Genomic DNA, 72,089 nt, shown 5'->3' on the forward strand with positions numbered 1-72,089 from the left:
CATATGTACTGCTTTCTCCACCCACCGGCGTCTGTGATTGCTTGCAGTCAGCTGCACCCCGATGCTGAGTGACAGCCTGTCTGACGCTTTCAATCACAGACCCGGTCTGTGGGTCTATTGTACAGTAAAAATAAAAAAATGGAAAAAAAATTGGTGTAGGGGTCCCCCCATGTTATGATATCCAGCACAGATCAAGCCCACGGCTGCATCCTCCAGCCGTGTGCTTATTTTGGTTGTGTATCAAAACAGGAGGAACCGCATGCGGCTTCTTTTTCTAAAATTATTTAAATAAATAATTTTTAAAAAACGCCATGTGGTCCTCCCATTTTTTATACCCAGCCATGATAAAGCCCAACAGCTGGGGGCTGGTATTGTCAGGCTGGGGAGACCAATGCTTATTGAGCCCCCCCAACCTAAACATAGCAGCCTGCAGCCACCCGGGATTTTCGCACGCTAACAGCAGCAGGCAGAGAATGAGAGGTGACATCACTCAGGTTAGTTGCGGTCAGAGCTGGAGGTTCCCACGGTCCTCCACCTGTGACTGCAGCTAACCTGGCCTCAGGTGGGATCACTGAGTTTAATGACGTACCCAGAGGTCAGGTTAGCTGCTTTCACTGGTGGAGTTGCAGTCTTCAGCTAATTTGTAGCAAAACTAACACACTCCTTATGGCACAAGTTACATATTTACAATTTCTCATCAACAGTTATCGAAACGTCTTGCCCATATGTTCTGTAATTTAAGCATAACCACCACTCACCATGTAACCATGTCTGTCCAGTGCCATCACTCTTTGCTATCTCTTGCATGCCCTGGCCATGAGGAAGAAGAGCGGTGGTCTCGTTGGAAGAGGTCCAATCCATTGCCAGTGAGCTAAAGTTATCAAATTTCCTCCGGTGCTGGTCGAAGATAAACAGCTCCAGTTTTGTGTCCCTCAACATGGATACAGGGATCTAAATAAAGGACATCGACAGGCTATGATATGTTGTCCTTGCGATGGATTTACTATACCTACAGAAGGAACTGATCAAGGGTAAAAGTCTTACAAATTGCTTGTTATGCTTCAGGATGGGACATGGTGGAGCTCCATCGAGTGCCGAATACACCGGATACAAGGACATGCCCGCAGGAAAAGCACAGATGAGATTGACTTCCACCATTTCCACCGACGGTCTCGGATTTAGAGTTCCAGGATTATTTCCCAATTGAAATGTCAAAACCTGCAGGATACCAGCTGTTTTTTATCTCCGCAATTCATGTGTCCAACACGGTGGAAGTCTTCTGTCCTTCGCTCACCTGTTCTCCCAGTTTGGTGCACTGGACCTCATACGTGTGTAGATTCTTCTTTGCCTTCGTCGGAGATCCAATTTGGTGTATGTGAACGCTGCTCCAGTCTTCAGCAGTGAGCCACCTAAAGAAACAGGTTGGCTCGAGAACCCATGGGCCTGGACCACCTTCAAATACCATGACCTTGGTGGAGTGGAGGGAAAGCACAGAGGTGTGCACCGGATCAACCGCCTGCAAGAAGAAGAGTTGCAACCAGATGAAAGCCAAGTGTATATAAGTATGTAAATGCCGGGATCAGGAGGATGTAAACGTACCTTAAGAGGGTTGTAGGCTGAGAACATGGCGTCGTTGTGGTATTCCCCTTCATCTGTCGTTACACTGACTTTGAGGACAATGTGTCCGGGGCTTTGTGCAAATATCTTCAGGCAGGAGCATGATGGAGGAGCAAACGTGCACCTATCTATTGCCAAGGAATTAGATTAGTAGCCTAAGAAGGTTTTATGTTCCAATGGCTTAGTCTACGACAGCCGATGAGCAATCGAAATATGCTTGGCGTCGCTACTGTAAAAGTGATAGGGGTCATATTGTGACACCTACACTATTGCGGGGAAAGTAAGTCACAAAAAAACTGATTTTTGCAACTTGCTTATCTTGGTAGTGGAGTTGGCACAATGTGACTCCTTTCACTTGTATAGCGTTGCGATGTAGCAGCGCCACCAAGTGGACTTTGGTCATGGTCAAAGTTGCCTAAAGAGAACCATTCTGGTGCCCATCACTATCTACAAACACTAATGTATTGGTGTGCGCCGGAATTTCTGTATTCTATTATAATAGAAGACAGTCAGTCGTCTTGACCGATTGTACATAGTTGTTGGTATACGGTATATCTTACCATCTTGGATGCTGAAGATTCCACCCTTGTCCATGCTGATGTGCAGCGGAAGCAGAGAACAGTTTACGAAGGGAAAAATGGCGTCCTGATATTGGCCATACACCACTACCGGAATATTTATCTCCCGGCCTACCTGAGTGTCAGCATTGGATGGGAGAAGCTCCAAAGAGATGACCGGGAGCACCAAAACCTGGATAGGAATGAAAACACAAAGCAAGATCACAGCGGGAAACTCCAGAAGAGTAGAAAGAGGTTGTAGTGGGCAAAAGTTTTTGTACGTTTTCGAGTTGGGAAAAAAGTGAACTTTAGGGATCTGTAAACAAATGTCCTAACATAAGCAGTCCTGCATTACTTACGTGGCTCTGACCACTATGTAGCGGGTTCATGATGTCATTAGCCTGGACAAGGCAGCGGCCGGGTTGTCCTCCCGTTATGACGAAGCCTCTGGTATTAATACTTGCGATGCTCTTGTTTGTGGAAAACCAGGAGACGTTCCCGCTGCCTCCCTCGGCCTAAAGAGAACATCTTGTGTAAAGTTTTGGGTATATTATAGCTTACACAAAAAAAAAATTGTGTCGGCTGAAGTAAGAAAGGAGTTAATGTCTTCAGGCCTTCCAAAAAGTTCTTAGTGTGTGGGATTTCACTTTTGGAAAAATGACTTGTTCAGGGAGTGTGGATAAGCTGGGTGGATGCTGGGAGTGTCTGTACTTATTATGCAGTTATGTATCCTGCTATTTGCTATCATGCAAGGAACGGCTACATTTGTGCATTATACGCCCATATTTCTGAAGATTATAAAAGATCTGATTTTCATTAAATTCATTTGGAGAGCTTTGGAAATCACATGCCTGTGTATTTCTTAAATGCTTACCAGCGCCGTAGAATGAATCCCAGAAACTTTTAATTGGAGTAAGAACTACTTCAACACGACCATGAGATAAAGCAATGTCTTCAGGCCTGCCAAAAAGTTCTTAGGGTGTGGGATTTCACTTTTGTAACAAAGACTTGTTTAAGGAGTATGGCTAAGCTGGGGGGATACTGGGAGTGTCTATACTTATTATATAGTTATGTATGTCTATTTGCTATCATGTAAGAAACGCCTTCCAAAAATTTCTTAGGGTGTGGGATTTCATGTTTGGAACATAGACTTGTTCAGGGAGTGTGGCTAAGCTGGGTGGATGCTGAGAGTGTTTGCATTTATTATGCAGTTATGTATTCTACTATTTGCCATCATGTAAGAGACACTTAAATTTATGCATGGTACGCCTATATTTCTGAAGAATATAAAAGATCTGATTCTCATTAAATTCATTTGGAGAGCATTGGAAATCCCATGCCTGTGTATTTCTTTAATTCTCACTGGTGCCGTACAATGAATCCCAGAAACTTTTAATTGGAGTAAGAACTACATCAGCCCAACCATGACATAAAGCAATGTCTTCAGGCCTTCCAAAAAGTTCTTAAGGTGTGGGATTTCAATTTTGGAACACAGACTTGTTCAGGGAGTGTGGCTGAGCTGGGTGGATGCTGGTAGTGTCTGTACTTATTATTCAGTTATGTATTCTACTATTTGCTATTATGTAAGAAACGCCTAAACTTGTGCATAGTACGCCTATATATCTGAAGAGTATAAAAGGTCTATTTCTCATTGAATTCCTTTGGAGAGCTGTGGAAATCACATGCCTGTGTATTTCTTACATTTTTACTAGCACCGTAGAATGAATCCCAGAAACTTTTAATTGGAGTAAGAACTACTTCAAAACAACCATGAGATAAAGCAATTGTCTTCAAGTCTGTTAAAAAGTTCTTAGGGTGTGGGATTTCACTTTTGGAACAAAGACTTGTTCAGGTGGTGTGGCTAAGCTGTGTGGATGCTGGGAGTGTCTGTACTTATTATGCAGCTATGTGTTTAATCAGATACTTTTTTTCTGCTGCTGATGAACATTTTTGCAAAGATGTTAAAAAACTAACTTGACGCATGATACTTTTTTGTATCTCTTAGATGCCAGATCTGCTATTAGCTGCATTTGAACTTATATCTGTATAAAAAGAAGGGAATTTTGTTTACTTACCGTAAATTCCTTTTCTTCTAGCTCCAATTGGGAGACCCAGACAATTGGGTGTATAGCTATGCCTCCGGAGGCCACACAAAGTATTACACTAAAAGTGTAAAGCCCCTCCCCTTCTGCCTATACACCCCCCGTGCTCACGGGCTCCTCAGTTTTGGTGCAAAAGCAAGAAGGAGGAAAAAATTATAATTGGTTTAAAGTAAATTCAATCCGAAGGAATATCGGAGAACTGAAACCATTCAACATGAACAACATGTGTACACAAAAAACAGGGGCGGGTGCTGGGTCTCCCAATTGGAGCTAGAAGAAAAGGAATTTACGGTAAGTAAACAAAATTCCCTTCTTCTTTGTCGCTCCATTGGGAGACCCAGACAATTGGGACGTCCAAAAGCAGTCCCTGGGTGGGTAAATAATACCTCATAATAGAGCCGCAACCGGCTCCGTCCTACAGGTGGGCAACCGCCGCCTGAAGGACTCGCCTACCTAGGCTGGCATCTGCCGAAGCATAGGTATGCACCTGATAGTGTTTCGTGAAAGTGTGCAGGCTCGACCAGGTAGCCGCCTGACACACCTGCTGAGCCGTAGCCTGGTGCCGCAAAGCCCAGGACGCTCCCACAGCCCTGGTAGAATGGGCCTTCAGCCCTGAGGGAACCGGAAGCCCGGAGGAACGATAAGCCTCGAGAATTGGTTCCTTGATCCACCGAGCCAGGGTTGATTTGGAAGCTTGTGTCCCTTTACGCTGGCCAGCGACAAGGACAAAGAGTGCATCCGAGCGGCGCAGGGGCGCCGTACGAGAAATGTAGAATCTGAGTGCTCTCACCAGATCTAACAAGTGCAAATCCTTTTCACATTGGTGAACTGGATGAGGACAAAAAGAGGGTAAGGAGATATCCTGATTGAGATGAAAGGGGGATACCACCTTAGGGAGAAAGTCCGGAACCGGACGCAGAACCACCTTGTCCTGGTGAAACACCAGGAAGGGGGCTTTGCATGACAGCGCTGCTAGCTCAGACACTCTCCGAAGCGAAGTGACTGCTACTAGGAAAACCACCTTCTGCGAAAGGCGTGAGAGAGAAATATCCCTCATTGGCTCGAACGGTGGTTTCTGAAGAACCATCCGTACCCTGTTCAGATCCCAGGGTTCTAACGGACGCTTGTAAGGAGGTACGATGTGAAAAACCCCCTGCAGGAACGTGCGTACCTGTGGAAGTCTGGCTAGGCGCTTCTGAAAAAAGACAGAGAGCGCAGAGACTTGTCCCTTAAGGGAAACTAGTGACAAACCCTTTTCTAATCCGGATTGAAGGAAGGACAGAAAAGTGGGCAAGGTAAACGGCCAGGGAGAAACACCCTGAGCAGAGCACCACGACAGGAATATTTTCCACGTCCTGTGGTAGATCTTGGCGGACGTTGGTTTCCTAGCCTGTCTCATGGTGGCAATGACCTCTTGAGATAATCCTGAAGACGCTAGGATCCAGGACTCAATGGCCACACAGTCAGGTTCAGGGCCGCAGAATTCAGATGGAAAAACGGCCCTTGAGACAGCAAGTCTGGTCGGTCTGGTAGTGCCCACCGTGAGATGCCACAGAACCGGGTACCACGACCTCCTCGGCCAGTCTGGAGCGACGAGGATGGCGCGGCGGCAGTCGGCCCTGATCTTGCGTAACACTCTGGGCAACAGTGCCAGAGGAGGGAACACATAAGGGAGTTGAAACTGCGACCAATCCTGAACTAAGGCGTCTGCCGCCAGAGCTCTGTGATCTTGAGACCGTGCCATGAACGTCGGGACCTTGTTGTTGTGCCGGGACGCCATTAGGTCGACGTCCGGCATGCCCCAGCGGCGACAGATCTCCTGAAACACGTCCGGGTGAAGGGACCATTCCCCTGCGTCCATGCCCTGGCGACTGAGAAAGTCTGCTTCCCAGTTTTCTACGCCCGGGATGTGAACTGCGGATATGGTGGAGGCTGTGGCTTCCACCCACAGCAGAATCCGCCGAACTTCCTGGAAGGCTTGCCGACTGCGTGTCCCGCCTTGGTGGTTGATGTATGCCACCGCTGTGGAGTTGTCCGACTGAATTCGGATCTGTTTGCCTTCCAGCCACGGCTGGAACGCCTTTAGGGCAAGATACACTGCCCTTATCTCCAGAACATTGATCTGAAGGGAAGACTCTGTCTGAGTCCAAGTCCCCTGAGCCCTGTGGTGGAGAAAGACCGCTCCCCACCCTGACAGGCTCGCGTCCGTCGTGACCACAGCCCAGGATGGGGGCAAGAAGGATTTCCCCTTCGACAGAGAAGTGGGAAGAAGCCACCACTGAAGGGAAGCTTTGGCTGCCCGAGAAAGGGAGACGTTCCTGTCGAGGGACGTCGACTTCCTGTCCCATTTGCGGAGAATGTCCCATTGAAGTGGGCGCAGATGAAACTGCGCAAAAGGAACTGCCTCCATTGCTGCCACCATCTTCCCTAGGAAGTGCATGAGGCGCCTCAGGGGGTGTGACTGACCATGAAGGAGAGACTGCACCCCTGTCTGTAGTGAACGCTGTTTGTTCAGCGGAAGCTTCACTATCGCTGAGAGAGTATGAAACTCCATGCCAAGATATGTCAGTGATTGGGCCAGTGTCAGATTTGACTTTGGAAAATTGATGATCCACCCGAAACTCTGGAGAGTTTCCAGAGCAATGTTCAGGCTGTGTTGGCATGCCCCTTGAGAGGGTGCCTTGACAAGGAGATCGTCTAAGTAAGGGATCACCGAGTGTCCCTGAGAGTGTAGGATTGCCACCACTGTTGCCATGACCTTGGTGAAGACCCGTGGGGCTGTCGCCAGGCCAAAAGGTAGTGCTACGAACTGAAGGTGTTCGTCCCCTATGGCGAAGCGCAGGAAGCGCTGATGCTCTGGCGCAATCGGTACGTGGAGATAAGCATCTTTGATGTCTATTGATGCCAGGAAATCTCCTTGGGACATTGAGGCGATGACGGAGCGGAGCGATTACATCCGGAACCGCCTGGTTTTCACATGCTTGTTGAGCAGCTTTAGGTCCAGAACGGGACGGAAGGATCCGTCCTTTTTTGGCACCACGAACAAGTTGGAGTAAAAACCGTGACCCCGTTGCTGAAGAGGAACCGGGATCACCACTCCTTCCGCCTTCAGGGTGCCCACCGCCTGCATAAGAGCCTCGGCTCTGTCGGGGGGTGGAGATGTTCTGAAGAAACGAGTCGGAGGACGAGAGTTGAACTCTATCCTGTAACCGTGAGATAGAATGTCTCTCACCCATCGGTCTTTTACTTGTGGCAGCCAGGCGTCGCAAAAGCGGGAGAGCCTGCCATCGACCGAGGATGCGGTTTGAGGAGGCCGAAAGTCATGAGGAGGCCGCTTTGGGAGCGGTGCCTCCGGCGGTCTTTTTAGGACGTGACTTAGACCGCCATGCATCGGAGTTCCTCTGATCTTTCTGAGGCCTTTTGGACGAGGAAAATTGAGATCTGCCCGCGGTCCGAAAGGACCGAAACCTCGATTGTACTTTCCATGGTTGAGGTCTGTTTGGTTTGGACTGGGGTAAGGATGAATCCTTTCCCTTGGATTGTTTAATGATTTCATCCAATCGCTCACCAAACAAGCGGTCGCCAGCCAATGGCAAACCGGTTAAGAACTTTTTGGAAGCAGAGTCTGCCTTCCATTCACGTAGCCACATGGCCCTGCGGAGTACCACCGAGTTGGCGGATGCCACCGCCGTACGGCTCGCAGAGTCCAGGATAGCATTAATGGCGTAGGACGCAAACGCCGACGCCTGATTGGTTAAGGACACCACTTGCGGGACAGATGTACGTGTTACTGCATGAATCTGCGCCTGACAGGCTGAGATAGCTTGGAGTGCCCATACGGCAGCGAATGCTGGAGCAAAAGACGCGCCTATAGCTTCATAGATGGATTTCAACCATAGTTCCATCTGTCTGTCAGTGGCATCTTTGAGTGAAGCCCCATCTTCCACTGCAACTATGGATCTAGCCGCCAGTCTGGAGATTGGAGGATCCACCTTAGGACACTGAGTCCAGCCCTTGACAACCTCGGGGGGAAGGGATAACGTGTGTCCTTAAGGCGCTTGGAAAAACGCTTGTCTGGACAGTCTCGGTTTTTCTGGATTGCGTCTCTGAAGTCAGAGTGATCCAGAAACATATTTAATGTACGCTTTGGAAACCTGAAACGGAATTTCTCCTGAGAAGCAGACTCCTCAATTGGAGGAGCTGGGGGAGAAATATCCAACACCTGATTGATGGTCGCTATAAGGTCATTCACTACTGCGTCACCTTCAGGTGTATCTAGGTTGAGAGCGGCCTCAGGATCAGAATCCTGATCTGATACCTCCGCTTCATCCTCCAGAGAGTCCCCCTGCTGGGACCCTGAACAGTGTGATGAAGTGGAGGGAATTTCCCAGCGACCCCGCTTGGGCGGCCTGGGACTGCAGTCCGTGTCAGAGACCTCACCCTGGGACCTATGGTTTACCCCCGGGGCACTTTGCTGTTCCAAATGAGGGGGACCAGGGGTCAAGGATTGGATAGAGCCCGGGGCCTGAATCACCGGTCTGGACTGCAAAGCTTCCAGTATTTTAGCAGACCATTTATCCATAGTCTCAGACAGTTTGTCAGCAAAGGCTGCAAACTCCGTCCCTGTCACCTGGACAGTGGTAGCAGGTGGATCCACCTGGGCCACCTGTAGCAGAGGCTCCGGCTGAGTAAGTGCTACAGGGGCCGAGCATTGCACACAATGAGGGTCAGTGGAACCTGCCGGTAGTACAGCTGTACATGAGGTACAGGTTGCAAAATACGCCTGTGCTGTGGCACCCTTGCTTTTTGCAGATGACATGTTGTCTCCTCTGAGAACAACCAGGAGGGTATATAGCCAAGAATCAACAGAGCGACCGTACAGTGCAATGTATAGCCTATAAGCCTATATATATATATACACTTCGGTACTCAGTGGGGCCAGCACCACAGGTGCTGCTTACCGACCGCTCAGAGCGGTTGTGTGGTCACCAAATTCCCTGCCTGGGTCTCCCTGTTGTCTCTCCTCTCCAGCGTCTGAATCGCTGACAGGAATGGCTGCCGGCGTTCTGTGAGGAGGAGGAGACCGTGGGCGTGCCCAAGAAAAGTGCGGGAATCTAGTGCCCCAGTGTACTGAGTGAGGAGGATACTAATGTATGCTCCAGCCCTCGGCGCTGACGATCTGTGCAGCGTCCGGCCCTTCCCCTGACTGGCAGGCCTGTGGGCGGGAACAAACGACACTAGGCCGCAGAAGCCGGGGACTAAAGTTATAAGCGCGGCCGGCAATAAGCGCGGCCGCGCGTAGTCCCCCGGCGCACTAACACCTCCAGCAGTGCTGGAAAGTGTCTGGCACAAGCGCCCCATGTCCGGCGCACTAACACACCCAGCCGAGCTGGAAAGTGTCTGGCCCAAGCGCTCCATGTCCGGCGCACTAACACACCCAGCAGTGCTGGAAAGTGACTGGCACCAGCGCCCCATGTCCGGCGCACTAACACACCCAGCCGAGCTGGAAAGTGTCTGGCACAAGCGCTCCATGTCCGGCGCACTAACACACCCAGCAGAGCTGGAAAGTGTCTGGCACAAGCGCTCCATGTCCGGCGCACTAACACACCCAGCAGAGCTGGAAAGTGTCTGGCACAAGCGCTCCATGCCCGGCGCACTAACACATCCAGCAGTGCTGTAATGTGTATGGCACCAGCGCTCCATGCGCGGTCCCCACGGGGACACAGAGTACCTCATAGTAGCAGGGCCTTGTCCCTGACGATACCCAGCTCCTATCCAGCAGATTCCCAGGGGCTGCGGAGGGAGCATGGTCCCAGTGCCTGGAGACCGATAGGATCCCACTTCACCCAGAGCCCATTAAGGGATGGGGAAGGAAAACAGCATGTGGCTCCTGCCTATGTACCCGCAATGGGTACCTCAACCTTAACAACACCGCCGACAAAGTGGGGTGAGAAGGGAGCATGCTGGGGGCCCTGTTATGGGCCCTCTTTTCTTCCATCCGACCTAGTCAGCAGCTGCTGCTGACCAAGCTGTGGAGCTATGCGTGGATGTCTGCCTCCTTCGCACAAAGCATAAAAACTGAGGAGCCCGTGAGCACGGGGGGTGTATAGGCAGAAGGGGAGGGGCTTTACACTTTTAGTGTAATACTTTGTGTGGCCTCTGGAGGCATAGCCTATACACCCAATTGTCTGGGTCTCCCAATGGAGCGACAAAGAAATAGGCATATACTGACGGGGAAGTTAGCACACATGTGTGACCACAGCTTCTTTCATTGTCTCTAGGACTGAGGAGTTTGTCAGGTAATGCTAAATAGGATCCCAATGTTGCTGATAGTGCATTTCTGCGCCATTCATTGTCTATGGGACTGCCTAGCTTTGGTTTTCTCCAGCAGTTCTATAGAGAATGAAAGGATAAACCCCAGGTTATATTTTATCCTATGAAATGGGGATAGCGTTAACATTTCATACAATATATTTGGTATTTGTATAACTGATGACTTGTATATTTGGGAGAACAGAAGGTTTTTCCAGTCTCACCTTTACCATGAAGGTATGGGATGCATTTCTTGGGTAAGCGGGCAATACCAGAGTTTGAGGAGAGACGGTAGTGGGCAACAAAATCTTCACTTCTTGTTTCTGGGAAATTGGGTTTGGAAACATCAAGAGTTCATCCTGTCAATGACACGAGAAATATTTATTTTCCAGAAGACCGAAGGATCCAAGGCAATGTCTGTGACTGTGACCATACTGGATTCGGAGGACACCAGTAGACATAGGAGCCACCATTACTGCTTTGTTATACTTTGTGTATGTCTTTCATTTCTTACCTCGTGATCGACACCAGTAAGTGACGCATTGACGGTTGTGGTTCCAGTTTGGATGGCGCGTACCACGTGGTATGACCCGTTTTTAGAGGAAAACATCAAAATGAAGAAATCGAAGGGAAAGTGACCGCTAATCTGCAGGTTCTGTTAACATCAATGGAAGAAGAATGGAAATCTGGTGAGGATCTTAAGAAATATTGAGCTTATATGTAGTAGACACCTTAAAGAGATGTAAGTGCAAGTTCCACCATCTTAAAGGGGATCTGTCAATTTCAATGAATATGTAAATTTTTTTTATCTGGTGTAAACGCCGCTGTTCTCCTGAATCCGGCGCTGTTTTTCTTTTGTTCCTGCGCCTCTCCGTTCCTGAGATATGGCCACTTCTTCCCTGTATATAAATCTAGTGTTGTTAGCCAAGTGGGCATTTTCCTTAATAAGATGACCATGCCCACTTGGCTACAAATAATAGATTTATATACAAGGAAGATGGGGCCATATCTCAGGAACACGGAGGAGCAGCAAGAAAAGAAAAACATCGCCGGATTCGGGAGAACAGCGGCATTTACACCAGGTTAAAAAGAAGGGAATTTTGTTTACTTACCGTAAATTCCTTTTCTTCTAGCTCCTATTGGGAGACCCAGACAATTGGGTGTATAGCTTCTGCCTCCGGAGGCCACACAAAGTATTACACTTTAAAAAGTGTAACCCCTCCCCTCTGCCTATACACCCTCCCGTGCATCACGGGCTCCTCAGTTTTGGTGCAAAAGCAGGAAGGAGGAAACTTATAAATTGGTCTAAGGTAAATTCAATCCGAAGGATGTTCAGAGAACTGAAACTATGAACCAAAGGAACAATTCAACATGAACAACATGTGTACACAACAGAACAACAGCCCGAAGGGAACAGGGGCGGGTGCTGGGTCTCCCAATAGGAGCTAGAAGAAAAGGAATTTACGGTAAGTAAACAAAATTCCCTTCTTCTTTGTCGCTCCATTGGGAGACCCAGACAATTGGGACGTCCAAAAGCAGTCCCTGGGTGGGTAAAAGAATACCTCGATAAAAAGAGCCGAAAACGGCCCCCTCTTACAGGTGGGCAACCGCCGCCTGAAGGACTCGCCTACCTAGGCTGGCATCTGCCGAAGCATAGGTATGCACCTGATAGTGTTTCGTGAAAGTGTGCAGACTAGACCAGGTAGCCGCCTGACACACATGCTGAGCCGTAGCCTGGTGCCGCAATGCCCAGGACGCACCCACGGCTCTGGTAGAATGGGCTTTCAGCCCTGAAGGAACCAGAAGCCCAGAAGAACGGTAGGCTTCAAGAATCGGTTCCTTGATCCACCGAGCCAAGGTTGACTTGGACGCCTGCGACCCTTTACGCTGGCCAGCGACAAGGACAAAGAGCGCATCTGAACGGCGCAGGGGCGCCGTGCGAGACACGTAGAGCCGGAGTGCTCAAACTAGATCTAACAAGTGCAAATCCTTTTCACATTGGTGAACTGGATGAGGGCAAAATGAAGGTAAGGAAATATCCTGATTGAGATGAAACGGGGATACCACCTTAGGGAGGAATTCCGGGACCGGACGCAGAACCACCTTATCCTGGTGAAAAACCAGGAAGGGGGCTTTGCATGACAACGCTGCTAGCTCCGACACGCTACGGAGCGACGTAACCGCCACTAGAAAAGCCACCTTCTGCGAAAGACGTGATAGAGAGACATCCCGCAGCGGCTCGAAGGGTGGTTTCTGAAGAGCCCTTAGCACTCTGTTAAGATCCCAAGGTTCCAGCGGCCGCTTGTAAGGTGGGACTATGTGGCAAACTCCCTGCAGGAACGTGCGGACCTGCGGAAGTCTGGCTAGACGCTTTTGAAAAAACACGGAAAGCGCCGAAACTTGTCCCTTGAGAGAGCCGAGAGACAAACCCTTGTCCATTCCGGATTGAAGGAAGGAAAGAAAGGTGGGTAAGGCAAATGGCCAGGGGGTAAAACCCTTATCAGAGCACCAGGATAAGAAGATCCTCCAAGCCCTGTGATAGATCTTGGCGGACGTTGGTTTCCTGGCCTGTCTCATAGTGGCAATGACATCTTGAGATAACCCTGAGGACGCTAGGATCCAGGACTCAATGGCCACACAGTCAAGTTGAGGGCCGCAGAATTCAGATGGAAAAATGGCCCTTGAGACAGCAAGTCTGGTCGGTCTGGGAGTGCCCACGGTTGACCGACCGTGAGGTGCCACAGATCCGGGTACCACGACCTCCTCGGCCAGTCTGGAGCGACGAGGATGGCGCGGCGGCAGTCGGACCTGATCTTGCGTAACACTCTGGGCAGCATTGCCAGAGGAGGAAACACATAAGGTAGTCGAAACTGCGACCAATCCTGAACTAATGCGTCCGCCGGCAGAGCTCTGTGATCTTGAGACCGTGCCATGAATGCCGGGACTTTGTTGTTGTGCCGAGACGCCATGAGATCGACGTCCGGCGTTCCCCAGTGGCAACAGATCTCTTGAAACACGTCCGGGTGAAGAGACCATTCCCCTGCGTCCATGCCCTGGCGACTGAGGAAGTCTGCTTCCCAGTTTTCTACGCCCGGGATGTGAACTGCGGAGATGGTGGATGCTGTGGCCTCCGCCCACAGCAGAATCCGCCGAACTTCCTGGAAGGCTTGACGGCTGCGCGTGCCGCCCTGATGGTTGATGTACGCGACCGCCGTGGCGTTGTCCGACTGTATGCGGATCTGCCTGCCCTCCAGCCAGCGATGAAACGCCTTCAGGGCCAGATACACTGCCCTTATTTCCAGAACATTGATCTGAAGGGAGGACTCTGTCGGAGTCCAGGTTCCCTGAGCCCTGTGGTGGAGAAAAACCGCTCCCCACCCTGATAGACTCGCATCCGTCGTGACCACAGCCCAGGATGGGGGCAGGAAGGATTTTCCCTTCGACAGAGAAGTGGGAAGGAGCCACCACTGAAGAGAGGTTTTGGCTGCCAGGGAAAGAGAGACGTTCCTGTCCAGGGACGTCGACCTCCTGTCCCATTTGCGGAGAATGTCCCATTGGAGTGGACGCAGATGAAACTGCGCAAAGGGGACTGCCTCCATTGCTGCCACCATCTTCCCCAGGAAGTGCATGAGGCGCCTCAAGGGGTGTGACTGGGCCCGAAGAAGAGAGTGTACCCCTGTCTGCAGCGAACGCTGTTTGTCCAGCGGTAGCTTGACTATCGCTGAGAGAGTATGAAACTCCATCCCGAGGTAAGTCAGTGACTGGGTCGGTGTCAGCTTTGACTTTGGGAAATTGATGATCCACCCGAATCTCTGGAGAGTCTCCAGAGCCACGGTCAGGCTGTGTTGACATGCCACCCGGGAGGGTGCTTTGACTAGGAGATCGTCCAAGTAAGGGATCACCGAGTGGCCTTGAGAGTGTAGGACCGCCACAACGGATGCCATGACCTTGGTGAAGACCCGTGGGGCTGTCGCCAGGCCGAACGGCAGTGCCACAAACTGAAGGTGTTCGTCCCCGATGGCGAAACGCAGGAAGCGTTGATGCTCTGGTGCGATCGGCACATGGAGATACGCATCCCTGATGTCGATTGATGCTAGGAAGTCTCCTTGGGACATCGAAGCGATGACCGAGCGGAGAGATTCCATGCGAAACCGTCTGGTTCTCACATGTCTGTTGAGCAGTTTGAGGTCCAGAACGGGACGGAATGATCCGTCCTTTTTTGGCACCACGAACAAGTTGGAGTAAAACCCGCGACCACGTTCCTGAAGGGGAACGGGGATCACAACTCCTTCTGTCTTCAGAGTGTTCACCGCCTGAAAAAGTGCCTCGGCTCGCTCGGGGGGCGGAGATGTTCTGAAGAAACGAGTCGGGGGACGAGAGCTGAACTCTATCCTGTAACCGTGAGACAGAATGTCTCTCACCCATCGGTCTTGGACATTTGGCCACCAGGCGTCGCAAAAGCGGGAGAGCCTGCCACCGACCGAGGATGCGGTTTGGGGAGGCCGAAAGTCATGAGGAGGCCGCCTTGGAGACGGTGCCTCCGGCGGCCTTTGGCGGACGTGACTTAGACCGCTATGAATAAGAGTTTCTGTGGCCTGTTGGACGAAGAAGGTTGGGACCTGGCTGAGGGCCGAAAGGACCGAAACCTCGATTGAATTTTCCGTTGCTGAGGTCTGTTTGGCTTGGACTGGGGTAAGGACGAGTCCTTTCCCTTGGATTGCTTAATAATTTCATCCAATCGCTCGCCAAACAATCGGTCGCCGGAAAATGGCAAACCGGTTAAGAACCTCTTGGAAGCAGAGTCTGCCTTCCATTCGCGTAGCCACATGGCCCTGCGGACTGCCACCGAATTGGCGGATGCTACCGCTGTACGGCTAGCAGAGTCCAGGACGGCATTCATGGCGTAGGATGAAAATACCGACGCTTGAGAAGTCAAGGACGCAACTTGCGGAGCAGAGGTACGTGTGACCGCATTAATCTCAGACAAACAAGCTGAGATAGCTTGGAGTGCCCACACGGCTGCGAAGGCCGGGGCAAAAGACGCACCTGTGGCTTCATAGATGGATTTCATCAGGAGCTCTATCTGCCTGTCAGTGGCATCCTTGAGCGATGAACCATCTGCCACTGAAACTACGGATCTAGCCGCCAATCTAGAGACTGGCGGATCCACCTTGGGACATTGAGCCCAACCCTTAACTACGTCAGAGGGGAAGGGGTAACGTGTGTCATTAAGGCGCTTATTAAAGCGCTTGTCCGGAAATGCTCTGTGCTTCTGGACAGCCTCTCTCAAGTTAGAGTGATCGAAAAACGCACTCCGTGTACGTTTGGGAAACCTAAACTGGTGCTTTTCCTGCTGCGAATCCAACTCCTCTATAAGTGGAGTTGGGGGAGAGAGATCTAGCACCTGGTTGATAGACGCTATAAGGTCATTTACTATGGCGTCCCCTTCAGGTGTATCAAGATTGAGAGCAACGTCAGGTTCAGAGCCCTGAGCTGCGACGTCCGCTTCATCCTCCAGAGAGTCATCAAGCTGAGACCCCGAACAGCGTGATGAAGTCGGGGAAGATTCCCAGCGAGCCCGCTTAGCCGGTCTGGGACTGCGGTCCGTGCCGGAGTCCTCCCCGTGAGACATAGGGGCCACCCCAGGAGCACGCTGCGGCGCAGCCCGAGAGGGCCCTGGGGGCGATGATCCTACAGTGCCCGGGGCCTGTGTAAGGACCGGTCTGGACTGCAAGGCTTCTAGTATCTTAGCAGACCATCTGTCCATAGACTGAGCCATGGATTGTGAAAGCGACTCAGAGAGTTTCTCAGCCAAAACTGCAAACTCTGTCCCTGTCACCTGGATAGGGGCAGCCGGCGGTTCTACCTGAGCCGAGGGTCCCACCAGTGCCCGAGGCTCCGGCTGAGCGAGTGCAACAGGGGCCGAGTATTGCTCACAGTGAGGGTAGGTGGAACCTGCAGGTAACATAGCCGCACAAGAGGTACAGGTTGCAAAATAACCCTGTGTCTTGGCACCCTTGCTCCTTGTGAACGACATGCTGTTGTGTCCTAGGAGAGTGATCACTGAGGGTATATAGCCAGCAAAAACAATGCGGCCTTATATCTATAAATATATACACTTCGGCACCCCAGGGGGACCAGCACCGGTGACCGGTGTGACTTACCGACCGCCCAAGCGGTTGTGTGACCACCAGATTCCCTGCCTTGGGCCTCCCAGAGCTGCAGAGCTCGTTCCTGAAATCCTCCACCGGCAGAATGATGTAAAAATGGCTGCCGGAGCTCTCAGGGGAGGAGGGGGCCGTGGGCGGCGACTAATAAAGTGCGGGAATCTGGTGCCCCACAGTGATCAGTGAGGGGGGAGGAGGACACCTAAAGTATGCTCCAGCCCTCACTGTCGACGTCAAGTCGACCGTCCCGCCCTTACCCCTGACTGGCAGGCCCGGGGGCGGGAGTTATGGTACTAGGCCGCAGAAGCCGGGGACTAAATTTAATACCGCGGCCGACAAACAGGCCCGGTCGGTGCGGTAGTCCCGGCCGTCATAAAAATACAGCAGCCGCTGCGGTGTCAGTGACACGAGCGCTCCATACACCGTCCCCAAGGGGACACAGAGTACCTTTTGGATGCAGGGCCTGTCCCTGAAGATATTAAGTCTCCTGTCCGGCAGATTCCCACAGGGGCTGCGGAGGGAGCCCGGTCCCAGTGCCTGGATGACCGGATAGGATCCCACTTCTCCCAGAGCCTCTAAGGGATGGGGAAGGAAAACGGCATGTGGCTCCAGCCTCTGTACCCGCAATGTGTACCTCAACCTTAACAGCACCGCCGACTTAGTGGGGTGAGAAGGGAGCATGCCGGGGGCCCTGGGGCCCTCTTTTCTTCCATCCGATATAATCAGCAGCTGCTGCTGACTAAAATGTGGAGCTTGCGTGAATGTGTGCCTCCTTCAACACAAAGCACAAAACTGAGGAGCCCGTGATGCACGGGAGGGTGTATAGGCAGAAGGGAGGGGTTACACTTTTTAAAGTGTAATACTTTGTGTGGCCTCCGGAGGCAGAAGCTATACACCCAATTGTCTGGGTCTCCCAATGGAGCGACAAAGAAAATATCTATTTATTGATCCCCTTTAAGATAGGGGAACTTGTAAATACCAATATCATTCATTCTTTGAATTATTAGTGTCCATACCTGTGAGGGATAGACCCGACGGCTGCTTGTCTTGTCATACACCTCAATGCTGATCTCGTACACCTTTTCTGTCTCCAGAACCCAGAGGTCTCCAGGACGAATGGAAAACCCTGAGGGAAGTGATATAGCCATGACGTGCTACGGTAGGTGCTTCTTGCTGATCTTAGCCTATGGAGGTGTGTAAGAAGGGTTGCAAACCTTACCGAGGAATCCCGGCTCCACCACACACACTGTGCAGTTAGGGAGACTGGAGCCACCGTGCATGTGAATATCTAATGTCATGCTGAGTAATCAGTAACACACCTTTACATCACATAAATACAAGGAAGAGTATTATATGGACCACACCAGCCCACCAGGGGACATAACAAAGAAGTGGAGCAGAGGATCTGCAAAGCTTTAAAAAGTAGCTAAACATTTATTCATTTATTTTTAAGAATTTCTCCAGCATGGAAAGTTCTGAAACTTTGCAAAACACATTATTTGGGTATTCGTCTTCAATCCTGTAAAAAAAATGTAAGTGAGTCGCTTCCATACCTCTGCTTTTCCTTAGTCTGTTTTCCTGCATTCAGTTACATTGATATTAGAGCGTACTCCTTAGGAGTACAGATGATGGCAGTGGTGGGTCAGCTGCTGACTCTTCCTCTGAGTATTAGGTATGATCACTAGGAGTACAGATGATGGCAGTGATGGGTAAGCCTTTGTCTGCTCCTCTGAATGCTGAACATGCTCATTAGGAATATAGATGATGGCAGTGATAGGTCAGCTCCTGTCTCTTCCTCTGAGTGTTGAGCGTGCTCATTAGTAGTACATATGATGGCAGTGATGGGTCAGCTCCTGTCTCCTCCTCTGAATGTTGAGCATGCTCATTAGGAGTACAGATGATGGTAGTGATGGGTCAGCTCCTGTCTCCTCCTCTGAATATTGAACATGCTCATTAGGAGTACAGGTGATGGCAGTGATGGGTCAGCTCCTGTCTCCGCCTCTGAATATTGAACATGCTCATTAGGAGTATAGATGATGGCAGTGATGGGTCAGCTCCTGTCTCCTCCTCTGAGTGTTGAGCATGCTCATTAGGAGTACAGATGATGGCAGTGATGGGTCAGCTCCTGTCTCTTCCTCTGAATATTGAACATGCTCATTAGGAGTATAGATGATGGCAGCGATAGGTCAGCTCCTGTCTCCTCCTCTGAATATTGAACATGCTCATTAGGAGTATAGATGATGGCAGTGATGTATCAGCTCCTGTCTCCTCCTCTGAGTGTTGAGCATGCTCATTAGGATTATAGATGATGGTAGTCATGGGTCAGCTCCTGCCTCTTCCTCTGAGTATTGAGCATGCTCATTAGGAGTACAGTACTCTCTCCTCTTCCGAGTGTTCTGCTCATTAGAATAATCTCCTGCAGCAGTTTCTCCCCAGAATTAGTGCGCCGCAGGTGCTAACCCATCACTGCCATCATCTGTACTCCTAATTAGCTTTTTCTGATATCAATGCAGCTGAAGGCAGGAAAACATAATGGGGAAAGCTGTGGTTTTCAAAGTCACTTACAAAGTGAACACAAATCTGCTAATCAAGTGATTTGCAAAGTTTCATACAAATTTATTACGAAATATAGAAATAAAAGTTAAATGGGATATTCCCAGCTCCAAGATCTTATCCCAATATGTAGTAGGTGTAGTAATAATAATAATAATAATAATAATAGCAAATGCCTTCAGTTATAAATGTAATATAGTTCTCCTGATTATGTATGTCTCTTACCTAATGTGCAGGGCATTGCAGGTCCTTAGATATCCATAGTTATGGCCACTAGCAATTAACTAACTGTAACTATGAGTAACTTATGACCACTCTGTGACAGTTTGTTAATTGCTAGTGATCATAACCATGGATATCTAAGGCCCTACAATGCCCTGCACATGAGGTATAAGACAGCTAATCAGGAGAACTATACTACATTTCTAATAGGAGGTATTTGCTAATATTAGTATTCTTACACCTACTACATATTGGGATAGGGTCTTGGAGAAGGGAATACCCCTCTAATTATTCTTTAATCAATGATCTGGCCATATAGGAATAATAGATTGCAGGGATCGTATATCAGTGGTGTAGGATACTCTTGTGTGTAAAGATGAGGTTGGCGCAGCCCAGTTGCAGAGCCGTCACTGTAAGGGACGTGTCTTCAAGATCGGCCACGGGGAGGTGGGGGTCGCCTCCTGGAGATGGCACCTGGCTCTCCAGCTGTACTTTATAATTTGCCAAAGGAGGATCCATCACTGCAGATCCCAAAAAAAATGAATCAGTAATGTATCTTCATTGGGTTTTTGGGTCCCCATTTCCCACCATTGTCTCGGCACCTGTAACTTTATGCTCCACCAGTGTGTGCACTTGGAAGCGGACACGAGCCATCGCCAGCAGGAGGACCTCGCAGCACGGGGTCAGGAATATCTTCTCCAGGACCAACAGGCGGATACTGGTAACAGGTACGTGCTGCGGGAAATAGAGCTCATCAATGGAAACCGTCGAAAAATACAAACACTGCCAAAACCAGCGCAGCGCGTAAAGAACATGTCCGATCTTACCTTGTAAAATTCGCCTTCTATCCGCACTTTGACATCACTGGCTCCTGTGCTGACCCCAGACACTAAGACAATGTCTCCCTGTCTTCCAGCTTTTTCCATCAGTGTGATATACTGGGGGATGTAATACTGTGTCTCTGCGTAACGCAGAATCCTAAAGGCAGAAAAGCACAAATATTCATATAATGGTATGAGTGATATAATACCAGCAACCAGGGGCGGAACTATTGCGGTCGTAGGAATCGCAACTGGGCCCGGCGGTGCAAGGCCCCCGCCAGCCCCAGCTTCTGGTTCAGCTGGATGTGCGTCCGAGGCCACACATTCAGCTGAAATGCATCGCGGTGCAGAGGCAGGTCGGGTCCCTGCACGGCGATACACGCTGCAGCCCAAACAGAAGTCGGCAGCTTTCATCTGCGACCCAGTGGCTGAGGCGGCGCATGACAATGACATCATGCATTGCAATAGCACTGACATCAATGAAAGCTGCTGGCCACTGCGCGCACAGGAGTACGCTGCGCGACGTGGGATCCAGGGATGGTGAGTACAATGTTGTGTTTTTTTGCATTAGACAGAATGGAGACATATTTATCAGGATGGGGACATATATACCAGGAGGAGGACGTATATACCAGGAGGGGGGATAGTAGATAGCAGGAAGGGGACTGTATATACCAGGAGAGGCCCAGGATGCTGACATGGGATGACATGGGAGACATATATATCAGGATGGGAGACATATATATCAGGATGGGAGACATATATATCAGGATGGGGGAACATATATATCAGGATGGGAGACATATATATCAGGATGGGGGAACATGTATACCAGGATGGGGACATACATACCAGGATGGGAGATATATATATCCGGATGGGAGAACATATATATCAGGATGGGAGAACATATATATCAGGATGGGGGAACATATATATCAGGATGGGGGAACATATATAACAGGATGGGAGACATATATATCAGGATGGGGGAACATATATATCAGGATGGGAGACATATATATCAGGATGGGAGACATATATATCAGGATGGTGGACATACCAGGATGGAGGGCATATATACCAGCATGGGGGACATATTTACAAGGAAGGATACCAGGATGGGGGACGTTAGAATAGGATGGGAGACATTACTACATAATGGGGGGGGCACTCGTATGTCTTTATAGGATTTAGAATACTAAATGTATACATATACAGACATCTGACCAACATAAGGGGGCGGCCCAGGTCCAAATTTTGCACAAGGGTCAATCGAAATCTAGTTACGCCACTGCTAGCAACTCCACATCCAAACATCCCGAAGAAAAGCATCTACACTGAGCCTCCACCCTCAGAGCCAAATGCACAGATTGCCATATACAATTATTTATCCTTTATGTTCCCCTTTTTTGCACCTTATCTTTGTAGAAGTTTCAGGGATTCCTGTAGATTCATCCATCATCACCATCCACTGGAAGCTTATACCGGCCAAGCTGCTGAAGACATTACCTGTCAATCACAAAGTGTTGCAGCTCAATGCTACGATCAGATGATCTCTGATTGCCTCTTCCTAGTAGGGCACTTTAATTTGGAAAAATCTAATATGTATCTGCCGAAGAATCCCCAAGTGGCTGCGTCTCTTCCGCTCGGAATTCATTTGACGTTTAGTGGAAGCAATTTTGAAAAATCCGTGACCATATGAATTGTGACGTAACAGTGGTTAGGGTCAAGGCCAGTATTATGGCCTCTAACCCTACAAAAAAGTCACCATACCAAATTATATCCCTGAATGTCCCTTAAACAAATCTCAAATACCCCCTTTCATGAGTGTGTCCCGGCCTGATGTGATTTCGGGGGGGATCTGGGATCAGAAGGTCACAGTGCATTGTAGATCACAGATCCTCTTTAGTGCCCACTCGTTATTTACTCTGAGTTGGAGCATATTTAATTCTATCTGGTACTGAAGGGGTTAAGGTTCATTTCTATCCTGCAGTGATCTAACAAATAGCTATAACTCCAGCAGCAGCCAGTCCGTCACTCCTCCCTATGCCGACTATAGTTCATGCCTATGCTGTCCATTTTGAATGAACCAGTCTCAGGAGAAACTAAGGTGTTGCTTCTGTCACAACTGAGAAGTTTGAAGGGGCCTGATTGTGGAGAAGCTGAGGTGTCACTTTTGTTGCAACTGAGAAGTTTGAAGGGGCCTGATTGTGGAGAAGCTGAGGTGTCACTTTTGTTGCAACTGAGAAGTTTGAAGGGGCCTGATTGTGGAGAAGCTGAGATGTCACTTCTGTTGCAACTGAGAAGTTCGAAGAAGCCTGACTGTGGAGAAGCTGAGGTGCCGCTTCTGTTGCAACTGAGAAGTTTGAAGTTTGAAGGGGCCTGATTGTGGAGAAGCTGAGATGTCACTTCTGTTGCAACTGAGAAGTTCGAAGGAGCCTGACTGTGGAGAAGCTGAGGTGCCGCTTCTGTTGCAACTGAGAAGTTTGAAGGGGCCTGATTGTGGAGAAGCTGAGGTGTCGCTTCTGTTGCAGCTGAGAAGTTCAAAAGAACCTGTCTTTGGAGAAGCTGAGGTGTCACTTATGTTGCAACTGAGAAGTTCGAAGGACCCTGTCTTTGGGGAAGCTGAGGTGTCACTTCTGTTGTAACTGAGAAGTTCGAAGGAGCCTGTCTTTGGAAAAGCTGAGGTGTCACTTCTGTTGTAACTGAGAAGTTCGAAGGAGCCTGTCTTTGGAAAAGCTGAGGTGTCACTTCTGTTGTAACTGAGAAGTTCGAAGGAGCCTGTCTTTGGAAAAGCTGGGGTGTCACTTCTGTTGCAACTGAAAAGTTCATGCTGGAGAAGCTGTGGAGTCCTATTTGTTGTGTCTTTCCTCACCTGTTTGTCTTACCTAGCTTGTGTTGTCTCATTGCAGTGGCGAGACTAGCATGTCGTTGGACTTTGGTAGTCAGGGTGTGTTAAGGGCCAGCAAGGACCTAGGTACGAGATGGCGCAGGGGGTAAGGACCCGTCTAGGGACATTAGGGAGTACAGAGATCAGCCTCAGGTGAGTATTAGGAGGTGACCCCACTCCCCTCTCTCTAGTGCCAGGGCCTTCCGTTGTATTGCTACCCTGGTGTTCCCGAGATGTTGCGCCGCTCACCAGTAGTCCTCTCATACCTGACGTGACACCCCCTAACGCATAGTTTGGGTCAGCGGCACGTCCATGCCGCGGTTGTGAACAGTAAATTCTTCAGGAGAGCGCCACCTCCTGGCATATGGGAAGCCGGGAAACAGAGGATAAATAGATGGAGTGATATCCGGATAATTCCACACCTTCTTTGTCCAGGCCAGCCACAGTCAGCTCCACCGGAGCGTCGTCCACGTACAGCTCCCGAGTCCGAGATTCAATCTCCAGAGTCACTATCAGATCCACGATCACATCACAGCGCAAGACCTGTCCGGTGACTGCGGGAAACACAGACTGGGAAGTTATTACATTTTCTGGAAGAATGGAAAAGAGACGTTCCGGGGCATCCGCAACTCTGCAAAAGGCTTTAATTAAAAGTTGCACCGTTTGGCTTTTACGGGCTTTTTGTTTCTTTGCACATTCAATATTAAGTTGGTCTAAAGTCATAAAACAGCAGAGAAGAGATAAAAGAGTTAAAACTTTCCCATTGGACAATTAGAATGAGCTCACTGACAGATTCTCTGTTAACCCATCCTATAGCCATTGATAGGGCAACACATGCTATAGATGGCAAAAGGCACAACATATAAAACAAAAACAATCAATTGTATGAATTATTTTTAGACAACAAATCATGTATTTCAGAAAAAGAAAAATTGTCCTCATCTTTAGCACAGTTTGTCTGTTGGCCACCATTAGGCACAGTCTGTCTCCTAGCAACCATTAGACCCAGTCTGTCTGTTGGCCACCATTATACCCAGTCTGTCTCCTAGCAACCATTAGACCCAGTCTGTCTGTTGGCCACCATTAGGCACAGTCTGTCTCCTAGCAACCATTAGGCACAGTCTGTCTATTGGCCACCATTAGGCACAGGCTACCTGCTGGCAACCATTAGGCTATGTTCACACACTGCGTTTTTTACCTGCGTTTTGGGTCCATTTTTGCTGCAGAAATTTCTTGAGAAATTCTTGTAACCTTTCTGCAGACATTCCCCAGCAAAACCTATGGCAAAAAAAATTAGCTGTGCGCACACTGCGTTTTTTTCTTAAGAAAATTCTTTCAGTAGATTTTCTTAAGAAAAAGAATGAGCAGTCACTTCTTTTCTGCAGCTAACTACGTTTTTTGCCATAGATAATTGGCACAATAACGCAGGGAGCAACCAGCGGTAAAAACGCACCAAAAACGCACCGAAAACGCACCAAAAACGCACCGAAAACGCGGCAAAAACGCAGGTGCGTTTTTGATGCGTTTTTTAACGCAGGTGCACTAATCCTTCACTCTTAAGAAATTTCTTAAGAAATTTCTTAAGAAAAATCATTTTTCTAGTGTGAACATAGCCTTAGGCACAGTCTGTCTGTTGTCCACCACTTTGCACAGTCTGTCTGTTGTCCACCATTAGGCACACACTGTCTGTTAGCCACCATTATACACAGTCTCTCTGCTGGCCACCACTAGGCACAGTCTGTCTGTTGGTCACCATTAGGCGCAGTCTGTCTGCTGGCCACCATTTGGCCCAGTCTGTCTGCTGGCTACCATTAGGCCCAGTCTGTCTGCTGGCTACCATTAGGCCCAGTCTGTCTGCTGGCTACCATTAGGCCCAGTCTGACTGCTGGCTACCATTAGGCCCAGTCTGTCTGCTGACCACCATTAGGCCCAGTCTGACTGCTGGCCACCATTAGGCCCAATCTGTCTGTTGACCACCATTAGGCCCAGCCTGTCTGCTGGCCACCATTAGGCACAGTCTGTCTGTTGACCACCATTAGGCCCAGTCTGTCTGGTGGCCACCATTAGGCACAGTCTATTTCTAGTGCTTACCTATCTCCTCGGCAATCACTACAGTGGTCTGACGCTTGGGCTGCTCTGATTTGGATGATAAGACGGCTTTCTGGGAGCACAGGGTGTCGTTCTCAAATATTGGTATAACTGAGATGATCTCAGGGTGGTGAACGTTCCTACAGGTAACACATCACATTAGGAATGGCACATTTTGGCACTTAGACCTCGCATCATAACCACAAGACTTGTGATGAGAAGACCATGCAGAGGTTGTTGGCACAAGTAGGGTACATTGGTTATACCTCGAATAACCCCCCTACACCTCTGCCAAACAACTTAGAAGAATATGACTCACCAGGTATAGCATCCTCCGCCAGCCTCAATGGTAAAAGGGACCTCCAACCCCGGGAAGAAGGGCAGGAGAACTTTAGGAACGGACAACTTGGAGGCCTCGGTGGTCAGGAGCAGAATGATGAAGAGACCGGCGTACAATGCCATTGACACGTGGACTCTCATTTCTCTAATCTTGAGTAAAAGCTTCAAAAAAGGATCAAAAGAAGCTTAAAATGAGCAATACAATAAGAAGTAAGACCTCGTTCAGACCTCAGGGGTATCTTTGGACATGAAAAAGGGTCCTGTCTTCTTCAGTGTTTTTGGATCTGATACTCATAAGGGCCTGGTCAATGTGTGGAAAATTTATACACGACATGTCCTTTGTGGCTCACCATAATATGGGCGCCTCCAGTGGCAAATGTGTGATCTTGGACAATACTTACCCCTAAACGTTTTATTTTCTATTATTTGGCAATTTTTAATTCTCCTACAAGCATAAGAAATCAGTTCACGTCGGTCCAACCACCCACCGGCATCAAACCCGTCGTCTTCGCTGAGCGATGCGATCAGATTGACAGTTGGGCTGGGACAGTCCATTCAACACATGGAAAATGGTACGTTCCAAAACAAAAAGTGTCTGCATCCACAAGAGCCAATCATATTTTAGATTGAACTGGTGAAAGCAATCTGATTGGCTGCTGTGCAAAGCACAAGGGTCTGATGTACAAAACAAGAGGGAAGTCACTGCAGCCCTTTTGCAAAATTGCAATATGTTGTGAACTGTCACCACATAAATGTGTGACCCCCTCATTGTGTCCTGGCTACACCCCACAATCAGCCGCAAATCTCCCAAGATAAGCAGTTCCCTGTGAGTTGTGTCTGCCCCTGATACCAGCAGAAAGTTCCAGGGGGTATATCAGCAGTTTATTTTCCTCTTCCCATGGATGGATGCCCAGCCGAGCACATGGATGGACTCCCAGCCGAGCACATAGACATGGGTGGATGCCCAGCTGAGCACATGGATAGATGCCCAGCCGAGCACATGGACATGGGTGGATGCCCAGCTGAGCACATGGATAGATGCCCAGCCAAGCACATGGATGGATGCCCAGCCAAGCACATGGATGGATGCCCAGCTGAGCACATGGATAGATGCCCAGCCAAGCACATGGATGGATGCCCAGCCAAGCACATGGATGGATGCCCAGCCAAGCACATGGATGGATGCCCAGCTGAGCACATGGATAGATGCCCAGCCAAGCACATGGATGGATGCCCAGCCAAGCACATGGATGGATGCCCAGCCAAGCACATGGATAGATGCCCAGCCAAGCACATGGATGGATGCCCAGCCAAGCACATGGATGGATGCCCAGCCAAGCACATGGATGGATGCCCAGCCAAGCACATGGATGGATGCCCAGCTAAGCACATGGATGGATGCCCAGCCAAGTACATGGATGGATGCCCAGCCAAGCACCTGGATGGATGCCCAGCCAAGCACCTGGATGGATGCCCAGCCAAGCACCTGGATGGATGCCCAGCCAAGCACCTGGATGGATGCCCAGCCAAGCACCTGGATGGATGCCCAGCCGAGCACAGGGATGGATGCCCAGCCGAGTACATGGATAGATGAAGACGTAGGCCCAACGCTAAAATCTGGAAGGTGGAGGAAAAGAAAAAGACACTTTGGGAAGTTTAAGTCCAAGGATTGCAATTTTGCTCAGGGTGCTCCTTTAAATTGGTGCCGTTGCACATCTACAACCATATGTACAGAGCTACATGTATGAAGTGAGGGCTGTGGAGGTCCTAGGAGTTGGTCCTTTTATTAAAATCCCAGAAAATGCTTTAAATTCAGTCTGTTGTACTCTGTTATCAGCCATTATAATGTAACCCAATGGGATGAGTCACGGAAAGTCTGGAAAACTCATGCTGTCCATGATCGAATAGCTTTAGTGCTGGGGTCCTCCAGGATCATATACATAGATATGACTATTAGCAGTTTTAGTGCCCCACCCCCCCTTAAAGGGGTGTTCCATTTTCTAAACCATCAATTTACTATTGTGGGGGTCCAACCTCTGGGATCTCCCCCCACCAATCCTGAGCATGAAAATGCAGCATTGTGCCCCCTTCCCATGTTCCCCGCACGATCACACTCACACCCACTTGCAGCTGACCATACACTAATTTTGGCAGCCCTTTTGGCTCATCTGTGCAATATACCATCACTATCTTGCAGGGATATACATCTGTCCATCTCACTAATAAATTCCACAGAAACCTCAGAAGGAAATCACTCAAATTCCAGAGTTCTCCAGATCGGGATATAATACACTTCAGTTAATGTTGAGACTCGCTGGCCGGTTAAGCGAGGTTGCATTTTTTTATTATTTGCCGTAAAAGAACCATGGAAGCAGAAACATATTAGAGGTGCAAAGAGGGCGTCATTATCATGACAAGATATTAATAAAAATGTTTTTATTGTTTTTAGTGACCTTTACATCCTGCTCCGTTAATAACCGGGCGCTGTACTCGCCCGAGGACACCCGCTTCAGGGTGTTCCCCGACGGTAAAGTGACGGTGAAGAGGTCGATCACCCTCCACGACGGATCTGTCAGTTTTGTGCTGAATGCATGGGATGTCGACGGAAAGCGCCACTCCGTGCCTATGTTCTTGTGGAATGAAAGAGAACAACAGGTATTGTCAATTCTTATTAAAAAAAATTACAAAAATGGACATATAAAATCCACCATAGTCCTGGTTTACGCGTTTCGAGGCTACCTGCCTCTTAGTCATAACCTCGAAACGCGTAAACCGGGACTATACAGATAATTTACTCTGAAACACTGCTGCGTTTCATAGTCTCCATACTTTGAATTGACGGCCAATTTCTCCTTGCCCCTCTCCAGCTGACTGACAGTTCCCTCCCTGTGTATATTTCTAAAAAGAGACCTGTCAGTCATACCGGGCTTCAATCATGTAGTCAAGTAAACACATTATTTATAGTGAGCAGTAAACAAAACAGTTTTTTTACTGCCCATAATAATATAGGGTTAATATTACTGCACAGGAGCAAGAAAGCGCTTCGGTCTGAGCCGTTGTGCCTGAAGTCTTTTTCCAGCCCTCCTAAAGAAGAGAACCATCATTAGTTGATGGAGGATGACTGCAGCAGAGGGGAAAGAGCGCTTGCAAGGGGCATGGGTTGGCCACACTAGAGGAGGTGTCATGGCTGTGTCTCTCCATTATGAGCCTAGTGACAGATTCAGGACTTGAGTCTCAATATTTAATGTGTTTCCTTTCCTTTGGAAGTCGTAGGCTTAACCACTTAACGACCGGCCGATTTTTCGCTTTCCGTTTTTTTTTTTCGCCATTCTTTTTCTGAGAGACATAAGTTTTTTAGTTTTCAGTCAATATGGTCATGTAAGGGCTCATTTTTTGCAGAACGAGCTGTACTTTTTAAATTAAACCATAGGTTTTACCATATAGTGTACTGGAAAACGGCAAAAAAATTCCAAATGCAGAAAAATTGCAAAAAAAGTGCGATAGCACTATTGTTTTTGAGATATTTTATTCACTGTGTTCACTGTATGCTAAAACTGATGTGTGGGTGTGATGCCTCAGGTCAGTGCGAGTTCGTAGACACCAAACATGTATAGGTTTATGTCGCAGGCGGAGGAGGGGACGCTGCGCTCACCCACTGCTCGGGTCCGGCTGCTGCTGCTAGGTGGCTCGAGCGATGGGCCGGATCCCGGGGACTCGAGCAGCATTTCTCGCCCGTGAGTGAAAGGGGGTGGTTTGGTTTAGGGATATTGTCCGTGACGCCACCCACGGTTGTGGTGAGGTTTTGACACCACCGCTGCTCTGGACGGGGATCCCGGGAGCGATGACAGGGAGCAGCTTGGATGTTGGTTCTCCCCTCCGTGGGTAGGGGGGTTGGTTGTCCCAGGGCCCCGGTGAGGGGTAGGGATGGATGGCAGGCGGGTTACGGGCCTGGTGAGGTGCAGGGTCGCGGGGGCAGCGCTGTGCCGCACGGCACGGTGGTACTCACTCAGCCAATGATGAATGCAAAGTCTCCGGTAAAACAAACTGCTGGATGGACGGGTCCCACAGACGGCTGCGGTGTTTTTCCCCTGACCCCAGGCTGGTAGTGTAAGTCCTTTCCTTCCCCTTCGTGTACGCTCCTCCTGCACTCCGGTTTCCAGCTGACTCCCCGGTTCGGTACCGGACGGGCCACTACCCTGTCCCGGCTACCTACGGTTCCACCAAGACTGTCTTCCCGACTCCTGCAGACGGCCACTACTGTCTGCCTCACTGGCTACACGAGGGACCTAGGCTCCAACCTAGGCCCCAGTCTGCGTCTGCCTCTCTGCAGACCTCCTCTCTCTTCCTCTGCCTGGACTTGTCTGAGCTGGTTTTTGCCTCAGGCCAGCTAGACTCCTCGGTGGGCGTGCCTATCTGCTTGACTCCGCCCACCTGGTGTGTCTGTCTGAACCCAAGGGAAGAAATCAGGTCTCACTGAGGATGACTGCTGTGAACTGCTGGGGGTGGGGGTGTGTGTGTGTTGTTACCTGTGGCCCCTGGCTTGTCCAGGGCGCCACATTTACTTTTATATAAGGGGTTAAAAAAAATTCGGACGTTTGTCTGAAAAAAGTGGCACACGTTTTACGCCATATTCCCTGACCCGTAGCGTTCTCATTTTTCGGGATCTATGGCTCAGTGATGGCTTATTTTTTCGACTCGAGCTGACGTTTTTAACGGTACCATTTTTGCGCAGATGCCACGTTTTGATCGCCTGTTATTGCATTTGGCGCAAAAGTTGTGGCGACAAAAAAGGTCATTTTGGCGTTTAACTTTTTTGCCGCTACGCCGTTTACTGATCAGATTAATTGATTTTATATTTTGATAGATCGGGCGTTTCTGAACACGGCGATACCAAATGGGTGTATATTTTTAATTTTTTTAACCCTTTAATTTTCAATGGGGTGATTTGAACTTTTAGGTTTTTTTGTTTTTTTTAATTTTTTAAAACTTTTTTCTTTACTTCTTTTTTTTTTTATTTTACTAGTCCCCCTAGGGGGCTATAGCGATCAGCAAGCCGATCGCTCTGCCCTATCTGCAGATCACAGCTACAGAGCTGTAAACAGCAGATACGTGCACTTCCTGCTTCCCTGGCCTCCGTACAAAGCGAAAGTGAAAGTGGTTTATGTCTAGCACAGGAGTCATCACATGACCTTGTGCTACCATGACAACCACCGGAAGTCACGTTATCATGTCACGTGACTTCCGGTATCGGGCGGTAAGTAAACTTTACCGCGATCGCGTTTATAATGGCGCTGTCACATATTGACAGCGCCATTACAGGGGTTAAACGGCACGAGCAGATAACGATTCTGCTCGTGCCTAGCAGGCACACATCTCAGCTGTGAAAATCAGCTGAGATGTGCGCCGATCGCGGCATGCTGCTGCCGGCAGACCGCGGGCAGTAACGTTATGACTGCTATGACGTAATTTTACTGCCCGCGGTTGTTAAGGGGTTAATATCTGTATTCCTTCCCAGCAAGCAGTCTCATTACCATCTCAGGTGTTTTTGGGTTTGGGACCATGTGGCGCCCCTGACCTGGTCAGGCACCACTGAGTACTGCAGCCATGCTGGGGGCAGTGCAATACAGGTAATCCAGAAGGCTGACCGAGGTATGACTACACAGGCGCATAGTAATCAGGTCTCACACATCGACCTTTGAGAGGACTCCTAAGAGCTTCCAGGAGAGGGCGTGGTCTCCATGTCCACTCAAGGGGTGTGATGGAGAGCCTGGTTGCTAGGTGGCGTAGGCAGGCACAGTGGGGAAAGAGAAAGAAGGAGGAACAAGCAGTCTGGAGAAGAGAGTTGAGGAGTGAGGAGTCTGGGAGTGGAGCTCAGACAGAGCGGACGTGCACAACCCACGAGTGAGCCAGTTAGTGAGTGCAGCTCAGGGAGAGTAGACGCATGCAGCAGACCCTGGAGTCTGACACAAGCTGACAGCGTACGCGCAGTGACCACTGACGGGGGAGATTGGTCACCTGGTAGTGCCGCCCGAAATCCACCCAAGGCTAGAGAGAGCAAAGGGGTGGCAGAGTAAGGGGACTGCCAGGGAGGTACCAGGCCCGCAAGGGTAACGGGTCCCAGTGCAGAGATAGATCCAGCTTTCTTCTGCCAAACCTGCCGGTGTGGGGCCCTTAAAGCCCACACCATACCACCACAGAGTCCGCAGCCACGTAGCAAAGAGAGGGCCCATAGTTCACAGGAGGCAAGCAGCCGGAGTGACCTGGTCCAGGCTACAAGCAAACGGGCCGAAACGAGGGGAGCAGCAACTTCCCTGGCTGACCCCCGTAGGGACTGCAAGTCGGGGTCATCACAAACAACAGAAGGGCTAGAGATGGTGAGTCAGTAGCCACCCTCACAAGTCAGCCTGAAGGACGCCTGGTTCCAGCCTGGTTCATCCCAGCTACGCCCGGGTTACTCACCCTGCCACCTAATGTGAGTAAAATTCCTGAAAGACATTCTGCTTGTGTTTGAGTCATTCTGCGACTTGTGGTTCCACACAGCTACACAGGGCCCTGGGGCTTGCCTCACTCTCGGCAGGCCACTACGAATAACTGCACCTGCCATCAGTCCCAGGCACCCCTAATCTGCAGTGGCGGTCACCCTGACCGCAATACCGAGAGTGGCGTCACGAAAATCCTAAAGAGAAGATTCCCTACCTGTGACCAGACTGTTCCCTCCACGTGGAGTCCCTGAAGGTAATGCACCGCTACACCGCACCTGTGGGGCTCCACAACCACTCCTAGTACCTTTATATACTTTCTGCTAACAGCAGGGGGTGCCGGCTACTTTCTTTGCCATTGGGATGCGAGGCCAGGAGGTGGAAGTAGCTGCTGACACCCTCTGTTGAAGTTGTTGTGGTGGCTGCTGTCTGTTGTAGCGTTTTCCCCCTGTCTGTCTTCCTTCCCTGGTGTGCTTTTTTAATGCAGCTGTGGGGGCTAGCGTCCCTTACCTGCCCACTCCCTAGCTAGGAAATATTGTAGGATCTCTCAGGGCTTCAGGTTCCTGCTCGACGTCAGGTAAGAAACCTGTATAGGGACTGGGTAAGAGTGCAGGGTGCAGCAGCAGGTAAGTGGAGGAGGTGTCCATCTCCCTCTCACTAGTCCTAAAGCCCTCCGTTGTTAAAGTGTCCCTAGTGTTTCCCTTGTTTGTTGTGGTGTTACCCTTGTCGTAGTGTGTTTTGGCTCACGCGGGATTCTCCCCTAGGCTGGTACCTGAGTATGAATGTCATGCCAGAGTTGGCTAGGATCCTGCTTCCAGTGTGTGACGAAAAGGGACGTGGTATCTTTGAGTGGTCAAGGACCACTCTACCATCAAGGACCACTTCATCCTATTGTAGATCTGACAGCTCATTTTATGGAGGGGTTTTCCCAATACACAACACCAAACAAACGCTTCTTTATAGAGTAACTGTGTTGCCCACTGGCAGACACAGACAGAAGAGGTATAGCGCCCGAACTACGCAGGGCACTACAAGGTACTGCATCCTGACAATGATGCAGGGCCTACCCCCAGGGACCTGGAATACCAGTGCCGGTACCACTTACACACATAAAATCCCCAGTTTCCCACTCTTCACTAGGGTTGACTGACTAGTTAGTGACCCAATGGATGGCCACCCAGAGGGTGGAGCCTGTCCAGTCCACTAGACAGCCTGGTGGGAAGGGACCAGAGGAGAACTTCAGAGACAGTTGACAAGGACGGACGTGTCACGTAACGGGGTTGTGCAACGGTGACCTCGGTGAGTAGAGTGGTTGCCAGGGAAGATACACCAAGGTACCTCTGGAACCAGAGCACCGATGGGGCACAGGGTCCTAGGTCAAGTATCAGCTTCACGCGGCCTGGCAAATACCTGCGCAGTGAGGGGACCTTCACAGACCTCACTGACCCAAAGAATCAGGGGGAATCAGCAGTACCAAGCGAACCAGGGATCGGAACTAAACACCAACCCTACAGCGTTCACACTGCCTGCCGTACGGACAAGAAACTGCCGACAGACAGTAGGGTACCCAGAAAAGCTCCAGGCTACGGGGTCCCACCAAACAGAGAGAGAGGTGCTGGGGAGAGAGCAATGAGATCACCACACCGGACTGGGAAGAAAGGGACCAGGGGTCTGAACCAACCGTCCTTGGCTCACAGTTCCATCCTACTGTGAGTACAAAGAAATTGAATTACACCCCTCCGCGTGGTCTCCCTTCTTCTACCATAGACGTTATTCTACATACCCCGGGGCATGGTCCTACCTGTGGAGGGCCTACCATCCAAGTTGCCACCACCATCAGCCCCACGGGGTACCACCCAAGCAGCGGCGGTTTCACCACTATAACCGCAACCCACAAGTGGCGTCACATTATAAACTCTTATCTCCCTTGTACATACATCCCATTAAAAAGCGTCCCCAGGGTCATGGAACCGGGCAACGGCCAGTCCACAACCGTGACACCGCGTCCCCGTGTATGTAAGGCCCGGGACAGAGTACCCCATAGCTCTGGGCGACACAGGGGGACTCTGTACGAGAACAATATATGGGTCCTTTGCAGTCTAATAGCTCAGCTTTCGGGGGTGGATCCTCTATCATCTGAGAATGTCCTCACAATCTGACGAAGACCTAAACAAGTTTGGGGGTCACTTGACGTCACCCAGTCTATACAGTGGTGCCTCCATATGGAAACTTAGTTATGTCTCGGAAAAGATGCTCCTTCCCTTCATGTGAATGTATGTATCAGAAAGCGTTGTAGGAATCATTTGACTTTATCAACTGGATTTGTGGTTCACAGGCCCAAATGTCCTCTCCTGAGAAGAAAGAAACCAGTGTTCTCCTGAGAAGAAAGAAAAGAGCTTGGATAATACCCCCAATCCACCTCTCTGAGAATGAACGCGGTCCATTTCCAAAACGAATTGTCCAGGTATGGAGACTACAACAAGAGAAACCTGGAGCCGGCCCTAATTTACAATGGGGGAAGTGACCGATTATGATTAGACAGAGTCAAATACAACATCTACCTCCTATAACCACTTTGGTTTTTTTTAGTATATTCATTTTGTCATCTCCACAGGTTAGGTTCTCTACGGACTCTACTGTGTTTTATGGTATATCCGGCCCTGGAGCTGATTCAGAGCCTATTGGGGTATTTACTATGGAAAGAACAACTGGTTGGATCATGGTGACCCGAACCCTGGACCGGGAAAACATCGCTGAGTACAAAGTAAGTACCCGGCCTTTCTGTGGTCCCTGCCGGCACCATTATCAGGGGGCACCAGAGGTGTACCCTCCAGATCCCAGGCTTCAAGGCAAAATCTGTAACGCCATTTCTAATTCTGCTGCCACCAGGTCCCAGATGCGACTGCTACCTCTGCCCCCCTATAGCTGTGCCCACGAGGAGCTCTTAGTTGACACTTTGAGTGGGGGTGGGAAGATTCTATTAACTATTATGGTATTCATGGAGGCACTATGGCTGCTGCAACAAAAAGTGATCAAAATGTTGTATGTATCCGAACATAGTGTCACTAGAAACAACAGCTTACAATGCAAATATAAATAAAAAAAATAGATAAATAAAAAAAGCCCTCATACCACTCCATCAATGGAAAAATATAATAATGTGTGTATATATTATTTTTATATTTATTATTATTTAGGAGTCAAATAAAGAAATTCAGGAATTTCTAGAAACAAAAACAAATATAGATATATAATTTTTTTTAGAAATTTCAGAATTTCTTGATTATTCTATATTATTTAAGAGTTGAAGAAATATAGAAATTTCTTTAAAAAAATAAAATAAATAAATGATAATAATAAACATAATAATAATACTAATCATAAATATATATATATATATATATATATATATATATATATACATATACATATATATATATATAGATATATATATGTATATATATTCTATATGTGAATGTAAAGCACCTTGGAATTAATGGCGCTGTATAAGTGCATAAATATTATTGTTATATACATATACTGTATATATATATATATATATATATATATATAATATATATATATATATATCTATATGTATATAATATTTATTCACCTACATAGCGCCATTAATTCCACACCACTTTACTTATGTCTTTATTTGACTTTTAAATAATAATAATAATTATATATAGGTATATAATAATAATTTTTATTCACTTACGTAGCGCCATCAATTCCACAGCGCTTTACATACATACAGTATATATATATATATATATATAATTATTATTAATTGTAATATATAATTATTTTCTATGCAGTATTTCTTTAACTCGTAAATAAAATAGAAACATAATAAAGAAATTCAGATATTTAAAAAAAAAAATAGGTATATCAATATATAGAATAATATATCCATCTATATATTTGTTTACATTTTTTTTTAGAAACCTCTGAATTTTTTTATTTGACCCTTAAATAATAATAGTAGTACTATAGTAGTAATAAAAATAATACAAATATGAATAAAAAAAATTAATATTTTTATGATTAATTTTATTATTATTTTGGAGTGAAATAAAGAAATTCTGAAATTTCTAAACAAATAGATAAATAAATAAATATATAATATAATCTACCAATCTATGTGTGTGTATATATATATATATATATATATATATATATATATACACACACACATTTTTTTTTCTAACCCTTCTACAGTTCTTTATTTGACTCATAAATAATAATAATAATAATAGTACTAATAATAATAATAACAACACTACAAGTATTGATAAAAAGTAATATTTTTATTATTGATTTTATTATTATTTAGGAGTGGAATATAGAAACTCAGACATTTGTAAAAAAAAAATAGAAAAATAATTAATAATTCCACAGCGCTTTACATACATACAGTATATATATATATATATATATATATATATATATATATATATATATTTATTATTATTAATTGTATTATAGAATTATTTTCCATGCAGTATTTCTTTGACTCAGACATAAAATAGAGTAATAATAAAGAAATTCAAAAATTTCTAAAAAAAAAAAAAATAGGTATAACAATCTATAAAATAATGTATCCATCTATATATTTGTTTACTTTTTTTAGAAATGTCTGAATTTTTTTATTTGACTCTTAAATAATAATAATAGTAGTACTATAGTAGTAATAAAAATAATACAAATATGAATAAAAAAATAATATTTTTATGATTAATTGTATTATTTAGGAGGGAAATAAAGAAATTCTGAAATTTCTAAACAGATAGATAGATAAAGATAGATAAATAAATATTTAATATAATCTACCAATCTATGTATGTGTGTATATATATATATATATATATATATATATACACACACTTTTTTTATTTTTTTTACCTTTCTAAAGTTCTTTATTTGACACATAAATAATGATAATAATAACAATAATAATAATAACAACACTACAAGTATTAATAAAAAGTAATATTTTTGTTATTAATTTTATTATTATTTAGGAGTGGAATATAGAAACTCAGACATTTGTAAAAGAAAAATAAATATCAGATAATAACCTATCCATCTATATATTTTTTTACATTTTTTTTTTTACAAATGTATGAATTTTTTATTTGACTCTTAAATAATAATAATAATAATAATATACCATTTCCCCCATCTGCAATCTTTCCCTCGTTTTGTCAGTACATTGTACCATGAACTAAGTAGTGCAATTGAAAACTATAACTCATTCGACAAAAAAAAGACGTTGTCCGAATAATAAAAAAAATTATAATTCTTGGAAGAAGGAGCGAAAATAAACTTAAAAATGAAAATTAGCCACAGGACGAAGCAGTTTGTTTTTTTGGCACTGAGCACAAGACAGCTCCTCTCCACATAGTGCCATGTGTCAGTCTTTCAAAAAAAGTGGGTGGAGTTGCACATATCAACCAATTACATTACCGGTTTCCCTTTCTACAAAACTTTGGTAAATGAGATCTTCAACCTGATTGGTTGCTGTAGGCCACGCCTCCACTTTGCCTATATACCGGTTTGAATGCAAAGAATTTTATTGTTATGTTAAATGGCGACACAAGATTAATATGGACAGAAATTGCTGATTTCAGGTGAATTTATTTGCTATATCGGAGTCGGGACAAACGTTGGAAGGTCCAATGGAAATCGTCATTAAGGTCACAGACCAGAATGACAACAGGCCGGTGTTCACACAGGAGTATTATGATAGCAGCGTGAAGGAGGACGCGCTACCCGGTAAAGACACTATGAAAAGCTACTTTTTGTAAAGGGTTATTTCCATGTTTGTAGATGGGGTTGTTGGATAGGCTTTTTCAAATTACTATTTATTAAAATGTTCAGCCGTTCTTGAGATATGTGGGACTGTGCAGACGTTTTAGGAAAGTGCGGAAAAAATGCTGCAAAGGAGTGGACCCACTGGACCACTGGGGGGACCCGGACTTACCCTTTACTGGGAGGGGCTTGACTAAGTGTCTGCCGAAGCAGACGCCAGGTGCCACCCCCAGGGCAGTATCCGTCACTGTGGCAGCTGACCTCCAGGGCAAGGAGGGACACTGGTATGGACAGGCTCAGGGGCAGACAAGCAGAGTCTCTCCGGCTGACTAGAACCAGGACAGGCAGGCAGAGTCTCAAGGGCTGACCGGTGCAGACGGGAAGGCTGAGGCAGGTAGGGCAGCAGGAACTGGCGGGTACCTACGACATGGTCCAGACAGGGTGACAAGTATGAAAAGATCAACACTGGCGTAGGTAGTGGACCGTGGACTACAGGATCTGGCAACTAGCTTGCTAGCAGGACACAACCTTACTGACCTTATGGCACAGGCACCTCCTGTACTGGGAGAGTACATTAGGTACCCAGTGCCTCTAAGGAAGGCACTTCCAGGAAATGGCGCGCCATCCCTTTAAGAGCAGGGGACATGTGACGCCCCTGGACTATCAGGTCATCACAGGGTACTGCACGCTCCTTCTCTTTAGTGCAGTATTCAAATCCCTCATGGTTCTGGGTCACCATCTTACAGTGCTTCCTCCAACAGCAAATCAAATCCTATGAACACCCTGCACCACATCCACCAGACACACCACTGAGCGGCTTGAGTGGAATAGGGTCACCCACCTAGGGGTCAGGAGAGTGTCAGTGAAGTGAAGTATAGGAGAGTGAAGGAGAAGTAGAGGGAAGTGGAGGAAGGAGGGAGCGGTGGCTCCAGAAAGTAGCTGTCTAGGTTGCAGGCGGTGGTCTGGACCTAGAGGAGTCGGACCCCCAGTCGCAGGGGATTAAGGTTATGTGCCTGGGACCTGTCAAAGAGGATGGTCAGCAGCCTGGTCCTATCACCGGTCCACGACCGAAGGCACGGCGGGGTACACGGACCCTAGGTTGGGGAGAAGCTTCAGGCTACCCAGCAATTAGCCTGCGAAGAGCGGAGCCTTTATGGACTGTTCCCACCAGCTCCAGAATCGGGGCACCAGTGCAACGAGGGGGATAGGGCCTTCCACATACGTAGCCCACAAAAATCCCAAGCGTGAGCCCTGAGAGCAGGCTCCCACACTTAGCCACAGAGGGGAACGGGGCCCGGCAAGTTCCAAACTACAGGGAACACTTCAGTGAATCTAAACTTTATGCCAGGAGGCAGGTCACGGACCACCAGGCAGTGCTGCAGGGGACGGGAACCGGACGAGCTCCCCTTGAGACTTGGCACCTAGAGACTTGGTTTACCCGGTTGTCAGCGGCTGCTTATCGGCTGAGTGAGTACATGAGTGATCTTCCTGTCACGGCACCCAGTAGCACCATCCAGAGTCCCAGGGCATAACCCTACTGGTGGAGGGTAATAACACCTTGCTGCCCCAATTCATCAGCCCGGGTACTCCCAACAACAGCAGCAGCGGTACCTCCAATTACCGCACACCACGAGTGGCGTCACGAACTATCATCTCCCTGTAAATGTCCCCTTTTACTTTAGAGTGTGGCCCCGAGCCCCCGGGTCCGGAGACCCTTGAGCCACGAAAGGACATTGCCCACGGATCCGAGCGGTTCGATCCGCTGCTGGGGCGGCACAGACACAACCTTACTGACCTTATTGCTCAGGCACCTCCCGTAGTGGGAGAGTGCATTAAGTACCCAGTACCTCTCAGCAAGGCACTTCCAGGAAATGGCACGCCATCCCTTTAAGAGCAGGGGAGATATGTGTGCATGCACCGTAGGCTCATTCCCAGAAGGTCTTTGTGCTAAGGGCCCTGGAGGAGGCAGGGAAGCCACAGGACCGCGTAAAAGCAGGCCGGCCACCGCGGTGAGTTGGTGTCCCTGCTGGGGGCAGGTAGAGCCATGCAGGGAAGCCGAGACTACAGATTCCATGTGGTTGGTCTGGTTTCTGAGTTTTTGGCCACTGGTTCCTTCCAGTTCTAAGCTGATGTCACTGCTGGATATCTGAAAAGAAATAACTATGATGTGTCCTTCATCTGCTGCACAAAGTTTCTTTGGCCAATCACTGGCTGAGGCAGATAGGACAGCAGGAATTGGCGGGTACAGAGGGCACAGCCAAGACAGAGTGACAAGAATGAAAAGATCAACACTGGCATAAGTAAGGGCCAGTGGACTACAGGACCTGATAACTAGCTTGCTACCAGGACAAAACCTAATTGACCTTATTGCTCAGGCACCTCCCCTAGTGGGACGGTGCCTTAAGAACCTAGTGGTTCTCAGCAAAGGAACTTCTGGGAAATGGCATGCTGGCCTTTTAACATCAGGGTAGGTGTGCGCGCCTGCACCCTAGGTTTATTCCCAGAAGGCCTGTGCATTGTGCAAAAGCCACAGGAGGAGTAGACAGGGAAGCCACAAGTGGAGGACAGCAGGGAACCAGGCCACGGTGTTGAGTGAGTTGGTGTCCCTACTGGGGAGAGGAAGAGCCATGCAGGGACACCGGTGCTAGAGTTTCCATGCGGTTTGTCAGGTTTCTGAGTTTTTGGTTCTTAGCTGATGTCACTGCTGGATATCTTCCGAAGAAGAAGTAACCATGATGTGTCTTTCAACTGCTGCACAAAGTTTCCTTGGCCGATCACTGGTCCTCAACGTTGCCCATTTCTTGGTGCTGAACCGCACATCCTGAACCCCCAAACTGCTTTGAATTATTATCCAGGGAGAGACCTTCCTGATGCAGTATAACTACCTTGTGTCTTGTTGCTGTGCTCAGTCTTGCCATGGTGTATGTATGACCTGTGACATGAAACCATCTTCCACAACCTCACCTTTGTAGCAGAGTTTGTCTGTTCCTCACCCAGGTTTAAGCCTCCTACACTGCTGTTTCTGTTAATTACTTTCAACATATGAAAATGATGATGATTATCACCTGTTTGGTACAATTGGTTACTCATACACCTGATTAATACCCTGAAATTGTAAGTGTACCTAGAAGAAGGCAAAGGAAGGTCACACCAAATATTGATTATATATAGATAATTACTAAAAAAAAGAAACTATTAACACCTATTTTTTTTAACCATTCTCACTTTGTGCCATTTTTCCCACGCCAGTCTAAAACCATTGTGCAGCACTTTAACACATTTTTATAAAATCTTATATATGGCTCGTTGCCTAGGTGACCGACCACCGGACATGCACTGCGCTTACAAGCTCAATGATAAATCTAAGGTTCAACATACATTATGGTCTATATCACACGTGTTTCTTTACTCCGTGGTTTTGATGCCTTCGGTCTGAATTTTCAAGGTGCACATGCCAATAAGAACAAGGAAAACCATTGCATGAACGGGTGTACAAACTTTTGGACCAGTACTGGATATGATAGGCTTAGGACAAATTTGTCATTACTTATACACTTCAAGGATATCCACCTAGTTTGTATGGATTCTGATTGTATCTCTCTTAAAGGTACGGCTGTGGTGAAGGTTTTAGCGACTGATGCTGACGATAGTGAGACCACCAACAATGGGATAGTACAATATTCAATAACTGACCAGACACCCGGTGTGCCAAACAGTGAAATGTTTCGGATTGATCCCAAATCTGGACTGATCAGCTTGGATAAACCCGGATTAAGCCATGAGGTTTGTGGGTTACCCTCCTAAATTTATTTGATCGTAACAGAGTTGATCTGAACTGTTGTGTGGCCTGTACTAGAGTTGAGCGGATCGGCTATAATCCGGGTCCGACGGATCCGGGTCGGGTTGCTGTCGAAGTCCGGATCCGATCCGTAATCCGCGGCTATGTAAATGAATGGGGAGTCGGATCCGGGACGAGTGCGAGTGAGAGAGAGAGAAAAACGGATCCGGATCGGGTTGCCGTCAAAGTCCGGATCCGATCCGTAATCCGCGGCTATGTAAATGAATGGGGAGTCGGATCCAGGACGAGAGAGAGTGAGAGAGAGTGAGAGTGAGAGAGAGAAAAACGGATATGGATCGTGCACCCCGGATCCCGGGTACTGGTCGGACTCGGATCGGAACCTCGAACCGTGCGGATCCGGATTTTTCAGATCCGGGTCCGCTCAACACTAGCCTGTACCGAAAAATCAGAGCAGAGGAGCTCAGGAGACGAGAGCTAAAAAAAAAAAAAAAAAGTGTCAAACTATATCCATCGAAAAGAGCTCACTGACTGGTTCACAGTTAACTCATTTTGACAGCAAGAAAAAAAAATGTATCAGGAAAGTCTCAGTCGTGATAATCTGCATGTTGTTGTTTATTTTTTTTCCAGAAAAACCAAAAATATGTCCTAACCGTCAGTGCTACAGATCAAGAAGGGTTTGGATTATCAACTACCAGTAAAGTCTCCATCTCTGTGCTGCCGGCTAAAGAAAATCCGGTAAGTCATATGGGTTACCGGACCATCGGTGTTATTTTATACACCGTGTGCAGAATTATTAGGCAAGTTGTATTTTAGAGGATTTTTTTTATTATTGATCAACAACTATGTTCTCAATCAATGCAAAAGACTCATAAATATCAAAGCTTAATATATTTGGAAGTTGCAGTGGTTTTTTTTTTAGATTTGGCTATCTTAGGAGGATATCTGTTTGTGCAGGTACTGTGCTGAATTATTAGGCAACTTAATAAAAAAAACAAATCTATTCCCATCTCACTTGTGTATTTTCATCAGGTAAACCAATATAACTGCACAAAATTTAGAAATAAACATTTCTGACAAGCAAAAACAAAATCCAAAAGAATTAGTGACCAATATAGCCACCTTTCTTTCTGATGACACTCAGCAGCCGACCATCCATAGATTCTGTCATTGCTTGATCTGTTTATGATCAACATTGCGTGCAGCAGCCACCAAAGCCTCCAGACACTGCTCCGAGAGGTGTACTGTTTTCCCTCCCTGTTGATCTCACATTTTATGAGGGACCACAGGTTCTCTATGGGGTTCAGATCAGGGGAACAAGGGGGCCATGCCATTATTTTTTCATCTTTTAGCCCTTTACTGGCCAGCCACGCTGTGGAGTAGTTGGATGCATGTGATGGAGCATTGTCCTGCATGAAAATCACGTTTTTCTTGAACGATACCGACTTCTTCCTGTACCACTGCTTGAAGAAGTTGTCTTCCAGAAACTGGCAGTAGGTCTGGGAGTTGAGCTTCACTCCACCCTCAACCCAAAAAGGTCCCACAAGTTGATCTTTGATGATACCAGCCCATACCAGTATCCCACCTCCACCTTGCTGGCTTCTGAGTCGGAGTGGAGCTCTCTGCCCTTTACTGATCCAGCCTCTGGCCCATCCATCTGGCCCATCAAGAGTCACTCTCATTTCATCAGTCCATAAAACCTTTGAAAAATCAGTCTTAAGATATTTCTTGGCCCAGTCTTGAGGTTTTATCTTATGTTTCTTGTTCAGAGGTGGTGGGTTTTCAGCCTTCCTTACCTTGGCCATATCTCTGAGTATGGCACACCTTGTGCTTTTTGATACTCCAGTAACGTTGCAGCTCTGAAATAGGCCAAACTGGTGGCAAATGGCATCTTGGCAGCTTCACGCTTGATTTTCCTCAATTCATGGGCAGTTATTTTTCCCCTTTTTTGCCCAACACTCTTCTTGCGACCCTGCTGGCTATTTGCCATGAAACGCTTGATTGTTCGGTGATCACGCTTCAAAAGTTTGTCAATTTCAAGACTGCTGTATCCCTCTACAGGACATCTCACAATTTTGGACTTTTCAGAGCCCGTCAAATCTCTCTTCTGACCCATTTTGCCAAAGGAAAGGAAGTTGCCTAATAATTTAGCACCCCTTATATAGGGTGTTGATGTCATTACACCGCACCCCTCCTCATTACAGAGACGCACATCACCTGATTTACTTCATTGGTAGTTGTCTCTCAGCCTATACAGCTTGGAGTAGGACGACATGTATAACAAGTATCATGTGATCAAAATACTCATTTACCTAATAATTCTGCACACAGTGTATACAGTTGTGCTCAAAAGTTTATACACCCCTTCAGATTTTTTGCTTTCTTGGCATTTTGTCAGAGAATATAAATGATAACACAAAATCTTTCTTTCCACTCATGATTAGTGGTTGGTGAAGCCATTTATTGTCACTCTGTATTTTCTCTTTTTAAATCATAATGACAACCAAACATCCAAATGACCCAGATGAATAATTCCCATACCCCAGTTCTTAATACCATGTATTGCCTCCTCTAACATCAATGACGGCTTGAAGACTTTTGAGGTAGGTGTGGATGAGGCTCTTTATTTTCTCAGATGGTAAAGCTACCCATTCTTCTTGGTCAGATGGTAAAGCCGCCCATTCTTCTTGGTCAGATGGTAAAGCCGCCCATTCTTCTTGGTCAGATGGTAAAGCTGCCCATTCTTCTCAGTCAGATGGTAAAGCTGCCCATTCTTCTTGGTCAGATGGTAAAGCCGCCCATTCTTCTTGGTCAGATGGTAAAGCCGCCCATTCTTCTTGGTCAGATGGTAAAGCTGCCCATTCTTCTCAGTCAGATGGTAAAGCTGCCCATTCTTCTTGGCAAAAAGCCTCCAGTTCCTGTAAATTCCTGGCCTTTCTTGCATGAACTGCGCACTTGAGTTCTCCCCAGAGTGGCTCAATGATATTGAGGTCAGGAGACTGAGATGGCCACTCCAGAACCTTCACTTTGTTCTGCTGTAGCCAATGACAGATCGACTTGGCCTTCTGTTTTAGATCGTTGTCATGTTGGAACGTCCAAGTACGTCCCATGTGCAGCTTGCGGGTGATGAGTGCAAATTTGCCTCCTATATTTGCTGATAACATGCTGCATTCATCTTTCCTTCACCTTTGACCAAGTTTCCTGTATCTTTGTAGCTCACCCATCCCCACATCATCAGCGATCCACCTCCGTGCTTTACAGTAGGAATGGTGTTCCTTTCATCATAGGCCTTGTTGACACCTCTCCAAATGTAACATTTATGGTTGTGGCCAAAAAGCTCGATTTTGGTCTCATCACTCCAAATTACCTTGTTCCAGAAGCTCGGAGGCTTGTCTCTGTGCTGTTTGGAGTTATCATTCATATTCTCTGAAAAAAGGCCAAGAAAGCAAAAAATCTGCCGGGGTGTGTAAACTTTTGAGCGCAACTGTATAATACAGGACATAAAAATATTCAGTCTGTCACAGATTTATATATTAAAGGGGTGGTTCACCCATTTTTTTTATTTTCTGTAGGAGTTATACTTACCTTTCTAGGCGTCTTCTCCATTGGCTTGTATTTCCATTTCTGGCACTGAGCGGCGCTATGCTGCACGCTCAGTGCCTGTCACATGACCCCCTGGAGCTGTGGCCGCCGGCATCCTCTGACGTCCCGGCATTTCCGGGCTCTCAAACAAGACGGGTACGTCACAGGATGCCGGCGCCACTCAGATTGAGTGACAGGGCTGTGGGCGGTGACTACCGCACGTCACAGCTCAGCATCGAGGGGAGGATCCGGAGGAAGTCAGTGTGGAGCCGGAAGCGTCCTGCAGATGGAGAGGAACGGGGCGCCAGTGTGCAGTACAGGGGGGGGTTCTTCAGCTGAATCCCCCCTGCACGTAAGTATGTGATCACACTGTCCACCCGCCCGCTCTGCTGCGATGTCAGGAGAGCGGCCGGTGTCGGGCAGTGTGATCATCTGCTCCTCCCAGCAGCAAGACACTGACAGGCATGTCACCGCTGTGCTCTGCCATCTGTCCTGCTGCATGGGACCAACTGTCTGCACTCTGTCACCTGCACCACAAGTCACAGAGTGGAGACAGTTGGTGACAGAGCACCTCTGCCCCCCCTCTTCTTTCCCCACTCTCTTCTCCCCCCCTCTCTCTCTTCTCCCCCCCTCACTCTCTTCCACCCCCCTCACTCTCTTCCCCCCCTCTCTCTTCTCCCCCCTCTCTCTCTCTTCTCCCCCCTCTCTCTCTCTTCTACCCCCCTCTCTCTCTTCTCCCCCCTCTCTCTCTTCTCCCCCCCTCTCTCTTTTCTCCCCCTCCCTCTCTTCTCCCCCCTCGCTCTCGTCTCCCCCCCTCGCTCTCTTCTCCCCCTCTCTCTCTTCCCCCCCCTCTCTTTCCCCCCCCTCTCTCTTCTCCCCCCCTCTCTCTTCTCCCCCCCTCTCTCTCTTCTCCCCTCTCTCTCTTCTCCCCCCCTCTCTCTCTTCTCCCCCCCTCGCTCTCTTCTCCCCCCCCTCGCTCTCTTCTCCCCCCCACTCTCTTCCCCCCCCTCTCTCTTCTCCCCCCTCTCTCTTCTCCCCCCCTCTCTCTCTTCTCCCCCCTCTCTCTCTTCTCCCCCCTCTCTCTCTCTTCTCCCCCCTCTCTCTCTTCTCCCCCCTCTCTCTCTCTTCTCCCCCTTCTCTCTCTCTTCTCCCCCCCTCTCTCTCTTCTCCCCCCTCGCTCTCTTCTCCCTCTCTCTCTCTTCTCCCCCCCTCTCTTCTCCCCCCCTCTCTCTCTTCTCCCCCCCTCTCTCTTCTCCCCCCCTCTCTCTCTTCTCCCCTCCTCTCTCTCTTCTCCCCCCCTCTCTCTCTTCTCCCCCCCTCGCTCTCTTCTCCCCGCCTCGCTCTCTTCTCCCCCCCTCGCTCTCTTCTCCCCCCCTCGCTCTCTTCTCCCCCCCCTCGCTCTCTTCTCACCCCCTCTCTCTCTCTTCTCCCCCCTCTCTCTCTCTTCTCCCCCCTCTCTCTCTCTTATCCCCCCTCTCTCTCTTCCCCCCCCCCCGCTCGCTCTCTTTTCCTCGCTCTCTCCTGGCATGGTCAGTACAGAAATCTCTCCATCGTGGAGGGGTGAGAGGGAGTAATAAACATGGAGTCCCTACTGTGTCTGTGTATTTATTTCTAATAAAGTATTTTTCTCTGTGTGATGTCTTTTTTTTTTTTAAAACCCTTTGTTGGAGATTCTTAATGGCCAGGTTAAACTTGGCCTGACATTAAGAATCTCGGGCTTTATACCAGCTGGTAAAACATAGCTATTAACCCCTTATTACCCAGCGTGCCACCTGCCACCAGGGCCACTGGAAGAGTTGGATACAGCGCCTGAAGATGGCGCTTCTATGAAAGCGCCATTTTCTGGGGTGGCTGCGGACTGCAATTCGCAGAAAGCTTGGGCACCCTTCACTGTGGATTCCAATCCCCAGCTGCCTAGTTGTACCCGGCTGGACACTAACATTAGGCGAAGCTCACGTCATTTTTTTTTTTAAATTATTTCATGAAATTCATGAAATAATTAAAAAAAATGGCTTCTCTATATTTTTGGTTCCCAGCCGGGTACAACTAGGCAGCTGGGGGTTGGGGGCAGCCCGTAGCTGCCTGCTGTACCTGGCTAGCATACAAAAATATGGCGAAGCCCACGTCATTTTCTTAAAAACGTTTTCAGGGAAAAACCTTTATAAAAAAAAAATGCTTCCCTGCATTTCTATTGCCAGTGAAAGTAACACCAAGCAGCAGGGGCTAGCAGCCAGTAGCTGCTTTGGTTAGCCTTAGCAATAGAAAATGCAGCGGGAGCCCACAAACAATGTGATTTTTTTGTTTTTTTATTTTTAATGAATTTTTTTTAAAAAAAATCGGCATGGGCTTCGCCCATCGAGCACCAGAGCATTTTACTTCTCATTCATCCCAAGTAATCAGATGACTCCAGTGTCGGCCGTTTACTTGTTCTGTGTCCCCCTGCATCCATCGCAGCGTGTACGGGCTGTGAGGTCAGCGGAGTGGAGACAGTGACATGCTCTGCTCTGACACATAGTGTGCTGCATGTCACTATCTTTCTCCACTCTGGCACTTGTTGTGCAGGTGACCGGATGCTACATGTCACTAACTGTCTCCACTATGGGACTTGTTGTGCAGGTGAGAGTGTATACAGTTGGTACTATGCAGCAGAAATCACAGAGTGGGGCAGTTAGTGACATGTATCACCCGGTCACCTGCACAACAAGTCCCAGAGTGGAGACAGTGACATGCTCTGCTCTGACACGTAGTGTGCTGCATGTCACTATCTTTCACCACTCTGGGACTTGTTGTGCAGGTGACCGGAAGATACATGTCACTAACTGCCCCACTCTGAGACTTGTTCAAGTGAGAGTGTATACAGTTGGTACTATGCAGCAGAAATCACAGAGTGGAGCAAGTTAGTGACATGTATCATCCGGTCACCTGCACAACAAGTCCCAGAGTGGATACAGTGACATGCAGCACACTATGTGTCAGAGCAGAGCATGTCACCAACTTGCTCTGCTCTGTCACCTGCGGTGCTGCATGTCACGTTTTTGCCGCGATTTGGTGCCTTTTTTGCTGCGTTTTTGCTCACTGCGTTTTTAATCAGTGCACAATGCCATTAAAGATTGTTGATGAAAAAAAAAAAAGTTCTGATGTCATTTCCTTATTCAAAATGTTCATTGTATGCAGGAGAGCAGACAGCAGCTGCAGAACTACAAGGCTCAGCATCCTGCATCCTGGACTGTATGCAGTTTTTTACCCAAAAAGAAAAAAACAAATGACATGGGCTTCGCCATATTTTTGTATGCTAGCCGGGTACAGCAGGCAGGTATGGGCTGCCCCCAACCCCCAGCTGCCTATTTGTACCCGGCTGGGAACCAAAAATATAGAGAAGCCCTTTTTTTTTAATTATTTCATGAATTTCATGAAATAATTTTAAAAAAAAAATGACGTGAGCTTCTCCTAATTTTAGTGTCCAGCCGGGTACAACTAGGCAGCTGTGGATTGGAATCCACAGTGAAGGGTGCCCAAGCTTTCTGGGCACCCCCACTGCGAATTGCAGTCCGCAGCCACCCCAGAAAATGGCGCTTTCATAGAAGCGCCATCTTCTGGAGCTGTATCCAACTCTTCCAGCTGCCCTGATGCCGGGTGGCTAGCTAGGTAATAATGGAGTTAGGGCTAGCTGTATATTATCAGCTAGCCCTAAGCCCGAAATTCATGGTGTCACGCCAATATTAGACATGGCCACCATGAATTTCTAGTAATGATAAAAAAAAACAACACACAGAAAAATATTTTTATTAGAAATAAAACACAACACAATTAGTGACTCCATCTTTATTGAAATAAACCCCCCTCCGCAGTAATCCTGGGTTAGGGTCCCGCGCCGTCCAATCCGGATCCAATATCATCTGATCGGTTTGCTGGAAGGCAAAGCGATCAGATGATGTCAGGTTAAACTACGTGAATCACATGACACATCAGCTGATTGTATAAAAGCCGATTATACAATCAGCTGATGCATCAGTGCAAAAAAAAAAAAAAAAAAAAAATACTCACGTCTGTGCTGATTACCGGCAGCTCCTGCAGCGGAGTCTGATCCTGGCCGATCACTGCAGGAGCTGCCGGTAATCAGTTGATGAAGTCCCCTGACGGCAGGATCAGCTGATAGCCGGCCGAGCGCGAAGAAGCCGGCGACACCACGAGAATCGATCAGCTGATGCGTCAGGTGACTGCATCAGGTGATCCACCGCCAGGTCCTGCAAGCTTCGTACGTGCCCCGGGGAGACTGCACACAGCCGAAGCGGCGGAACCGAGACAGGGGCTGGAAGCAGGCATGGCACCCGGACCCTGCAGACAGGTGAGTATGACACACACACACACTCACACTGTATATATACACACACACACTGTATATACGCGCACACACTGTATATATACACATACACTGTATATACACATACACTGTATATACGCGCACACACACTTTCTTCCCCTGGCTGTGTAGAGCTGCTGCTGTCTGTGTGATTGATGATCTCAGTGCATCCACTGGGAAGAGGCAGGGAGGAGGGTTTGGTCGGAGAGCAGAGTGGGTGTATTAGACACAATGGGTGTGTTAGATAAGCTAGACACCGCCCTAGAGCCACAAAGAATTCTGGGACTTGTAGGAACTGAACACAGGAAGTCAGAGGAGAGATTAACCCCATCAGAGCTGGAGCCAGCAATGAGCATGTGCTGCTAGTGCACAATAAAAGGTAATTTTGCTGAAAAAACATAATAGATGTGTTGAGGGGCACATATTAGCAAGATTTATCAGAAAAAAAAAAAATCGGTTTTGGTAACTGGACAACTTCTTTAATTCCATCCTGTAATGTTAGAAGTATCATTGCTTCCACAATTCCTCTACAATCTGATATTGGTCCTAGAGGGGGATAGGAGATGTACTGAGGCTTCATGGGCAACTTTGTCGCTGAACCACCCCCACAAACCAGGCAAAAGTCACAATGGCCGATTCCAACCTTTGCAAATGATCGTCAGCTGATTAAGTGGCACTAACAATAATGCCGGACAAATGCTTCATTTTGGTGAAAGTGTGCTGTTTCTATTTGTCTTAGTTAAAACTGTTATTTAATGTTTTTCATGCCTGTCTCTGCTGCCATCTACTGGTCAGACTTTTCAGCTCCTCTGTTTCTTTTGCCCAGCCCATGGGAGTGTCTGATGACCCTCTTGCATCACTTCCTGGGATGTTCATTCCAGCCAGAGCTTTTGTGAGAGCAAGATCCCTTATAGGAGCTACTAGAAGCAAAGTCTTCTGACCACGTAGTAGCTTCAGAGGCAAGCATCACTGGAAGATTTCAATGCCTGGTACTTGGATTACTGCACTCTGCATGTCCTAACCTTTGGAGAAAATAAACCACCATTGTTTCATCTCAGCATGTGCATGTTTTCACTCTGGAGCGCTCTGGTCCTGTCTGCCCCACCTATAGGAAAAACGAAGGTAAGACTCTCACAACCTCTCACAACTACGCACCTTCCATCGCCTTTAAGTGGGGACAGAACAGTCAGAAGACTGCTTAAGAGCTCAATACCCCGGCTACAGATCCCTAAGAACCCTGTAACTTCCCCTGTAATCTGCCTAGCAACAAGCCTTGTGCACTAGTCTGCCTGCACAGTGCATGCCTGGACAAGCCTAAGGGGAAGCTCCCATCTGCCACGTCCTGTGTCACCTCTGCTTGTATTGTAAAGGGACAGTTTATGCACCTGCTGTTTCCCTCCTGCTATACCCCTTCTATAGACTTGCAGTACATTATACCCCATTACTGCACATCGCTGCACTGCGAACCCCAAGTTTTACTGAAGACACCTTGGGAATCTCATCAGGGAGTCCTTGCAGAGCTGCAGAACGATTTTTGGACCCCTATTCAAAAGTCAAGTTTCTTAAAGAGACAGTACACCTTAAATCAAAATGGCTGAAAAAGACCTTGGACAGTTCCCCACTGCTGAAACAGAGCAAATACAATCTGATACTGTCCATTATGAAGCCCAGGAGGCAGAGCCCATGCTTTCAGCAGACCAAGTTGTCCGACCGAAGCGCTCTTCCAAACCCACGATAAAGGCCGCTGAAAACTATCACACTATGAAAGATGAGCTATGTGAACACCTGGAAGAACAGTGGGAACGAGTCACCTATTACATGTCAAGACTTGAATCCTCATCAGGTGATGCCGCATGCTTACAAGCCACTATGGAACGGCTGAACACAGCTCATGAAAGATACAAGAGACTGGCAACAAGGTACATTACCTTTCTAAAAGACTCTAAAATTGATGAAGCGCTTTCAGACCTGAGCAAGGCAGAAGAGGTAGACAAGGAAAGAGATGCCAAGGTGCAAGATGCCATAGACAAGGCCGAACACCGTATCTCTCACCAGCAAGAAACCAGATCACACCGATCAACCTCATCTAGACGTTCCTCTCGGTCATCCGGGTCATCATCCTCAAGAAGCTCAGCCCTGAGCGACAGGATACTAGAGGCCCGCATAAGAGCAGAGGAATCCAAGGTGAGACGTTCCTTCACAGAAAGAGAAGTAGAGGAAGAAGCCAAAAGGACAGAAGCAGAAGCCAAAAGGGCAGAAGCAGAAGCCAAAAGGGCAGAAGCAGAAGCCCTTGCAAAAGCAGAAGCCGCTAAAGCAGAAGCCCATGCAAAAGCAGAAGCTGCTAAAGCGGAAGCCAAAAGGGCAGAAGCGGAGGCTCGGATAAAGATTCTTCGGTCACAGATGGAAGAGGAAGTTGCGCTAGCTAAAGTGAGACTACTTGAGCAAGCATTGATCCAAGGTCCTGATCCAGCTCACTCGCCACCACTGGAAGCAGACAATCCAGTTGATCGCACAAGAGACTATGTACTGAATCAGTTACCTGTAGCAACCCCGGTTTGCAGTACCATCCAAGCCGACAACACCGAAACCTCCAACTTACCTCTACCAGTGCCAGTGCCACCTAAAGCACCCGAGCAAATTAATAACAGTCACCAAGAGGTGCCCTCTCAAACACAGCCACCACAGCAAGATGGCAACCAAGTGTTTCCTGACCCACTTCCACAGCTCAAGCAGCGGTCATCAGAATCTACAGAGGCTAAACCACAGCTCAACCCTGCAGCAACGTCATTTTACCCGGGAACATCTCATCCATTCATGCCAGGCAGCCCATACGCCCCAGGGGCATCACGAGTCGTCGTGGCAACAAGTGGTGAGAAATCAGATATGTCTGAGTTTGCCAGGTTCATGGTGAGCAGAGAGCTAATCAACACTAGTCTCACGAAGTTCGATGATCGTGCAGAGAGCTACAGGGCCTGGAAAGCAACTTTCAAGGCAGCCATCGCAAATCTCAACTTCACTGCGGAACAGGAGCTCGACCTCCTGATCAAGTGGTTGGGCCCAGGCTCTACAAACCGTATCAAGAGCCTCAGAACCGTCTATGTGGGACAAGCAGAAGCAGGTCTCGCTGCTGCATGGCAGAGACTGGAACGCACCTTTGGCAGCGCAGAAGCAATAGAGAAAGCCCTATTCAAGAGACTGCAGGACATCCCAAAGATCAACCTTAAAGAAGTCCACAAGCTTCAAGACCTAAGTGATCTGCTCATGGAGCTGGAGCTCGCCAAAAGAGACCCTCGTCTGTCTGGGTTGTGCTACCTGGATACAGCCCATGGAGTGAACCCAATCGTGGTGAAGCTGCCATACAGTCTGCAGGAGAAATGGGTAACGTCAGTCTCAAGGTACAAAAGAATGCATGACGTCACCTTTCCCCCATTTATTCAGTTCTGCAAGTTCATCGATGAGCAGGCCCAGATGAGGAACGACCCCAGCCTCGACTTCCTAGAGTTCAACACTTCGGCAGCCGCAACATCATCATCAAGGTATGAAGGTGCCATACACAAACGCAGAGACATTAAGAACACTGTGAGTGTCAGGAAGACTGAGCTACCATCACCTGCAGCACGCACAGATAAACAGAACACCATCTCATCACGAGATAAGTCTTTCAATCAAGAATGTCCCATCCATAAAAAACCGCATTCACTGAACAAGTGCAGAGGGTTTAGATCTAAAACCCTACAGGAGCGCAAGAAAGTCCTCACAGAGCTTGGGATAGTAGCGATCTTCTGGGCTTCCGGTTCCCTCAGGGCTGAAGGCCATTCTACCAGAGCCGTGGGTGCGTCCTGGGCTTTGCAGCACCAGGCTACGGCTCAGCAGGTGTGTCAGGCAGCTACCTGGTCGAGCCTGCACACTTTCACGAAACACTATCAGGTGCATACCTATGCTTCGGCAGATGCCATCCCAACTACTATCCCATCAAACTAAAAACCTTGTCACCACCCTCCAGGTTTGATGTCCACACCAGGGGGCGGAGCCAGGTGGTTGGCTCCGCCCACCGAGGAGTTCACAGGCCTGGAGGCAGGAAAACACACACAGAGAGTCAAGTACAAGTGTAGAGTAGTCTGGAGGAGGTGGAGAGCAGTCAAGTTCATGGGCAGTCCTGTGTCCAGGCCTGCCAAGAGACTACCTGGTGGCTGGGTCGGAGCCCAGTCACCATTGGCAAGGAGGCAGACGGTGGTGGCCGCCTGCATGAGCTGGGATTACAGCAGGTGGAACCGTAGGAACCGGGGTCGGGCGGTGGCGGGGAAGCGATTAGAAACCGGAGCACTAGAAGGGGTACTCAGACCCAGACGAAGCCCCGAACCGACAGGGCAGAGTCAAATCAACTGATTGAGGACTGGACTTAAGGACCTATCCCACACAAGACCCGTTAGAAGACAACAGCCCAACTATACATGGTAAAACCACTGCCAAGGCATAGAGACCCAAAGGGCCAGCGTCTGCGGGCAAACGGGCTCCTACGGCATATACAAGTCGGGGAGCGGATTACCGGTGTCTAGGCATAGGAGTCAAACACTTACACACAGAGGTGCAGGAGAAAGGCGGAAACCACCAACCTAGTCTGGGAGAAGCTGCAGCCGGCTGCGGACCCCATTCATCACTCCGTTTGGTTTACCAGAGACTCGAGGTTATTGTGTCAGAGTGAGTACACCAGTGCCATCAGGCACCACACCGCACTGCAACACTTCACCCTGCACCCTGGCCCTCGCCAACCGGGCCCCGGACCAACATCACCTACCCACGGAGGGGTCAACACCTAGCTGCGCCATTACACCGCTCCCGGGAACCCCCATACCTTCACTGCAGCGGTGGTGTCTACAATCACCACAACCCGTGGGTTGCGTCACGAACTTACAACCCAAACCAACCAACCGCGGCCCCGGTCGTGGAACTCCTCACCCAAGTCCCCGCGTGTAGCGCCAACTCCCTTGCAGAGCAACGTAACCCCTGGGTCTGTGAGAGGCTCGAGCCACCACCCGCAGTACGAGCACGGATCCGAGTGGCTCGGCGGTGGCAGCCGAGCCCGCGGGGCGGTACATATTGACCTTGTAGTATTTATTTTCGGCCAATGATGCACACAGTGCTTAAAGGGGTTCTCCAGTTTTGGAAATCCTCTGTCCTTCAGCTGTATTTTTTTTAACAAAAGGCTTTACTCACCCTCCCCAGGTCCACCACTTAGTCTCCGTTGCTGCTCCCAGTATCTGTTATTGACATCACACTAGCGCTGCAGGCAATCAGCTCTAAGGGGCATGTGCTGTCTACTCAAAACCGACAGTAACAGACACATAGAGCAGCACCAGAGACTCAGCGGTGGACCTGGGAAGGGTGAGTGAAGCCTTTTTTTTTTTAAACAAAGGACTTTACTCACCCTCCCCAGGTCCGGCACTGAGTCTCTGGTGCTGCTCCATGTGTCTGTTATTGTCGGTTTTGAGTTGACAGCATGCGCCCCTCAGAGCCGATTGCCTGCAGCGCTGATGTGATGTCAATAACAGGCACAAGGAGCAGCAACGGAGATTAAGTGCTGGACCTGGGGAGGGTGAGTAAAGCCCAATTTTTTTTTTCTTTCAAAACCAGAAACCTCCTTTAGCATTGTTCTCCTTAAAAAAAATCAGTGCTTTCTGTTCTGTCCCCACTTAAAGGCGATGGAAGGTGCGTAGTTGTGAGAGGTTGTGAGAGTCTTACCTTCGTTTTTCCTATAGGTGGGGCAGACAGGACCAGAGTACTCCAGAGTGAAAACATGCACGTGCTGAGATGAAACAATGGTGGTTTATTTTCTCCAAAGGTTAGGACATGCAGAGTGCAGTAATCCAAGTACCAGGCATTGAAATCTTCCAGTGATGCTTGCCTCTGTAGCTACTACATGGTCAGAAGACTTTGCTTCTAGTAGCTCCTATAAGGGATCTTGCTCTCACAAAAGCTCTGGCTGGAATGAACATCCCAGGAAGTGATGCAAGAGGGTCATCAGACACTCCCATGGGCTGGGCAAAAGAAACAGAGGAGCTGAAAAGTCTGACCAGTAGATGGCAGCAGAGACAGGCATGAAAAACATTAAATAACAGTTTTAACTAAGACAAATAGAAACAGCACACTCCCCGTCTGAAATTCACTTTGGGGATTTCACTATTGAGTCCATAATACAACCTGAAAGGAAAGGCATGTTAAATGCAAAAACAAGCTCAATTGAGTCCAAAACAAGAAGGATGGCTCAAAGTTCAGGTCCGGTAGCGTTCATCCTGTAGGGTCGCTCTCTATGGGCAAAAGCAGAACAAGTTCGTGGATTGGTCTTGCAAAGGTCTTCATCTCACCTTTCCTGATGACCTTTAGCTCCACCTTCCGAACATTGCCGTCCTGACTAGGCAGTATCATAGGCCAGTCAGTCCTTTCTGTGGTCTGATCTTTCTTGAGGACTAGGTCTCCTTCCTTGAGGTTCGGCTTGGGATGTCGCCACTTCTTTCTTCCTTGAAGAATAGTGAGGTATTCCTTCCTCCATCGGTTCCAGAAGTAGTCAGCCAAGTATTGAACCCGTTTCCAGTGTTTTTGATAACTGTTCGCGTGGGTGAACTCTCCGCTGGGCATTACCGTGTTGTCAGTTTTTTGGGTAATGAGAATAGTAGGAGTTAATATGGTTGGTGTTTCTGGATCCATGGTCACCGGCACAAGGGGTCTTGAATTGATAATGGCTGAGACTTCAGCTAAAAGAGTGACTAGAGTCTCATGTGTGAGTCTTGAGGAATTGACGTCCATTAGCATGGAGTTCAAGATGTTGCGTGAAATCCCGATCATCCTCTCCCAGGAGCCTCCCATGTGAGAACTGTGAGGGGGATTGAAGATCCAGGTGCAACCTTTCTCTGCCAGCTGATCTTGGATAGGTTTGGTGTCGATGTTCAGTTCTCTACATGCACCGACGAAGTTGCTTCCACGGTCAGACCTCAGCTGTTTCACTGGTCCTCTGATGGCAAGGAACCTTCTCAAGGCGTTGATTAGGCTGGAGGTATCCATGGACTCTAACACCTCAATGTGAACGGCTCGAACACTCATGCAGGTGAATAACACAGCCCACCGCTTGCTGTTTGCTTGGCCTCCGCGAGTTCTGCGTGTGGACACCATCCATGGTCCGAAAACGTCTAGGCCCACGTAGGTGAAAGGTGGCTCTGTGGAAAGTCTGTCTGTAGGCAAGTCAGCCATTTGCTGGTACAGTTGTTTTCCTCTCGCTTTACGACAGTGCACACAATTGTGTAGTATTTGTGCTACACGTCTCTTCATTCCAATAATCCAGAGGCCTGCAGACCGTAAAGCACCTTCTGTAATTTGCCTGCCTTGGTGTTCAGTCTTTTCATGGTGGTGTCGGATCAGCAAGACTGTAACATGGTGTCTGTTGGGAATGATGAGAGGATTTTGTTCTGCAACTCCAAGATGAGCCAGATTTAAACGACCACCAACTCTCAGTAAGCCGAAACTGTCGATGACTGGGTTTAAATTGGCGAGAGGACTTCTTAATGGAATCTGCTGTTTGTTGTATAAACACTTCCATTCTATGGCGAATTCACTCTGTTGGAGGTGGCGTATTATGAGGGACTCGCTATGGGAGATGTCCTCAGCAGAAAGGGGTTTCTGGCAGACATGCCAGCGATGACAGTCTTTGGTTTTAAGGTCAGTACGACAGCATCTGGCGATATGTGTAAAGAAGGGAATTTTGTTACTTACCGTAAATTCCTTTTCTTCTAGCTCCTATTGGGAGACCCAGACGATTGGGTGTATAGCACTGCCTCCGGAGGCCACACAAAGCAATTACACTAAAAAGTGTAAGGCCCCTCCCCTTCTGGCTATACACCCCCAGTGGGATCACTGGCTCACCAGTTTTAGTGCAAAAGCAAGAAGGAGGAAAGCCAATAACTGGTTTAAACAAATTCACTCCGACGTAACGTCGGAGAACTGAAAACCATTCAACATGAACAACATGTGTACCCTAAAAACAACCAAAAATCCCGAAGGACAACAGGGCGGGTGCTGGGTCTCCCAATAGGAGCTAGAAGAAAAGGAATTTACGGTAAGTAACAAAATTCCCTTCTTCTTCGGCGCTCCATTGGGAGACCCAGACGATTGGGACGTCCAAAAGCTGTCCCTGGGTGGGTAAAGAAATACCTCATGTTAGAGTTGCAAGACAGCCCTCCCCTACGGGGAGGCAACTGCCGCCTGCAGGACTCTTCTACCTAGGCTGGCGTCCGCCGAAGCATAGGTATGCACCTGATAATGTTTGGTGAAAGTGTGCAGACTCGACCAGGTAGCTGCCTGGCACACCTGTTGAGCCGTAGCCTGGTGTCGTAGTGCCCAGGACGCACCCACGGCTCTGGTAGAATGGGCCTTCAGCCCTGATGGAACCGGAAGCCCAGCAGAACGGTAGGCTTCAAGAATTGGTTCTTTGATCCATCGAGCCAGGGTGGCTTTGGAAGCCTGCGACCCTTTGCGCTTACCAGCGACAAGGACAAAGAGTGCATCCGAACGGCGCAGGGGCGCCGTGCGGGAAATGTAGATTCTGATTGCTCTCACCAGATCTAACAAATGTAAATCCTTCTCATAGCGATGAACTGCATGAGGACAAAAAGAAGGCAAAGAGATATCCTGATTAAGATGAAACGAGGATACTACCTTCGGGAGAAACTCCTGAATGGGTCGCAGCACTACCTTGTCCTGGTGGAAGACCAGGAAGGGAGCCTTGGATGACAGCGCTGCTAGCTCAGACACTCTCCGAAGAGATGTGATCGCTACCAAAAAAGCCACTTTCTGTGATAGTCTAGAAAGTGAAACCTCCCTCAGAGGCTCGAAGGGCGGCTTCTGGAGGGCAACCAGTACCCTGTTCAGATCCCATGGATCTAACGGCCGCTTGTACGGGGGTACGATATGACAAACCCCCTGCAGGAACGTGCGTACCTTAGAAAGTCTTGCTAGACGCTTCTGAAAAAAGACGGATAGCGCCGAGACTTGCCCTTTAAGGGAGCCGAGCGACAAGCCCTTTTCTAACCCAGATTGCAGGAAAGAAAGAAAAGTAGGCAATGCAAATGGCCAGGGAGACACTCCCTGAGCAGAGCACCAGGATAAGAATATCCTCCACGTTCTGTGGTAGATCTTAGCGGACGTGGGCTTCCTAGCCTGTCTCATGGTGGCAACGACCCCTTGGGATAATCCTGAAGACGCTAGGATCCAGGACTCAATGGCCACACAGTCAGGTTCAGGGCCGCAGAATTCCGATGGAAAAACGGCCCTTGGGACAGCAAGTCTGGTCGGTCTGGTAGTGCCCACGGTTGGCCGACCGTGAGATGCCACAGATCCGGATACCACGCCCTCCGTGGCCAGTCTGGGGCGACGAGTATGACGCGGCTGCAGTCGGATCTGATCTTGCGTAGCACCCTGGGCAAGAGTGCCAGAGGTGGAAACACATAAGGGAGCCGGAACTGCGACCAATCTTGCACTAAGGCGTCTGCCGCCAGAGCTCTGTGATCGCGAGACCGTGCCATGAAAGTTGGGACCTTGTTGTTGTGCCGGGACGCCATTAAGTCGACGTCCGGCCTTCCCCAGCGGCGACAGATTTCCTGAAACACGTCCGGGTGAAGGGACCATTCCCCTGCGTCCATGCCCTGGCGACTGAGGAAGTCTGCTTCCCAGTTTTCTACGCCGGGGATGTGAACTGCGGATATGGTGGAGGCCGTGGCTTCCACCCACATCAGAATCCGCCGGACTTCCTGGAAGGCTTGCCGACTGCGTGTCCCCCCTTGGTGGTTGATGTATGCCACCGCTGTGGAGTTGTCCGACTGAATTCGGATCTGCCTTCCTTCCAGCCACTGCTGGAAGGCTAGTAGGGCAAGATACACTGCTCTGATTTCCAGAACATTGATCTGAAGGGTGGACTCCTGCTGGGTCCACGTACCCTGAGCCCTGTGATGGAGAAAAACTGCTCCCCACCCTGACAGACTCGCGTCTGTCGTGACCACCGCCCAGGACGGTGGTAGGAAGGATCTTCCCTGTGATAATGAGGTGGGAAGAAGCCACCACTGCAGAGAGTCCTTGGCCGTCTGGGAAAGGGAGACTTTCCTGTCCAGGGATGTTGACTTCCCGTCCCATTGGCGGAGAATGTCCCATTGAAGTGGGCGCAGATGAAACTGCGCAAACGGAACCGCCTCCATTGCCGCCACCATCTTCCCGAGGAAGTGCATGAGGCGTCTTAAGGAGTGCGACTGACTTTGAAGGAGAGCCTGCACCCCCGTCTGTAGTGACCGCTGCTTGTCCAGCGGAAGCTTCACTATCGCTGAGAGAGTATGAAACTCCATGCCAAGATACGTCAGTGATTGGGTCGGTAACAGATTTGACTTTGAGAAGTGGATGATCCACCCGAACGTCTGGAGAGTCTCCAGTGCAACGTTCAGGCTGAGTTGGCATGCCTCCTGAGAGGGTGCCTTGACAAGTAGATCGTCCAAGTAAGGGATCACAGAATGTCCCTGAGAGTGCAAGACTGCTACCACTGCCGCCATGACCTTGGTGAACACCCGTGGGGCTGTCGCCAGACCAAATGGCAGAGCTACGAACTGAAGATGGTCGTCTCCTATCACGAAACGTAGAAAGCGTTGGTGCTCTGTAGCAATCGGCACGTGGAGATAAGCATCTTTGATGTCTATTGATGCTAGGAAATCTCCTTGAGACATAGAGGCAATGACTGAGCGGAGGGATTCCATCCGGAACCGCCTGGCGTTCACATGCTTGTTGAGCAGTTTTAGGTCCAGAACAGGACGGAATGAGCCGTCCTTTTTTGGCACCACAAAGAGATTGGAGTAAAAACCTTGTCCTTGTTCCCGAAGAGGAACAGGGACCACCACTCCTTCTGCTCTTAGAGAATGCACCGCCTGCAGAAGGGCATCTGCTCGGTCGGGATGTGGGGAAGTTCTGAAGAACCGAGGCGGAGGACGAGAACTGAACTCTATCCTGTACCCGTGAGACAAAATGTCTGTTACCCACTGGTCTTTGACCTGTGGCAGCCAAATGTCGCAAAAGCGGGAGAGCCTGCCACCGACCGAGGATGCGGAGGGAGGCGGCCGAAAGTCATGAGGCAGCCGCCTTGGAAGCAGTACCTCCGGCTGCTTTCTTGGGGCGTGAGTGAGACCGCCAGGAATCAGAGCTCCTTTGCTCTTTCTGAGTCCCTTTGGACGAGGAGAATTGGGACTTGCCCGAGCCTCGAAAGGACCGAAACTTTGACTGCCACTTCCTCTGTTGAGGTTTGGTTGATCTGGGCTGGGGTAAGGAAGAGTCCTTACCTTTGGACTGTTTAATGATTTCCGCCAATTGCTCACCAAACAGTCTGTCTCCAGATAGTGGCAAGCTGGTTAAACATTTTTTAGAAGCAGAATCTGCTTTCCATTCTTTTAACCACAAGGCTCTGCGCAAAACTACAGAGTTGGCGGATGCCATTGAGGTACGGCTCATAGATTCTAGTACCGCATTGATAGCGTAGGTCGCAAACGCAGTCATTTGCGTAGTTAAGGACGCCACTTGCGGCACTGCTGGACTTAAGAAAGAGTCCACCTGTGCCAGACCAGCTGAAATAGCTTGGAGCGCCCACACGGCCGCGAATGCTGGAGCAAACGACGCGCCAATAGCTTCATAGACAGATTTCAACCAAAGGTCCATCTGTCTGTCATTGGCATCTTTAAGTGAAGCCCCATCCTCCACTGCAACTATGGATCTAGCTGCAAGCCTGGATATTGGAGGGTCCACTTTTGGACACTGGGTCCAGCGCTTGACCACGTCAGGGGGAAAAGGATAACGTGTATCCTTAAGACGTTTGGAAAAACGCTTGTCCGGATAAGCATGGTGTTTCTGGATTGATTCTCTGAAGTCAGAGTGGTCCAGAAAAGTACTCAATTTACGCTTGGGATACAGGAAATGGAATTTCTCCTGCTGGGCAGCTGCCTCCTCAGCTGAAGGGGCTGGTGGAGAAATATCCAGCAGCCTATTGATGGCCGCTATAAGGTCGTTTACCATGGCGTCACCATCTGGCGTATCCAAATTGAGTGCGGTGTCAGGACCAGACTCCTGATCACCCACCTCTGTCTCATCATATAGAGACCCTTCTCGCTGAGACCCTGACCCGCGTGACGACGTGGAGGGTCTCTCCCAGCGAGCTCTCTTAGGCGGCCTGTGACTGTCATCAGAATCAGAGCCCTCAGCCTGTGATGCCTGGGACCCCCTCGAAGTACGGATTAGTTCCAACTGAGGGGGACCTGGGAACATAGCCACAGCAGAGTCCATGGTCTGAGCCACTGGCCTGGACTGCAAGGTCTCCAGGATTTTTGTCATAGTCACAGACATTTTATCAGCAAAGACTGCAAATTCTGTCCCCGTCACCGGGGCAGGGTTCACAGGCGCCTCTGCCTGGGCTTTCACAGGCGCCTCTGCCTGGGCTACCACCACCATATGCTCTGGCTGACGAAGTGCCACTGGGACTGAACATTGCACACAATGAGGGTCGTTGGAGCCTGCTGGTAGATTAGCCCCACATGTTGTACAAGCAGAGTATACAGCCCGTGCCTTGGCACCCTTGCGTTTTGTGGATGACATGTTGCTGTCTCCTCAGAGCAATATAGGGGTATACAGCCAAGAAGCGACCGTACAGTGCAGTATATATATATATATATCTGGTACAGGAAAAAGTACACCAATACACACTGTGGCACTAGTGGGGCCAGCACTAATGTGCTGCTTACCGCCCGCTAAACGCGGGTGTGTGGTCGCCAGAAATCCCTAGTCTGGGTCTCCCAGAGCCTGTGTCCGTCCTCCAGCCAGACTGCATGCAGGAATGGCTGCCGGCGTCCTGTGGAGGGGGGGGCGGGCCCTGGGCGTGCTCAGACCAAAAGCGGGAAACCTGCGTCCCACTGTGCCTAGTGAGAGGGCTGGAGCATGTAAATAAGGCTCCAGCCCTCGGCGCTGACGATTGCACAGCGTCTGTCCCCTTCCCTGATTGACAGGGAGGGGGCGGGAACGAAGCGGAGCTAGGCCGCAAAAGCCGGGGACTAAATTTATAAGCGCCGCCGCCGTAAAAGCGCGGTCGGCGCTAAGTCCCCGGCGCACTACAAGTCCCAGCCGCGCCGCCGCTCCGAGAGTGGCCGGCGCGGTAGTTCCCAGCACATGAATCCACACAGCTAAGCTGCTGTGATCCAAGCCCAGCGTGGAGCGCTACTGTCCCCGGCGCACTAACACACCCAGCAAGTCTGGCGTGTGCGTGCCTGTCTGTACGGGGACACAGAGTACCTGAAAGTTGCAGGGCCTTGTCCCTGAACGGTACCCCGGCTCCTTATCCAGCAGGTTCAATGGGTCTGTGGACGGAGCCCGGCCTCAGGGCTTGGAGGCCGGTAAGATCCCACTTCCTCAGAGCCCCTCAGGGGGATGGGGAAGGAAAGCAGCATGTGGGCTCCAGCCTCTGTACCCGCAATGGGTACCTCAACCTTACAAACCACAAGTGGGGTGAGAAGGGAGCATGCTGGGGGCCCTAGTATGGGCCCTCTTTTCTTCCATCCGATATAGTCAGCAGCTACTGCTGACTAAACAGTGGAGCTATGCGTGGATGTCTGACCTCCTTCGCACAAAGCAGAAAACTGGTGAGCCAGTGATCCCACTGGGGGTGTATAGCCAGAAGGGGAGGGGCCTTACACTTTTTAGTGTAATTGCTTTGTGTGGCCTCCGGAGGCAGTGCTATACACCCAATCGTCTGGGTCTCCCAATGGAGCGCCGAAGAAATAGTGAGTTTATGGAGATTTGATTCATAAACTTGAATATACATATATTCATAAAATATATGTATTTCGCCATTGCCTTTAAGGATGCCTGTGAGTTGGAAAATGCTAACCAAGGTTTTTGACATTGTAGAACCAAAGTCATCTGCTATTGTTCATCAAAGCTGTCAAAGAAGGGCTATATTCTGTTTGGAATTTTGGGCTAAGAACTGAAATAGCTATGAGAAACTTCTTTCTCTTACACTAAGGTCAAAGTTCAGCGAGCCTCAAAGGAGTTATATATATAAGTTGAAGTAGGTCTAGTTACAAGTCTCTACTGCGCAAGTACACTTATTTCGCGGGGAAAATGAACCACGTGACATGACATAATGCTGGACTAAAATAAGGATAGTTACTTCTTGTAATACCATGTAAAGAGATAAGGACAATCAGGAGGAGGGGTTTGGGTTATAAAAGCAGACTGGACTTCAAAGGGTGAGAGGAAGGAGGGAGAAGCAGAAGGAGGCAGGAGAAAGACGGACTCATCAAACCCGACCAGACCATCCAGACAGAGAGAGACGGCTTACACACACCACAGCGATGTAAGACAAATGAACTGTTATTTTTTTTCTCTCTGCTTATCTGTCTATCCATCTATTAACTCAAGCCAAGACAGTTACTTTTCTTTAATGACTGTAACTTCAAACTCTTATCTGAATAAATCCATAATATGTTTTTGGACCTATCTCGCTCCAATCATTTATATACTGGCTTTGCAGTTGTCGCCTTAAACCGGTTATTTAACATTTGGCGAGCTTCAGCCTGAATGATTGTGAGGCACAGCTGTTTTCTGTGCGAGGTGAATTTTTTCACGCTGCCTATTCACAGCTATTAGGACTCTTTTTTTTCTCACGTCATTCCCTGCCCTTTGTCCGAGAAGGGGGGTCTGTGAGTTCTGTGAGTAAACTCTCTGTCCAAGCTGCAGGCAAACGACAATACACTGTGTCCACATCAGAACCTAAGAGAGGTTTAACGTGACAAAGCTGCACGGAGGTCGTATGTGTCAAAGCCATTCCAGGACCATCCATCCATAAGACGGTTGGAGCCATTCCAGGACCATCCATCCATAGACGGTTGGAGCCATTCGAGGACAAGCATCACATATTGGTGAGAAATGGATTTTATTCATGATTATTCTAGTAACTGTCATGTAGAGTATTCTTTTGACCATACACATAGTGACGCACAGTTATGGTCAAATCTGTACCGGCAATGTGAACTTGAGAATACTAAGTTAGATAAGAAGTTTTTTACTGTGGATCGGTTACAGAAAAAGATACAGAATGTATTGGGTATGGTATACACTTACAACTCCATGGTGGGTGGGGCACAGCCATATGCACACAATATCTGCATGGTGACTGACACACCCATAACAACAGACATGCCCAATACAACAGGCACACACGTCACAGATGCAGAGACAACAGATTGTCCAAATTGTTCGATATTAGCAGAACATATCGAACATCTGGAGGATCAGTTGGAAACAAGAGCAGATTTAATATCAAAACTACGGAAAGATATTAAATATGTATCTGTTATTACGAGACAGAACAAGACAGATGCTTCCCCGTCACATGCTTCAGGTTCAGACGTACCGGACGGGCTGAATACGGCCGAGGACGAGACTCTGAATGAGGAGGAACTTCGGAAAAAGAAGTTACATGATAAGGCCGCCCGTCTTAACATTAAAATCCATGACCAATTAATGAAAATCATTAAAGACATACCCAAATATGATGATAAAATGGACGCCTTCCATAATGCGGACATTTTTGAGTCACATTCCGATAAATATAATCTAACAAATGAACAGAGAAACAAGATTTATAGGGTATGGCTTCCCTCCCACATGGCAAAAAGGTTACAAGCAACACCTAGGACTGACGAACACAATGACCTGATCCATGACACAAAGGAAGATAGGCTGAGACAGTTAATTCTCTTTACCACAGGAGAGTCTACCCCAACAGTCGAATTGTTAGAAAACCTTAAGACACACATACAGGAGGATCCATTTGTCTTCTTAGTCAAATTCGAACAAGGATATCGTTTGATAATGGAAATCGGATCTGATCAAGAACCGCCTTCCATGATCAAGGGCTTTGTTAAAAAGTTTAAATATTTGGACCCTGCTTCATTCGAAATAGCTTCTAGAATGGAAAGTCTACAAGAGGCCACGTCATTTATTGATAGAATACGTAGACGAATGAAGCAAAATCAGGTAAAATCAAAAATAGCCATGATAGAAGGGACCACTGACACATTAGTATCCCAGGAAAAACAGATCAAAAACAACAAAAGACCGGTGTTGAATTCTAAAAACAAGAATTCAGGGGGGGTAACAGAAAGAGCAATATTCAGTGCTTTTTCTGCGGCCAACCCGGACACCTGAAGTGGGAATGCAAGAAATTCCTGAGGGCGGGAGCTGAGGAAAGGCTGGGTAAGGAAAATGGACTGATGCCAAACACATCCAGTGCACCTCCCCCATCTTCAGCACCTCCACCTTCATATGTGCCCACTCATACTGACAACAGAAATAACCAATCACCATATGCGCCCACTCATACTGACAACAGAAATAACCAATCACCATATGCGCCCACTCATACTGACAACAGAAATAACCAATCACCATATGCACCTCTGACCAGACAGATAAGGGAAATGACCATACAGGGATTGGATGGAAGGGGCAAGACACCTGCTGCTCTTCTCCCTTCTCCATCCTCCTGACTCGCAAAGGCGGTCCCCAGGCTCCATCCACTGGAATTTGTTACTCGAGTTTCAATGGATAGCTGTGGTCGACCATTTTTAAAGGTAAATCTTGAAGGTCAGGAAGTAACATTTCTCCTTGATACAGGTGCGCAATTGAGTGTCACAAATGTTGATTTACATTTAAAGCCAGATTCCCCTGTATGTACAATTGTTGGTTTCAGTGGTAAAAATGGAACTAAGGTGACATTAGCGCAGGATGTTTCTTTGGAAATACCTGGTTTTTTGAAAACGAAAATGGATATTTGGTGTTGTCAGGATACTGAGAATATAATTGGCACTGATTTTATGGAAAAGCATGGCTGGATTATTGATTTGGGTAACAAAACAGTTTGGAAAGACTCTAACGGTTGTAAGGCGGTAGTTATTGATCCAAATGAGTATAGTCAAGTCGGGACCATTTGTTTGACCGATGTAGTGTCAGCAGATCATTTGTGGCCTGAAACTGGTGGTGATGAAGTATTGACTGAGTTAGTACAGCGGTTTCCTTCTTTATGGGCTCAGTACAGGAATGAGGTTGGAACAATGAAGGATGTTGTTGTCAAAATTAAAGGCCGAGACCCGCCTCCACAGCGTCAGTATAAGTTGCCTCCGGAGTCAGTTGCTCCGATGTCTAAGATTATACAGGAATTGTTGGCTCAAGGTGTGATACGTAAGGCAAATTCTGTCTGTAACAATCCATTGTGGTGTGTTCTGAAAAGCGATGGTAGTTATCGGATGTTATTGGACTTGAGGATGTTCAATAAGTTTACTCCCAATGTTGCACCGATTGTAGCTGATACACATGACATGATGTCGAGATTGGATGCTAAGGCAAGGTATTTCTCAGTATTGGATATCAGTAATGGTTTTTTCAGTATACCGATTGAGCAAAGTTGCCAATATAGATTTGCATTCAACCACCTGGATCAACAATATGTATGCTGTAGGCTTCCTCAGGGGGCAAGTATGTCGCCAAGCATTTTTCATCAGGCGCTGGCGAACGTTTTGTCGAAATTTTCTCGTCCGGAATGTTTATTGCAATATGTGGACGATATCTTGTTGAGTACGGAGGATGAGAATTTGCATATTTCTCTACTGGCAGAATTGTTTGAGCTGCTGCATGATGCAGGTTTAAAACTGAATACCAAAAAGGTCAAGCTGATGCAGACTGAGGTCAGGTTTTTAGGAGTTCTGTTAAGTCCAGGTACACGGCGACCCCTACAGGACAGAATAGAGGCAATTGCATCTCTTCCAATTCCAACATCACACAAGGCACTAAGACATTTTTTAGGACTTGTAAATTACTCAAGGGATTTCATTGAAAATTTTGCTGACAAAGCCAGACCTTTGTATGATCTTTTAAAAGGTGACAATGATGATTATTTTGGTCCCTGGAGTGTCGAACAGGAAAAAGCCTTCACACAATTGAAACATGATCTACAACACGCACCTGCGTTAAGTATGGTGGAAAAGAACGCACCTTTTGCGCTTCAAGCACACACTTCAGAGACAAGTATCTCTGTGGTTTTGCTGCAGCTGCAAGGGGGGGAATGGAGAATCTTGGGGTACTTCTCTAAGCTTCTCTCACCTGTTGAGAGGGGGTTTGAGGTGTGTGCAAGACACCTGGTGGGAGTGTATTTTGCGATAAAAATCACTCAACACATCATCGGGTTCCAAAAGGTTATTCTCCAAACGCCACATTCCACACTGAAACTTCTCTTTGAGAAAAATATCCCAGGTGTGTCAAATCAGAGATTTGCCCATTGGTTGCTCTCATTGTCTCCAAATCAAATTGAGGTAGATTATAAGGCCAAATATGTTCTTCCTCAATTGATGCAGTATGAAGGACAAACCCATGATTGCATAGAAACGTTCCATGAACCAAGTCCATCTCTCTTCAGACGACAGTCGGAAGACGCAGATGAACCTGTGTTTGTAGACGGTTCTAGATTTTTTCTGGAAGGACACTATCACACAGGATATGGAATTTTCTATTCCAAGCGAGGACAAGTGGTAAAACACAAGTTACCGAGTCATTTCTCAGCTCAAAGGGCAGAGATAGAAGCGGTAAGAATGGTCCTACAGCTGAATGAAGCTGATGATCAAACTCCAATGGTAATCTGCAGTGATAGCTCCTATGTTGTCAGATCCCTAACCGATTACCTGCCTGTTTGGGAAAGGAGAGGCTACGTGGACTCGTCCAACAAAGCCTTGCTGCACCGCGAAACTCTAGAATCAATTTTTGAGATGGCATCTAGGGCCCCAAATAGATTTGCTATAGTGAAAGTCGCTGCACATCAAAGATCTGATGATGAGTTATCTGTAGGAAATGCAACCGCAGATGCTCTAGCCAAAGAAGCTGCCCTGACAGGAGAGGAAGTGTTTGACTCTGAACCTTCTGAGATGTCAGCGGTTCAGAGAGCAGACACGTACATACCTTCATTTGCAGAAGAACAGAGGAAAGATCCTTCTCTTGTTACTTCTCTGGATGATCCAAAACCTCCTTTTATCTGTGAAAATGGGGTTTTGTGTCACAGTTCAAATGGAGAATTGCGTCCAGTTGTACCAAAACATCTACAGGTAGAATTCACTCGATACAACCATGAGAGTTTAGGTCACTTGGGACAACAGAAATTGTTAGTCATTCTCAAGGAGAAATTTTATTGGGAAAAAATGGACGAAACAGTTCAAAGTGTTGTACTATCGTGTCTCATTTGTGCCCAAATAAATCCAAGACCTAAAGGACAGAAGCCACCACTTCTACGAATCGCACCTGCAGATGGTCCATGGTCTACACTGCAGATAGACTATATTGGTCCTTTACCCTCAGGTAAACATGGTCTCAGGTATGCATTGATTGTGGTAGATGTGTTCTCAAAATGGGTAGAAATATTACCTGTTAGGAAAGATGATGCTTTGTCCACAGCAAGGGAATTGGTACAACATGTCTTTTGTACTTGGGGGATCCCAAGGATGATTACCTCCGATCGAGGTAGCCACTTCACAGGTAAAATCATGCAAACTGCTTGTGCTATTCTAGGGGCACGACAGCAATTTCATGTCCCCTATCATCCACAATCTGCGGGAATTGTGGAAAGAATGAATAGAACAATCAAGTCCAGAATTGCAAAGATGCTTTTGGACAAAGGTAACACTTGGGTTGACAAAGTACCTTTCATACTCATGAGTATAAGAGGTTCAATCTCTTCTACAACTCAATTCACTCCGTTTGAGTTGATGACGGGAAGAAAAATGCCATTGTGGTTTCCACATGAGCCATTTTTATCCACACCACAAAAAGATGCTATCTCAAGGTCCCAATGGTTGAGATCGCTACAGGAGAACCTGAAAGCGATTCTGCCATATGCGGCATCGAGAATGCAGAAAATGGAGCCACCCTATGAGTCCAAATTCAAGAAAGGTGCTCTAGTGATGATCAAAACCTTTCGCAAGAGTGGTCCATGGGAGTGTAATTGGGAAGGTCCTTTTGAAGTCCTTGAGACTATGGGACAAGTCATGATTCTTGTGCACCGAGTGTCAAATGTGGTAAAAAAGACCCGGAAAACACAAAAAGTGTGGGTTCACATTGACCAGTGCAAAATATTTGTGACAAAATAATGATACTGCATTTCTTTCCAGGAAGAAATGGATTCCGATAAGAACTGGAATAAAGAACCTAAAGACTTTGAAGGAAAGATGACATCAAGCCTTCTGGAGAAAGAACATCTTCCCAAGCTCAAGACAAGCTTCTACGTGATGGGATCTACTTTCCTGCTGCTTTGCTTTATTTCCGTCATTGTTTACATGTTACATCAAGGAACAATCGCCAATGATGTGAATGAGCGGACTAGAGAGATTCAACATTCTCGAAGACCAAGAGGATCAGATACACGGAACTTACTGATAGAGAACATCACGGATGATTCTGTGGAGATAACAGGAAATATCTGCATGGGATATGGAACAAAATGTTGCATTGAATTACATTTCATACACGACACAGACATAATATTACATGCGATTGCAGGACCTAAAACTAGATTCACACAATTACAAGGAGAATATGTACACAATAATAAAACGGGTACATGGGAATGTTCTCCTACAGATGTACTATACTGGAACATAGAGATCAGAGGTGATGAACCTGCTGTATGGTCCGGTGATATTACAAATGACATGATTGCAAAGGGAAAGTTTGGAAGATCCAAAACAGATATTTTGTTAAAAACTCAGGTTTTTGGGAAAATTCTGGATCCTTCTTTACTCTCCATTACAGAAGGAGATAAAGATTGGGTCAAAACATGGAATTTCCAGATAACACGGGAACCTGTGCAAGTTCAGGTATCTGTAGTGTTTACCGTTACTAACACTATAGTTCCGGAAATAAGGGTTTCACCACAGACAGTACATAACAAAGTAAATACATTACCCATAATGTTAAAATGTAACACAAGGTTGAAATTGCCTTCTGAGTCTTTGTTGACATGGACCAAAAATTCATCATTTTTGGGAAGTTTTTTAAACAGTCCAACTAATGTCATACACAGAGGTCAGATTGGTAATATCAGATGGATGGATGATAATTTCATTTTTTCCATAGAGAATCCATCTTCCAGGGACTCTGGAATTTACCAGTGTTGCGTTGAAACAAATACACATTACAGACATTGTAAAGACGTTAGTGTGAATATTTGGTCAGCAGCAGATAGTGCATGCACAGACACGAGGTTCATGCCGTCTACTCCTTTCCAAATTAATCAATTTCAGTCCAAGTCCTTATTAAGGGATGGAGAATTTATGACAATGGTGTGGACTTTCAATATGTCTCATTGGAAGATCTCTACCAGGTTTCCTCAGTGTCAATCACATCTCATAAACATGGAGATGGGGATAGAACAATGGTTTGGGAAAAGAACAGCTCAGACTAGGAGTAAGAGAGGAGTGTTAGAAGGAATTCTGGGAGGAATTGGGACAGTGGGAAGTCTGACTAATGCCATGAATATACAGACACTTAAGTCAGATTTGGATAATATTGGTTTTATTGGAGGAAAAGGTGTAAAGGTTCAGAAGAGTCTGAATCAACTTCTTGAAAAGATGGTAATGAATACAGCTGCTGTACTAGGCTCTTCCGTGTCACATCTACAGGATGCTACATTAGCTCTCGTGGAAAGCACACACGAAACACAAGTAGCTAAAGCGTGCCTGGAGATACAGATAGAGTATTCTTCTAATTTGAAGTTGATTGCACAAGCTTTACAGAGTGGAATTACTCCACTGGGAATACTGCGAAATTTACCTGTAGAGTATGATTTTGCATTGAATCATATGGATTTGTGGGTAAATAAGTGGTTAGGATGTGAACGAAACATTTGTGTTGGCACATCGCTAATCCCAGTGATCGGAAGAGAAGGAACTATTGTTCCTGTGACAGTTTTGGGTATACCTGTGAGTAACACACAACAAGTGTTCTATCAACTGCAGTATACAGATTTTGCATTTGATGGAGTGAACACTGAACAAGTAGACATTTCTTCATGTTTGCATTTTGTTTCTAAGGTGATGTGTTTACCTGGACAGGATAAGGTGATTTATCATTCATGTTTTCATAATCATTCTTCTTGTCATGCGAGAATAGAGACTGTACAGACACTACATGATCTGGTGACTCCAGTAAGTCCAAATAAGATTTGTTTCCAGGTCATGTCTGAGACAGAGATGGTTTCTGTTTTCTATTCTACTTGTGTACA

General features: G+C 47.9%; 2 protein-coding genes across 2 annotated transcripts; one reads left to right on the forward strand and one right to left on the reverse strand.

Moving 5' to 3' along the window:
• Positions 1–601: 601 nt before the first annotated feature.
• Positions 602–26,172, reverse strand: LOC142254393 (nuclear pore membrane glycoprotein 210-like). The gene is made up of 19 exons (XM_075325434.1): positions 26,073–26,172; positions 25,652–25,833; positions 25,336–25,472; positions 23,667–23,798; positions 21,770–21,863; positions 20,358–20,508; positions 20,133–20,265; positions 19,893–20,051; positions 17,975–18,043; positions 17,772–17,881; positions 11,103–11,243; positions 10,813–10,947; positions 2,534–2,689; positions 2,178–2,367; positions 1,600–1,745; positions 1,295–1,516; positions 1,045–1,218; positions 759–951; positions 602–636 (listed from the first exon to the last, which is right to left on the reverse strand). Exons 2-19 carry the CDS (start codon positions 25,810–25,812, stop codon positions 602–604), a joined length of 2,538 nt encoding a protein of 845 aa, XP_075181549.1. The 5' UTR covers positions 25,813–25,833; positions 26,073–26,172.
• Positions 25,863–42,566, forward strand: LOC142254394 (cadherin-1-like). The gene is made up of 8 exons (XM_075325435.1): positions 25,863–25,881; positions 28,121–28,326; positions 34,486–34,614; positions 34,765–34,914; positions 37,790–37,934; positions 41,578–41,753; positions 42,397–42,504; positions 42,558–42,566. Exons 1-8 carry the CDS (start codon positions 25,863–25,865, stop codon positions 42,564–42,566), a joined length of 942 nt encoding a protein of 313 aa, XP_075181550.1.
• Positions 42,567–72,089: the final 29,523 nt, after the last annotated feature.

This window comes from Anomaloglossus baeobatrachus, chromosome 10 (assembly GCF_048569485.1).
Source record: "Anomaloglossus baeobatrachus isolate aAnoBae1 chromosome 10, aAnoBae1.hap1, whole genome shotgun sequence".
NCBI classification, from domain to species: Eukaryota; Metazoa; Chordata; class Amphibia; order Anura; family Aromobatidae; genus Anomaloglossus; species Anomaloglossus baeobatrachus.

Bases quoted from the DNA above. Each gene is read 5' to 3' on its own strand.
- LOC142254393 (XM_075325434.1), bottom strand. From the start codon at position 25,812: ATGAGAGTCCACGTGTCAATGGCATTGTACGCCGGTCTCTTCATCATT. The intron at 20,052-20,132 runs GTGCCGAGACAA...TGGGATCTGCAG, and splicing joins GGTGGAGCATAAAGTTACAG to TGATGGATCCTCCTTTGGCA. The intron at 637-758 runs GTGAGTGGTGGT...GCTACAAATTAG, and splicing joins TGGACAGACATGGTTACATG to CTGAAGACTGCAACTCCACC.
- LOC142254394 (XM_075325435.1), top strand. The intron at 34,915-37,789 runs GTAAGTACCCGG...TGCTGATTTCAG, and splicing joins AAAACATCGCTGAGTACAAA to GTGAATTTATTTGCTATATC. The intron at 41,754-42,396 runs GTTTGTGGGTTA...TTTTTTTTCCAG, and splicing joins AACCCGGATTAAGCCATGAG to AAAAACCAAAAATATGTCCT.